The sequence below is a fragment of the Nematolebias whitei genome, chromosome 22 (genome assembly GCF_014905685.2).
Source record: "Nematolebias whitei isolate Nwh7 chromosome 22, NemWhi1, whole genome shotgun sequence".
In the NCBI taxonomy this organism is placed as follows: domain Eukaryota; kingdom Metazoa; phylum Chordata; class Actinopteri; order Cyprinodontiformes; family Rivulidae; genus Nematolebias; species Nematolebias whitei.
The window spans coordinates 22,694,040-22,748,739 of record NC_056519.1 but is presented as its reverse complement, the minus strand read 5'-3'; the positions used below and the strand labels follow the sequence as shown (position 1 = coordinate 22,748,739).

General features: G+C 42.8%; 1 protein-coding gene across 1 annotated transcript; it reads left to right on the top strand.

Annotated features, from left to right (window-relative positions):
* The first annotated feature begins 21,750 nt into the window (after positions 1 to 21,750).
* On the top strand, positions 21,751 to 45,651 carry gas2l3 (growth arrest-specific 2 like 3). The gene is made up of 9 exons (XM_037695969.1): positions 21,751 to 21,861; positions 26,166 to 26,218; positions 36,236 to 36,422; positions 39,719 to 39,837; positions 40,272 to 40,413; positions 42,458 to 42,521; positions 42,620 to 42,761; positions 43,908 to 44,012; positions 44,259 to 45,651. The coding sequence occupies exons 2-9, from the start codon at positions 26,195 to 26,197 to the stop codon at positions 45,507 to 45,509; spliced, it is 2,034 nt and encodes a 677-aa protein (XP_037551897.1). The 5' UTR covers positions 21,751 to 21,861; positions 26,166 to 26,194; the 3' UTR covers positions 45,510 to 45,651.
* The last annotated feature ends 9,049 nt before the right edge of the window (positions 45,652 to 54,700 follow it).

The following is a 54,700-nucleotide window of genomic DNA, read 5'->3' as shown; positions in this document are numbered from 1 at the left end:
TATATATATAGAGAGAGAGAGAGAGAGTCATTACAAGCAGATCCAAGAATCAATTCAGTTTGGTTTATTTATAAGCCTATAGCGCCAATAACAGAAGTCACATCCATGCAAAGTCAGTTAATAATGTTATTTATCCAAGGAGCCAGCACTGCTTTGAGTCTAACTTTGTTGCAGACGCTCATCTTGAGCAAGCATGAAGGCGACAGTGGCAAGGAAAACTCCCTCATGAGGAAGAAACCTTTAGCAGAACCAGGCTCAGGACAAGCGGCCATCTGCTTTAACCGCCTGGGTTTGAGAGGAACAGATACACAATGGCAGGTCGAGATTCACATGTTAAGATAGAAATAATATGAAATCAAAATGATTTGTTTGTAACAATTAATTTTAAGAAATGAGGTCAATTTGTCCTCTAGTAGTCTAAGGCTATAGCAGCATAACAAGCTAACCCTAACTATAGGATTTATCAAAAAGGAAAGTCCCAGTTAAACCCAGTCTTCAAACTGGACAATGTGTCAGCCTCATGGACAGAAACTGGAAGTTGGTTCCACAACTGAGAACTGAAAGATCTTCCTCCCATTCTGCTTTTGGAAGCTCTAGGAACCACAAGTAAACCTGCAGTCTGAGAGCGAAATGCTGTTATGAAAATATGGAACAATAAGATCTGTAATATAAGATGGAGCCAGGTTGTTGGTTTAACTTTTGAGTAAAACTGTTCAGTGAAACCTTCTTTATGAAAACCATAAAGAAAGAAATCATAATCATCTTGGTGATCCATTGTTTAAATTGTTTTGGTATTTATAAAGTGGCAACGCTTGAAGGAGATCATGACACAGATTGTTCTTTAATATAAAAGTCTTCTTTACAGCGTTGCCATTGTTTTTGTAACGTGAATGCTGCGACAACGTTTATTTATTGTTCTGCTCTTTGTGTTGCTGGAGGAGCGACAGTCCCTCGCTCCGCTCTTCGAAACGACTTTTTTTTTTTTTTTCTCTCATCTCCCGGGAGGTTGAAAATTCCTCCCGGTCGCTTTTCTTTTCGCAGCAACAGCCAGGCGGATATCTTCTTGATGGGGTTACATTCAACCATTACACGTACCCCTTTGCTCAATGAAAAACCTGTCACAAAATGGCGGAGACGCACGCTAGCAGACCCCATTTTGAGGAATTGACACCAGACGGCGGAAAACCTTGGCGTCCTTGCGCGTGCTTTTAAAAACGGTGCTATTGTTGCAGTTTAAAGCTGCGGCGGAGTTCGTCTCGCGCCCGTTTGGACTCCCACGCGCATCAAACCCAATTCTGGGCTCGGAGGCGCTAGCTTATTAGCTTAGCATTATCTGCCCAGCTGCTTCGCGGCGTTTGAGTGAATCCAGCTGTTTGTTGGGATCTCAGTTGACTCTGAACGTGTTGTCCGCGTCGATCTTTTTGTAGCGAACCACCTTCACGAAGAAGAAACTCGTTTTGTGTTCCGTCATTTTTTTTGTGTGTGTGTGCTAGCTGCGCGCGAGCGTGTCAAAGTCCACCTCCCCGACAGCACAGCTAATGTTGCTAACAAGATTAGCCCCGGCGCTGACTCGCAGAAAAGTCGATACTTTTTTATATATATTATGTTTATTGCTAACCGCTTGCCCTTGCGGGAGATTTAACGAAATGTTTTAAATGTATTTAAAAGTGTTTTTAAGAGCGTGCTAGTTTTAAAGCTAACAGGCTAGCTGCTCAGCTAGCATTCAGTATTTGTAGCTAAAAGATGCACTTCTTAATCTTCACTAAAGGTTTGAGTTATTATGAGGAACTTTACAAAATACACATGTAGTAGTATTACTCATTGAGTTCTGAGTTGTGTTTGGTACTTTTACTTCATGCATTGTGTATTTCTGGTTATGGATTTGGCTTATAAATACAGTGCATAGGTTAATTTTTGTCATTATTAAAAGTAATAAATGCACATAAGTGTTTTTTTTTTTGTCTTATAGCATTTGTTTCAATTGGGTTTTCAGAAATTATACAATATATTTTATTAAAATGAACCTAATTTTGTTTTTCTATCGTTTTAGCATAAAACCATTCAACTTTAGAGTACACTGTATAGATGTAATATTTAAGTTCTATTTGATTGTACGATCTGGATTAACTGTACATGTAAAGTTTACACATTAGCCTTTCATTCTACAGATGCAACACTTGTAAAGCTCCTGAGATTAAAATATTTGGGAAAAATTTAGCTCAAAACAAGCAGAGAAGTTAACTTCATCCAGAATCAGCTGTGACTCAATCATTTCATTGATACTTGTTTTGTTTAGCGCTCCAGAATGATTTTACTCATTTGTAACAATTTCATTAGTTGTCAAGCTCTTCCTAAATACATTTCAATATCTCCACAATTAAACGTTTCTGAATAGGTTTCATTGAATGTTAAAAGATTTGTGCTGTGATGGGCGCCAAAGGCACCTTAGAGCGGTGATTGATTTAAAGAAGCATAATTAATGCCTTTTCCAGCACTAACTTGACGTGTTTATGTTGTGGATGGCGCCTGAACCAGTACACAATACTGGGAATTTGATTTGTTAACTAATATAATCATGAAGTGGCGATGAACAGTCATTGAACGCACCACGGTCACATATGCCATCACCACAGAGTTTCTCATCTAATGTGACAGCCGGGCCTCATGTGGCATATGGTGCAAGAGGGGTCAGTCGGCCCAAGCTGCCCCCCCCAGCACCCAAACAAAAGGTCCCAGTAGGACTCAACTGTCCCCCCACTCCCTGTGAGCTCCAGGTGTATCTGACAGTGAAGGGCTCCATCTTCTGGCCATGATTCCCCTCAGGAGCACATCCATCCACTCATCGAGAGATTTTAACCCTGATGCAGTATTTGTTTGACCCAGGTGCATGCTGGGAGTTTGGGGGAGGGCTCCACAGACAGTTGTTTTTCACATCTGGTGCCAAATGAAGAGTTTTTTTATTTTATTTACTTTTATCTTATTAATTATTTATCAAGACCCCATACATTTTCTGTCAAAACTTTACCCTGTTTTTTGTATTTAATATAATTTAATAAATCAAGAGTCAGAGTTTCTTTATTGTCATTTGCACCTCATGTGGTACATGTGGTGGAGCGAAATTATGTACACAGGGTCCCAGTTACATCCAACAATAAAATGTAAAAAAAACAGTAATAACATCTAAGATATGAACTAAGAAAAACCAACTAAATATACACTAAGCACTCATAACAAAAATATTACGTCGGACATCAGCACAAACATGAGTCTGTGTGAGCAGATGAGCACGCATGAACACCTCAACATTGAAACAGATCAGCAGCAACATGATGTGATTTTTCACAGTGATTATCCTGGTTAGAGATTCATGAGTCTAACAGCCTCAGGGTAGAATCTGTTCCTCAGTCTAGTGGTTCTACACTTAATGCTCCTCAACCTCCTTCCTGAGGGGAGTGGGGCAAAAAGTGTGTGCTGGGTGAGTGAGGTCCTTCATGATGCAGGTGTCTCTCTTCCTACATCTAGAGGTGTAGATGTCTGTGATGGTGGGGAGGCTGACTCCACAAGTCTTCTGTGCAGCCTCCATGCCACACATTGATGCTGGAGCACAGGATGCTCTCCACTGCACACCTGTAGAAGGAGGTGAGGACTGAGCTTCCCAGACCAGCTCGCCTCAGCCGTCTGAGGAAGTAGACTCTGATGAGCTTTCTTGATCAGGCTGGTGGTGTTGTTGCTCCAGCTGAGGTTGTCATTCATGTGCACACCCAAGTACTTGTAGCTGGAGACCACTTCCAACGCAGATCCTCTTATGTTCAGGGTGTGTAGGTGTTTTTGTTCCTTCTGAAGTCCACAATCATCTCCTTTGTCTTCTTCACATTGATATGAAGGTTATTCTCTTTGCACCAGCTCTCCAGGTGTTCCACCTACTGTCCGTAGCTGGACTCATCATTGTTTGTGATGCATCCCACCACTGCTGTATCATCTGCAACCTTTACAATGTGACAGCCTGGATGGGTAGCTGCACAATCATACGTGAGCAGAGTAAACAGGAGGGGGCTCAACACTCATCCCTGAGGAGAGCCAGTGCTGAGGGTTATGGTGGAGGAGGAGAAATTGTGGATCCTTAGTCCTAGTGTGGATAGTTTGTCCATCAGGGTTTGGGGGATCATGGTGTTGAAGGCAGATGTGAAGTCCACAAAGAGCATACGGACGTAAGAGTTTTTCTGCTCTAGGTGGGTGAGAGCAGTGTGGACCACAGAGGAGATGGCATCCTCTGTTGATCGGTTCTCACGGTATGCATACTGATGAGGGTCCTCGTTGATGTTGATGGTTGTTTTGATGTGAGTCATGACCAGTTTTTCAAAGCATTTAGCGACTATCGGGGTGAGGGCCACTGGCCGATAGTCATTCAGACCAGTCACTGTAGAGCTTTTTGGGACTGGGATGATGGTGGCGGTCTTCAGGCAGGTGGGAACTGTCTCCAGGGTAAGTGAGGTGTTAAAGATGTCTGCCAGCACCTCACAGAGCTGATCAGCACATTCCTTCAACACTTTTCCGGGGATGTTGTCTGGGCTGGTTGCCTTGTGCGGATTAATCCTCCTGAAGGTACTCCTTACTTCTGCTGAGGTCACGCTGAGATGCTCTTCATCCGGTGGTGAGGTGAGTCTGGTGCCGGGTGGTCTGTTTGGGTCTTCAAAGCGTGCATAGAACTTGTTGAGGGCATCAGGCAGAGATGGGTCTTTGGGGCATTGTTCACTCCTTCCTTTTTAATCTGTTATGCACTTAATGCCCCTCCACATGCTCCGAGGGTCTAAATGCCTTTAAATTAAAGTTTAAAGTCTATTTCAGACCTATATTTAGTTATTTATGCAGCTCACTTAAATAATAATTCTTTTTTAAACAATATAAAATGTTTCAGCCATTAAAACTAACTGTGATAATCTATTGTCATCACTAGGTGGCGCAAGAGTTGTTCATTAGGCTTTACCATGTTTCAAAATTATGTTTGAAAGGTTTTATTGGCCATTTGATCTGTCTTTGGTTCACGCTATAATGTTTTTACATTTTTTTTAATAAACTTGACTCCTGATACAGTTGTGTTTTATTCTGATAATCTTTTATCAGCTGTTTCCTGTGATAGTAATGCCAGTGGAAGCGTTTAATTCTACACATTTTACAAAATAATCCCTTAAATCCACAGCTTTTTAAAAATACAGTCAAAAATCCACAAGTTATTAAAAGTACAAATTTAATAAAAGCACTATTTTTACTACTCATCCCTTTTTTTTTTTTTTCATTTTCCGTCACAGATTTTGAATTGTTGTACAGCTTTGGAAAAATTCAGGTAAAAAAATAAATCAAAACATGCATCTCAATTTGGTGCGTTGTACAATGTGGGAACAATTGCCAAAATACTTCAAACTTCCCACATACACAGCAATAGTTCTACCTCACAGTAGAAGCAACAATCACACTTTATGTATTTTGAATATTTTACCACGAAACGATCAACTTAACGTTCTTACTCCCACAGTTTTTCCACTGAATGAGTTGATTCAAGAAAACAAAGACTTTTTTTTTTGTCCATTCACCAGGTGTGTTTCTCTCTTCTTGTGATTTTTATCTCCATCCCGCCCCCAGAGGGCAGACTGTGCACACCCAAGCTACCAATGATGTCCATTTTATTTCAACTCAAGAGTTTTCTTGTCTTCTTTACTTCTTGTATCTTCTACATAAACCACAACAGACACAAAACATGACCCCCTGAAGCTGAGAAGTTTTTTCCTTTACAACATTTTGTTTCATGCAGTAACTGAGGCTGAGAGTTCACCAGGTGCAGTGGCGGAGCCAGGGGGGTGGCCAATGGTGGCCTTGCCCACCAGAGATTGATCTTCATCCACCCTAGTCATTTGTGGAAACTATTTTAAGCAATATAAAAATTAGAAAGCATAGTTCCCTCAAATAACTTGAGTGACCAGTTTACATATTCTGTAATTTCTGTTGCACCTCCCTATAAGTCGCATCAGTCCAAATATGTCTAAAATAGTGGGAAAGTCCATAAATATGTCGCTTCGCCATATACGTCGCATCTATTATGAGTCACCGCTGACGACCCGGAAATGTGGGTCAGTGCTGTGCCAAAAAGTGATGGGCTGCCAAATGGCAGCTGCGGGAGCGTGCACGGGAGGACCTTAACAAGAATTTTAACAAGATTAACACTTAAAAACAATTATTTGTTTGCTTGAAATTATAGTAAAGGTGTGTCTCAGTTTAACTTTTACTTAATAAATGCACTTTGACTGTCAAATCAGTTGCATTTTGCAAGGGTGGTGCAGCAAAATGAAGCTCAGGTTGCTCCAAGCAGCGAGCAGAACGAAGGTGGTGTATGGCAAGCTGATTGTGTCATTAATAGCTGGTGAAGATTCTCAGTCAGGAAATGGTCAATTAAAAAAAAAGTTCAAGATAAAAACAGTAAAGTATAAAGTAAAGTATAATAAATAAAGCCCAGTTGTTTTTGCCTTGAACTTTTTTGAATTTGTCATTATAGCCACTTGTACCTATTACATGATACAACGGCATGCCACTCTGCTTTCATCTTGTGACTAAAAGTGATACTGTTCTTTATTTTCAGTCAGAATGAATGAAAACGGTTATATCTCAGCCAAAAATTGGTTTATAAATATCGGAAAAAAATCCATAAATATGTCGTTTTGACCTATAAGTCACAGGGCATGTAACTTATGCAAAAAACTGTAACTTATGGGCTGAAAAATACGATATATGGCAGTGGACATTTTTGGATTTTGACATGGCAATCCAGTTTTTGATGGTGACCTTTCTTATGCCTCGGTGCAGCTACGCACCTGAATGAAAGTTGGTACCTCGCTTGTTCAAGTTATTCAGTTCACAAGATGAACTGGATGGATGGATGGAGGTATTGAGGTATTTCCAAGTCCCCATTTCGGTCTGTGCCGGGGCTTTATTTAACTTTCTTTCTTTTCATTGGTTGGTATCACAACTGAGAACAGCGCAGTCGTGAGGGAGTGGTGGTGCAGAGGTTAAAAAAGTGAACCTGTTATTGGAAGGTCGCTGGTTCAAAACCCCTTGCTGATCGTAACATGAAGATGATGCGCCCACATGTCTCCACCCTCAAAGCGCTGACATAGCAACAAAATAATTAGCAAATAATCACAAGGAGCGCAAAACCAAAGAGTGCACCGCTGATGTAAAAACAGGAACAGACCGAATAAATAGACTGGGGCCGATGGACAAGTGAAGACACCTGGACACAAGGACAACCAGGTGAGAGTGGAGCTGAGAAACAGATTGAGAGGCTGATGGCACCGAGGAACACGAGGGCTCTGATAAACTGAAGAAAAAAAAAAAAAACGAACAAAGATTCAACCAGTCCTCACAAAAGACTAGTCTTTAAGTTTAGTTTTATTAAAAGGAATTTAAAAATGCACAGAAAACTTTGGCTTTGGGAGGGCCACCAAATATGTCGGGGTGCCCATTGCCCCCCATAACCCCAAATTAATTTAAAATAAATGTAACTGTAAAACATCTTTAAGAAGGTAATTCCGTACAAACAGGGGAAGAAGTTGCTCATTCAGATAGCTCTAAAAATGAGAGTAAAAACTACGAGAAGGTTGTAAAAAGAAGAGTCAAAGAGCAAACTTTGACCAAACTTAAAGTTGGCAGAAAAATAAAAGTTTTGTTTTCACCAGGTAAAAGGATGCCGACAGTGTTTTTGTGTGTCTGTTAGCAAAATATCTTGTGAACCAATGTATGGATTTGTATGAAAACCTCAGAAAGTAATCACAGGATGTACATCTACTACTGAATATCTGTTTGAGTAAATTCAATTCAAGATGGCCACCACAGCTAATCGAATTTAGCAACACAAAAATGACTATAACTCAGTAAATCTTATAGATATTGATCTAAGATTTGGTGTGGTAGTAGCTGAGAGTCATCCACAACTCAGACTCTGGACATGGTCATCTGCATGATGATGATTTCAAGGTTTGACCACAACTCTGTCATTTCTCAACATAAGATGATCTTAGTTTATAATTCTGTCATGGAAGGCTGCGGGTGATGTTCATGCCAGGCCTTAAATGTTACATGTGCTTTTCTTTAATGTTTTGTTATTTGCTGTGATATCCCAACATGTGTAGCACACGTTGTTGGTACATGATGTAAGTAGGTCAGCGTGTTCCACTGCAGGGTAAACACAACTGTGGCCAATACTGTGAGAACAACTTACAGCTGCTCTTATGTTTCCACTCTTTAGCAAAAACCATTTAAAGTTGTTTACATTTTTTAAAACTCGGTTCCTACAGCGTTGGAAAGTCTTTTCTTAATTTTAAAATGTCCTCATATGATAAGTTAAATACTTTGAACTCTTTTTTAACTCACAGTTATAATGCACTTTATTTCACGGCAGCATGACGGCTCAGTGGTTAGGATTCAAGATTATTTATCTGTCATTCGATCCACATGTGGTACATGTGGTGGAACAAAATTCTGTACACAGGGTCCCAGTTACATCCAACAAAAGTATAAAATGTACAGAAAAACTGTAAGATTTAAGGCATGAACTAAGAAATACCAAAATTTTTTCAGTCAGGTCATCTGGACAGTTTCTTTTTTTGTGCTGAAACGTTTCGCCTTCGATCCAGAAGGCTTCATCAGTCAAAAATCAGTTTTGTGTTGTGTGTTGCCTTGACTGATGAAGCTTTCCGGATCGAAGGTGAAATGTTTCAGCACAAAAAAAGAAACTGTCCAGATAACCTGACTGAAAAATGTTGGATTACAGCAGGACATATATGAGAACAGCATGACATGTATGAGGACAGCAGGACATGTATGAGGACAGCATGACATGTATGAGGACAGCAGGACATGTATGAGGACAGCAGGACATGTATGAGGACAGCAGGACATGTATGAGGACAGCAGGACATGTATGAGAACAGCATGACATGTATGAGGACAGTATGACATGTATGAGGACAGCAGGACATGTATGAGAACAGCATGACATGTATGAGGACAGCATGACATGTATGAGGACAGCAGGACATGTATGAGGACAGCATGACATGTATGAGAACAGCATGACATGTATGAGGACAGCATGACATGTATGAGGACAGCAGGACATGTATGAGGACAGCATGACATGTATGAGGACAGCAGGTATGAACTTGAAAGAAGAGGAATGAAAGTCAGCCGTAGTAAGACAGAGTACATGTGTGTAAATGAGAGGGAGGAGGTGGAGCAGTGAGGCTACAAGGAGCAGAGGTCACAAAGGTGCAAGACTTCAAGGACTTGGGGTCCACTGTCCAGGAAAATGAGGGATGTGGTAAAGAGGTGAAGAAGAGAGTCCAGGCAGGATGGAGAAAAGGTTCAGGAGTGATTTGTGACAAAAAGGTGTCAGCAAAGGTCAAAGGAAAAGTTTACAAGACAGTGGTGAGACCAGCTATGTTGTATGGTCTGGAGACAGAGACATGGACAAAAAGACAGGAGACAGAACTGGAAGTGACAGAAATGAAGATGTTGAGGTTCTCCTTAGGAGTGACAAGGATAAGATTAAGAATGAGATCATCAGAGGTACAGCACAGGTTGAACAACTGGGAGATAAAGTTAGAGAGACCAGACTGAGATGGTTTAAACATGTCCAGAGGAGGGACAGTGGGTATACTGGTAGAAGGATGTTAGAAATGCAGCTGCCAGGAAAAAGCCAAAGAGGAGATATATGGATGCAGTTAGAGAGGACATGGAGGTAGATGGACTGAGGACAGAATGGAGGAGGATGACTCCCTGTGGAGACCACTGAAGAGAGAAAAAACAAAAGAAGAAGAAATTTAATCTTTACCTAATCAGACAAACCTATAGCTGAAATCACAGATCTCTCTTTTTAAAGACGACCTGAGTCTGAAGGCAGCCAATAACCCCCACACAGAAAGACCCAAGTCCAGTACACGACTTGAACCCAGGATGTAATCTTCATTCTTGGCAAATAATTTCCACTTACTCAAGTTGAAGAGGTTGGTTGTGTTCAGAAGCACCAACACTACAACGTTTGAGAAGTTCTTATGTTCTGTCCAAAGAACACAACAATATCTAGTTTCAGGGAGTTTTAAAGGCTTGTTATGGAGCTAGGCTCGGCAGCTGGGAGGCCTCCCTGAACTATTCATCACAGAACAGGTTGTTGACGGGATTTTGCTCCACAAAAGACAAGGGTGCGGCTGAAACACAAACCTCCTTCTTCCCCTTGAGACCAAACTGTCCTAAAAATGTCCTTTCACGTGGATGTACTCATCCTCCACTCTGACGGCTCTAAGTAAAGCATGTTGTTTTCAACACGACACGTTAGTCTGAGTTTACACACCGAATAGTAGCTGCCAAACTGACACTTAGTCATTTTGTGTTTAACATCTTTTATTAGCTGTGTCACTCATCTTGACTTGAGCTGACTCCAAAAGTAAACCAGTTCTAGACGAGCATCCAGTATTTACTTCCTGAACGTTTTATTCAAATCCATCCAGTGATTCATGAGATATTCTGCTAACAGACAGAGATGAGTAATAGTTCATTCCTAAGTTTTGAAATTAAATACTATGTGATTGGTTAGCTCTTGGAGTATAAGTTGAGGATGACTCTCAGCTACTACCACGCTAAAGTTTAGCTCAGTACCTGTAAAAATAGACTATTAAGCTATTTTTGTGTTATTTAGAGTTGCTTACTTGTGGCAGCCATCTTAATAGAGATTGACTTCAAAAGTCAGTGAGTTGTAGATGCACATCCAGTGAATAATTACAGTGTGTCCAACAGTTCTCAAGGTATTTTGCTAACACACATACACAGTGTGTATGTTTTTGTAGTGATTTTGTACTATTAGCGCTTAGCGTGTTCTTAGAGTATTTCTTAGTTCATATCTTAGATGTTATTACTGTTTTTCTTTTAAATTTTTTTATTTTATTTTATGTAACTGGGGCCCTGTGTACACAATTTCGTTCCATCACATGTACCACATATGATGCGAATGACAATAAAGAAACCTCGACCTTGACACGTGATAATAACATTATCGATAAACAGGATTGGGATGCAATTCTTGTAAAGTGGATTGTGTTAATTCTACTCACATTTGTGTGAAGGAATTTCACTGATGCACAAAATTAAAACAACACTTTACATTGAAATGACAGCATGAAAAGAATCAATGGAAACAGTATTTAGACTGTTTTCATCCAGTAAAACAGGTGAGGCCGAGGCCCCGCCCCCGAGCCGGTTCTGTCTTCTGATTGGCTGATTCGAACAGCGCAGTCTTTAAATGCAGCTGCTGCAGCAGCGGAGAGACACATAACTGATTTATTAAACCGAGGCTCCATCTGGGAAAATTAACACGATAAACTACAAAAACAGACCCGGAAGTTCCGTGTGAAGGGCTTTGGCGTTCACAACGCTGCCGGTAAGTATGAAACTTTATGTGTCATCATTGTGGAGAAGAAGAAAAGTTTGTTCAAGTAGGTTTTGCCGTGTTTCCTCTGTTCGTGGAGGCGTTTCGGCACACGACCGAGGAAAATACAGTTAAAAAAAAAAACTTTGGTGTTTCATGTTTATTTTAAAAACGTGTCACACCGAGACGTTTTCTGTGTCAATAATTTGCTCAGAGTTCACGGAAAATGTATCTTTTTGAGTCAAAGTTTAACTTTAACATCGGTCTTGAATTAGCTAGTTTAAGCCTTAAGCTAATAACGAGACGTTCCAATTAAAGTATGTTTGAGGTAGTTTGTTGTTTTTACACTTTTTTTAAAAAAAGCTCAACAATATAATGCTTAAACAATTTTTAACCACGAGTCTGTTTTTTTATTTGACCTATTCAAGTCTTCTATTTGTTAATTGGTTTTGATGGGGTATTCCACTCATCTGACGCATGCGCACTACTCCTGAGTCCTGATTGGCATCTAGTTCAGATGATTAGTTTATGTTTTTATATGTTCTGTATTAGTTTATATTTGCACTGAAGGCTGTCTGCTGGGTTGTTGCTGGATGATGATCATGTTGCTCTTTTTGGATCTTGTCTGTTTCTTCCTGCTGGTGCAACTCTGGCACCCAGGACAATGAAGATGGGCATGTTGATGTCCATGTTACAGTCCTGGCTTCCTGTTGGAGGAAGAGGGATGAAGACAAGGGGTTGACAGGTGCTTCCTGTACAAAGACTGAGCCTCTGCAGCCTTCAACACCCATTAGCCCCCAGGTTTTACTTGGTATAAAGAGAAATCATGTTTACTACAATGGTTTTAATGGTTTGACAATTTTTAATGAGACCTAAGTGGTATGAATTTTATTTTATTTTTTTAATTCCTGCACAGCTGTTGAAGTTTTGGTTTCAGGATTTGAGTTGGAGGGTGAATAAATTGTTGCTTGTTGCTTCTGTTAGATGATTAAATATCATGTTGGTACATTTTGGGATTGTCAGAACTTGAACCAGTTCATTTAAAGCCCATTTAAAAATGCTAGTGTTCCTTGATGGAAGGAAATCACCCGCTGCCTTTTTTTTTACCAGAGTTTTAGACTAAAAACCGTGTGTGGACAAATGAGGGTAACGACTGTTTTAGAGATGTTGGGGATGACTCTCTGCTACAACTAACTATTTTAGCTCCATCTGTATAACTGACTGACTTATAGCTATTTTTTTAAGGAAATTGTTGTGCATCTGGTGATTACTTCAGAGATTCATTAAAATTTTAGTAGGTTGGGACATATTCTGTTAACCGATAGATGTGGGCATGAATAACTTTTTCAGCTGGCTTTTGGCAGCAGACAATCATCAAGGCAAACCTCCGTCTTGTCGAAGTTCCAAATTTCACAAAAAAAATAAAATAAAAAACGCTCAAATTCACGGTTGAAACCCGTGCCTTCATCTAAATGGTTGTTTTTCTCTGCAAAAAGAAGCTGAGAACTTGTTTACTGGTTTGTTTATTAAATGCTCTGTGTGACAAATGCTATGCTAAAGAGCTCAAACCACACAGAGCATCAGCCATTTTGAGAATTTAAGAGGGACAGCTCATGTCACGTCAAGGGGCCTCCCTCCCATTTTTCTTAGACACGCTGCTCGCTCCCTCACTATCCATCCTTCAGTTCAGTCTTACCCTGCCATCCAGTGGACAAAAAATGTACTACATGCAAAACAAATTAACCAACATTTCTTATTTGACAATTACTAATTTATTGTCAAATTTCAAATATTATCGTTTATCGCAATAATTTCTGAGACAATCGCCCAGCAAAATTAGTTACCGTGACAGGCCTAGTTGTGAAATTATGCTAATTTTGAATCAGTGTTTTATTTTAAGTCAACAAAACTGTGTGTTGGGCTGCCTTCAGGTCCAGGCCTTCATTGTAGAAGATCTATGAAGATGATGAATAATCATTAATATTAATCATTAATCAATGTGACATTTTGTTGATGCTCTGGTCTGGACCATTGTCTCCTTCAGATCTGTGACCGTACAGTTTTATTGATGTTCAGACCAAGCACTCACGAGGACCAACCTCATTTTTAGATAATTTCATGAGCACCATCTGCCTGATCTTTGGCATCAGGCCTCTCGCTTCAAGTCTACTAGTGACACACGCACACACACCGTTTTCCTATAAGCTGCATCCTAAATAAATGAGGGGTAATCCAAGATTTCATTATCATCCCCATTGTGTTCTCACACAGGGCAGCGTGGCCCATATGTTCCCTGAAGCATCCTGAACTCATTAAGCCTCCTTTGTTTCATCTGGTTGTAGCTGAATCTGACATCGTGTTTTTTAAATGTGGCTGTTAAATTTTACACTAACAGTTTTTAGAGGAGTGAATGCAATGACAAAACCTTTACGTGAGAAGTTTGCGTGCAAATGTTGCCATAAACTAGAGGCTGAAGATTGTCTTGGGAAAACTTTACATTTTGCTGTATGGCATTTTTATTTTTAGTCTGTTTTTCTTTTTGATTAGAGGAGCTGATTTAATTGTATAGATATGCTGAAGTTTGATGAGCCAAGGTCCTAAGGACTAGTTTGAGCAGGGTCAAGAACAAAGTAGATTGTTGCCATTTTAGAAGAACTCCAGTCTTAAAAATGTCACTTAAGTTATTAGTTCATAACTTTTTTCTAAAGAACGCCACTTCAAAATGTCTAATATCCATGTATGGTGAAAGATGCCCTTGGTTTATCCCCTGAAGGAAGGATTAATTATCTGGTACACGAGCATGGCTAACTAAGCTAACCCATGAGGGGTCATGCTTGTGAGGGGAGGTGACTGTTTGAGCACCAGCAGCTCGTCGGTCACCTTCACAACAACTGTTTGCACATGTAGATACTGACAGAGCTGTGACAGATGAACAGAACTGTCGCCTACCTGAAATACCTCCAGAAGGGTTTGTGTAATTACCCACTAGAAGAAGGTTCAAGCTTTAATGCCACTGCCGTTTACATCGAGTAGACGCTAATTATGATCCTATGAACAGTTTCTGGCAACTTGCCAAGTTGCACCCTCTTGTTCTTAATTGGTTGCACCGTCATGTGCAACCACACATGTTGTATGTATTAACCTTACAGGACTAAAGAATAAGGATGCATTGAGAACCATGAACTGCTGTCAGTTGGTTTTACATTTGTAGGGTGGGGGTAGATGGGACTGGGTGGGGTTGAAAGTAGGCCTGTCACGATAACAAATTTTGCTGGAGAATTGTTTCAGAAATTATTGTGATAAACGATAATATTGTTTGAAATTTTGCAATTAGTATTTACTGTCAAATTTTAAAAAATGTTTTATTTTTTAACCACTGGATGGCGAGTACCCAAACTGAAGTATTTGTTCTTGATCTGAAAAAGTTTGTATCGAGACACCCTTCGTCAGGAGTGCGGTTAGCCGTGCCACTGAACTATTGTCCACGGATTAGAGCTCACAACTTTTACAAAAGGTTGTCTACAATGGCCAAAAGTGTGTGAACCTGGTTTAAGACATTTTGCATTTAAACAAACTTAGATTGGAGCCAAAGTGTAAAAAATAACATCTTTTTAGTAGTTGAGTTTAAGATTTAATTTGAGTTGGTGGGAATGATGGAAGGAGCCTCAGTGACAAAGTCTGAAGAGAAAACGTACGAGTGACCCTTTGAGTGCAGGATGAGGTTTACCACTTCCTGTAGGTGGGTTCACTCCAACCTACCTGCACTTTACTGGCATCGTTTCCTGCAGCACTGAAGGATTTGAAGCCTGATCCTGAATCAGCACCGAGGGGCTTTCATATCCCAGACCCGACCCAGTGACGTGTAGTGAGCCGTGGATTAGCATCAACAAATCAAAATGGGATTGCAAGGTAGCGTCTCTTTATTCAAGCCTTTAAGATGGGCTTTGCTTAAAATGTCCCACCTAAGGATGAACAGCTCCAACAAGGACAAGAAGGTCAGGAAGATGATTTGATCCTCTGAAAGGACGGGGGTATTTTTACTTTCATAAAACCTTTTCATGAGCAGGTATGATCTGGCCCTGAAAGGTGAGAGCTAAACGCCTTTAGAAAGTTTCATTAAAGACCTGAATGCGAGGTCGTTATTGTATTATTTAAACCTTTTTCTTCTCTGAATGAATTTTCTCATCAGAGCAGCCAGTTCCTGTCTGTAGTGAAAAGGAGGCTTGGCTCTAAATGAAACTCTCTCCTGACAGAGTAATTAAGTCCAGACACAAAGGGCTCAGCAGGAAGGACTCTAAAGAGGTGGAGCTGGTTTTCTCCAGAGAATAGTTTCGTCCAGCTGAAGCCCTGTGGACTCCGGCGAAGGGGAAGGGCTGTAGGATTGCTGGCCTGCAGCCACTTCACCCTGCAGGGAGAGGCTACACAGCAGTATTACTCATCTATAGTCTGTTTTAATATACATAATGCTTGTTTATAAATCATTCTCGCACATCCATTTTTGTTTTATGGCGCGCAACTCATTCTGCATCTTAAAATAAAAAATTTGTTCTAGTTCAACAATTCATGCATGAAAATATTCAGCTCCTTCACTCTGACTTTTGGTATTTGTGCAATTTGTACTTTTTGTACTTTTTCACGGTGGCACAGTGGCACAGTTGGTAGAGCTGTTGCCTGTTCAAATCCTGTCCGGGGACCTTTCTGGGTGGAGTTTGCATGTTCTCTCCGTGCTGTGTGGATTTTCTCCAGGTACTCCAGTTTCCTCCCACAGTCCAAAAACATGCATGTTGGGCTGTTTGGTAACTCTAAATTGTCTCTAGGTGTGGGTGAGAGTGAATGGTTGTCTTGTTTGTCTCCATGTCCCTGAGACTGGAGACCTGTCCAGATGTCCCCCGCCTCTCACACAGTGACTGCTGGACATGGACGCCAGTGACTCCCACGACCTGAAAAGGCTGAAGCGGGTAAAAGATGGATGGATGTACTTTTTCAAATATTTAGCTCTTTCTGCCAGGTCTTTTCCTCATTTGAAAATGAAAGGATCTCTTCACATCCTTCAAACTCTTTGTGCTGTTAAAACATTTTACTACTGCTCGTACTGCACCTTCAGGTGACCAGCGTAGGACCAGTGGTCCAATAGAGTTGTGAAAAAATTTTTTAAAAAATCCCAGTGGGCTCTAAAGATAGGCTAGACCTACGGCGATGCGTGTCCCGCTCGGAAGTAATCGTGGGCCGGCTAGCAGCGGTCTGATTTGCCGATGGGTCTGGAGGTCCAGTTCTGGTCTAGATCCCAGTGGGTTCCATGTGGCTCTCTGGATCTGATGGGCGCCAAAGTCACTATGAATAAGGGCCAAAATTTTTCCAATCAAAACTTTCCCTCTGTATTTCAGCAGAAGGCAACGGGGCTTCTGGTCGGGGCACTGTTGGCTTCTGGGAAATGTGGTCATTATGACGGTGTAGGCTTATTGAGAGAAAAAACTACAAAATGGCGGTGCCTGTCTATAGTATCTTTCTTACCATTAACATTTTACTGTACAGTATTGCATACTGTCCCAATCATGTGATTAATGTTAAAGTTGACAATCTCATGTCCTGTTCCCCCCCCCCCCCCCTTGAGTAGCGAGGGTCTACTTGTAAAGGTTTTTGGAGCAAACTCTAAGGACCGAGTTAAAAGGAGAGATTGAACAGTTATAAGAAACGTATACGTTTACGTTCTCAGACTTGAACCTAGTGAATCCATCGTCTGACCGTCTGTACCGTCATGTCCCTTGTGTTTTAAGTTGACTCCATGGTTGGAGCTGTGTGTTTTGGGTCTTTGGTTTAATTTTTAACGAGAGCTACAAACATTAAGGAGTTGATGGTCAACACTCAAATGACAGATCGGTCTTTTTTGAGCTGCACACGTTCAAGGAACAGAACATCGTAAAGAACAAAAGTAGCTTAGTCAATGTCAGTTTAATCGGTATATGTAAGGAAGACCATTCATGTTGCTCGTATGTGTAGACCAATCACATCCTCTCACTTTACCAGAGTCCCTAATGAGCTTAAAAACGTCTGTTCTGAAGGAGCTGAAAGACTCATTAAATGTACGTATATGTATAAATGGCTGCTGTACTGCTAGTGTGGAAACAAAAGGCAAACTAACTGAAATATATTTTATAAGGAGCAGTGCTCCCAAGGCACCTTATGTCATAGTGTTCAGGCTCACGGGAACAAAGTGCACAAATAAGGTGGAGAGATACAGAAATGGAGGCACACCATCTGCATCTGATTAAGTAATTGTTTACTGATGGAATAAAAACATGAAAAAATTCACGTGGCTGCTTTCACTTTACTCATTTTTTAAATGTGTTTTCACTCTGACACATTACCACATAGTAGAAAATCAGAATGACATCACCGCCTGAACCGTCCCCTTTTTAACTCGTTGCGTAACGTGTTAACGCACGAGTGCTCACATGCACCGGCGGAGCGCTGCAGGCGACATGTGTGCTCCACGTGCTGTGTGTTTTGGTGACGGAGCATCGTGGATGTGTGCTCTGCTGTCTGGAATAGCCCTGATCCTCTTAAATGATTATTGGCTGCGACCAGAGAATGAGACGACCTGTGGGGAACACCGACAGATGTCTCACCAAAACATGGACGTCTGTGTTTAGGTCATGCTAAAGGGAACTTTACTCGAGCCTCCCCCTTTTTTTAGAAATGTCATCATTATGCTGCTCGTTTTGTAACGGGACAAAGATACAACTCTTAATTTATTCTGCACCATTCTGTTTGTGTCAAGTACTCTGCAAACGAACTTGGCCTACCCATGGAGAAACTTGTCCCATCTAGTTTCAGATTTAAAAACATTTAATTGTTAAAGTTTAGAACAAAAGTTGGGTGATATTTAAAAGGGTGTAAGAAGAATTCATTCAGTTTGGAAATGGTAGTTTCTGCTGAGTGAGTAAACCTAAATTGAGCAGTTTACTTGAAAAGCAAGTTTTCCAACCCAAACCTGACTCTGGTCTTTCTGTGGCTTATTTATTCAGGTAATCCTGGTTTGACTGGATGTGTGGGGTGATTTGTAATTTGGCCCATTACTTCAATGAACACACACAAAAAAAACATGATTGGTTCTATTTAGAAAGGAAAATCTGTGCGTTCACTAGATGATGGAACCTTGTAGAGGAAAACAAAAACATACGGTTGAAGAATGGACGAAGGTGTTGAAATGGTTTTCTGGCCTTTAGTCGTCTCCCGCCGCATAACGAAAAGGAGGAATTGAAAATGCGGTTCTTTTGTCCATCTGTGCATGTTGTGAGCTGGAGAACTTAAAAAACAAAAAACATTTAAAGTGAAGTACCTGGTCAGTGGCACAGATGGTAGATCTGCCGCCTCTCAGCGAGCAGATTGCCAGTTCAAATCCCAGTCTGGGACCTTTCTGGGTGGAGTTTGCATGTTCTCTCCGTGCATGCGTGGGTTTTCTCCGGGTGCTCCGGTTTCCTCCCACAGACCAAAAACATGCATGTTAGACTGATTAATAACTCTAAATTGTCTCTAGGTGTGAGAGGGTGACTGTTTGTTTCTTGGTGTCCCTGTGATGGACTGGAGACCTGTCCAGGGTGTCCTCCGCCTCTCTCGCAGTGATGCCTGGATATGGGCACCAGCTACCCCCGTGACCCAAAAGGGAAGAATTGGGTAAAGATGATGGATGGATGGATGGAAAGTGATGTACCAATTTAAATTTTTGTGTGGCTACATCTAGATGTAAAAATGTGTTCCTTTTTTGAAAAATGGGTTGCCATGTCAAAATTCAAAATGGCTGCCACCATAAATATGTAAACTGACCACCCCAATAATTTGAGGAAACGGTTTTCAAGTTTTTAATCTCTTAAAAGTATAGTTTTCCTCTTAATGATTGGGGTGGTTTGAAGATTAATCTGTAGAGGGCCAAGTCCACCTCTGGCCACCCCTTGGCTCCACCCTTGTACCTGGAAGTGGGGAAAATGAACCTATTTCTCCACTCGCCAGCATCTCTCTCTGCTTTGCCTCAGACAAAACAAAACTACCGTACTTCCACACTGTGAAACCTCCCCACCTGAAGCCTCCAAAAACATTAAGGTTTACGTTCTGTTGAATTCCAGTCCAGAAGCACTCTGCTTGAAATCTACAAACATTCAGTATTCAAACCCCTCAGTGAGAGGGGGACATGGACAGATCACTGAACTCTACAATGCACTGGCAGTGTTTACAAGTCATGTCCTCTTGTTGCACCTCTCCATGCTGTCTGTGTACAGCCGGGCTGCTGGCACCACTTCTCTTACAAAATGAACTGGAGTTGTTCTGGAAGAGATGATACCAGAGGTAGCTCTCATCTTTACAGTAACACAATACGTTTGTGTGGGTTTTATCACCATTAATGTGAAATGATTAACTAATTAACCATCGCAGATGAATCTGTGTTCAAGCTGTTTAAAATGCTAATGGCACTGAACCCCTTAAACTGGCGCTTGGCCACGGTGAAGTAATTAAGAGTTGGCTTAAGCCAGAAGGTCAACAAAAACTTTATTACAATGAGAACAAATGGTGAATATAAGCTGAAGAATCAAGAGGGGTCAGGACATCATGGTAACATGCAAATGGAAATTCTGCTTATAAATGCTCCAGATTTTTGTTTTTCTAATGGCCTGGGGAAATGCTGTTTTTAAAAACGCATCTAAATTTCTGTTTGCATAAATAAATGTATGCCATCAGTTATGTCCTTTCCAGAATCATTGTCAAAGCTCTCAGATCAGATGTGTCCCACTAAGTTGTTTGATCACTGCATTGGTTATTTTATTCTTGGCCTCGGCAGAAAGAAAACGATCTCCAACGGTTTTATTGTCTTTGGTGGAAATTTGTCGACTAAAGTAGGAATGTGATGAAAAGGTGATGAGATTCTACAGCTGGACAGATGTCTTCCAGACCTGTTTTTCTTTAAATCTAATCAGTGAGTAATTGTCTAAAGTTGTTTTGTCTGAGTCCAACCTTTGTCTAACCCCCTCTGGTTATCTGGTTCGTCTTAATTTCAGTGTTGACCCCTACACAGAAGGAGCAGTGGTCATGGGAAATCCTACAAATGGGAGGTAATCCAGCTCAAATGGGGAGCAGACCTCAACATGGAAACAGCTTTTGTTGGACTTTGTTTTCCTCTTTCCAAATGACCGTTGGAGAATGTGCGTGGTGGTGCTTCGTGTCAGTCCCTGCCCTTTCCACGGTGCCGTTCCAAGTCCACAGAAAGAAACCAACTTTTTGTCTCTGCCTCCTCTTCCTTGGCTTCGGTTCTCAAACATCCTCTCCGTTTGACATTTGACTGGACGTGGGCGTCTCTGGAGGCCGTAGGGAGCGGCGCTCTCATGCTCCGTGTGCACACAACTGGAGTCCAGAGCCACAGATCGCCTCTTTGTGCCGTGTTTGAGTGTGACCCCCCCTCAAATGCCTGCAAGCTGGAAGAAAGCAGATCCCTTCTGGATTGTTCCTCTAAAGGTCATAGGACTTGACTGAAGTGGTCCTCTCATATTTAAACTCAGAAGATCAGAGGATTCTGGATGTCCGTTTGACTTTTTGAGCAGGGAAACGGTGGTCACTGGAACAAGGCAGATTTAAAACAGCTGCACCAAACACCCGAGTCAGTCACGTGTCCTGCCCTTTACTCTTAGTTCTTGGAGTCTTCACTCCTCCAGATCCACATCTGACTATCTGGAGATGCTAGACCAGCACTGTTCAACTGGAAGCCACGGATGAACTCAGTTTTACTAGATTTGACACCATAAAACAAACTTGATGACGATAACTGCTGCATGTCCGGCCCCTGAGCTCTTGGCTTTCAGTAACTGTGGCCCCTGAGCAGTTTAGTTGAATAGCCCTGGACTAGACTGACAAACTGGGTTTGGGGGGGTTGGAGGTGTGCTGTGGAACGGTGGTTGGCTTGTTCAAGGATGGGGGATGAAAAGGAAGTGACGGTAACTCGCCACCTTTTATCCCATTTCATTGCATCCTGGTTTGGAGGTGTGTGTGTGTGTGTGTGTGTGTGTGTGTGTGTGTGTGTGTGTGTCAAAGTAAACAATGGTTTCTTTGTGAGACGGTCCCAGTGTGATAGGATTGTTGGGGGGTGGGGGGCAATGGGATGGTCAGGGTTTAGTGAAGCGTAGCCACTTCATTAGTCAGGGTTCTCCCTTTGCACCTCCCTCCCTCCCTCCATCCGTCCTCCCTCCCTCCTCTCATTCTCTTGCTGCCTTCCCTTCCCGCTCACCAGTGGAGCCACAGAGGCAGGAGTCGCTCCGACTGAACGCAGCACTTTTGACTCCGTCTGGACGGGATGTTCCTCAGAGGCTGATCATCGCGTGTTCTCGTGGAACCTTCAGTGTTTTGGTTTGGAGGTGAGTCGCCTCGTGTTCGTCCGTCCCGTCCCGTCCTCTGGGCTGCTGTTCTGGTGATGAATATCTGGACGCAGCGCACTTCATCGGGGGGTTTTAACTTCAGTGTTTCCTAAAAGAACAAGTCTGAACTTGTTTAGTTTGTTTGCATAAGATGCGATGTGTGTGTCCGGGTGAGAGAATGAATGAGGAGGGGGTTGGTGGTGGTGGACTATTGCCTCAGCTGTGTTGACTAAATCACTGGTGTTCTTTGGACCTACGTCCTTGTGATCGCTCCCCCCACTCACCGCCTCTTTGTCAAACACACCCCTTCAGGGACCGTTGGGGTCGGGGCAGTCCCGTCGTCCTCTGGGGGTGAAGCTGAGAGAACAGCTCTGTCATTTCTTGTGAGTTTTCTTTACAAGCTGAAATCTGATGGACGGATGTTTGACTGCAGCTCCTGTTCATCTAATCGTTCCTCTTCATCTGAGCATTTAAAAGATCGTCTTGTCAACTTGATTACGGTCATTAAACTGTAACTGAGCTCTAAAGTTGTGATGAGGCTTTTTGCAGCACAGGAATGAGAAGTTTGTTTGGGCAGAAGCCATGTGGTTGAAATTGGTTTAAGAATTTGTGTAATCAACATCTGGATTTGTTCTGCACTGGAACCTGTTCAGTTCTCGTGACTTGATCTGTGCTCAGCTGTTGGAGCTCCAGGATGGAGCTGCGAGGAAAGTGTTTAATTTTAAATCTGTACATTTGTTTATTTTCAGTAAATACTCAGTTTAAATCTAATGAACTGGAGTGTGTGGAAACTGTTTCCACAGAGCTGAAGGCTGAAGATACAGAGTCTCACCCGTCGGGGAAATTATTTCCAGTCAGGAGTTTTTTGCTTTTTTATTTATTTATTTTTTTGTCTGATTGTTAGAAAGAATAATCGGCATTGAACCAAAAGGAAAGGCTTTTATTTATTTATTTTTCTCAAAGTTTTTGAAATGAACCAAAACAAAACAGTTTGTTCCTTCTCTCAAAATCTGAATGTTTTTTGACATAAGGTTTTCAATGGATCTAAACCAGTCACTGAAATGGGGGAATAAAATCATTGAAACTCGTCAAAATACACAATTTTCTATCATTAAATGATTTAGTGATTTAACTTGTACTCCAGAGTTTGTGTAAAAATTGTGCTAGAAAGTGGCAGATGTTCCTCACTTTGTGCACAGCTGGATTTGGGGATCTGTTACTATCCGTTATCACAGTTTCCTCCCAGAATGACTCCACTTCTGTCCACTCTCATCCTCACAGCTTTGAGCCTTTTCAGAAAATTCTCCCTCAAACTCTTAGGGCGGCTGTGGCTGAGTGGTTAAAGCAGTCGACCTCCAATGCAAGAGTTGGGGGTTCAAATCCACCAGCAGTCACATGCCGAAGTGTCGCTGGGCAAGACACTGAACCCCTCATTGCCTCCGTGTGTCCCATCAGTGTATGAATGTGATTGAAAAGCACTGATTAGTAGGGGTGTAAATCACCAGCTTTACCATGATGTTATATTGATTTGTTTGTATGACGATATAATTATTCTCTTATCACAAAGTCTGTCACGATACAATTTTGATTCTGTTCGATTCACAAGTCTGCGATCGATATATTGCGATATTAAATGCCCATCTCATTTACATATAGACAAAAACATTAAAATATGATTTAACCATTGTTTTTCCTGTTATTACAGGCACCAGGCATTTAAATACTTTTTTTTTTTAATTAATGGAAAAAATAAAAATAAATGAAATGATAAATATATATATATATAAAAATATAAAATCTTATTTGGCCGATAACCGATGCAGATACTGATATTTTATATACTGTCAGAACATAGCCCTCTTATTTAGGCTTATTTGCAACAAAAATTGTGTAAGAGCAAGTTGAATATATTCACTAACAGCCATATGATATGTATAGCACTTTGACTTGTATTTCATGAAAAGTGTTAAATGTTATTTATTAGCATTAGTCACCTGCGATGCTGTCTCACTTGTGGAGGTTTGTTCCAGGTTCCTAGCTGCAGCGTGGGATCCTCTGCACTCTGTGCATGAAGGACAGACTTTTTAAGATCAAAGTTTTTGTCTATCCATTGTGCTGTAAGACTAATCATGCTAACGAGGCTAACATGATGTCCAAATGTCTGTGGTAAAACTCACCCAACAAGTCGCGCTATCAGCTATTAGCTTCTCAATGACGTTGGAAATGACGGCTTGTAACTCTGGTAAGGTTACGTCAGAAAAATATCTGACTGGGGACGATGTAGCGAGACTCGACGTAGCCCATAAATCTTTGGAATTCAATATCCTCACCAACGAAAAATAAAACTTCCACACCGCCGACATTTTGAATTTTCCTCTTTGCCGTGAGATCGGGTAGGAACACGTGACGTCATTGTTGTGCCGCTGCAGGCAAAACCAGTGCCTTTTTTATACTGGCAAGTTATTTTAATGGAATGCACAATGTCCGATATTGAACTTTAACGCCAATATCAGCCGATACCATGCCGATAATATCGTGCATCCCTAATTTAAGATGTATTGTTACACCACTACTGATTATTCTCTTCAGAATGATTTGTTCAATTAACTGTGTGTAGATCTAGTATAGAGCTCTAAGAACGGGTAAATGAGGCACAGATTGTTGTAAAGAGCTTTGAGTTTCTTGATAAGATAGAAAAATGCTATACAAGTACAGTCTATTTACATCTGGGGCTTATTTTACCTACCTGTTATCTGTCATGCACTGAGATGGTCCAAAGTGTACTTGTCTATGTCCAAATGTCAACAGACTAATGGCACTGGTCAGGGTTACTAAAAATGGCTTCCTATGCAGTATGTGAAGTCGGCAAGTACCGGAATGTCCGGCACAAAGAACTTCCAGTACAGTACAATTAGCGATGTCGTCGTGGTTCGTCAATTTTTAAAAGGGGAAAAGAATTGGACAGCAGAAAAATGGTATCGTTGCTACAGGACTTGTACTAGTGATGGACGATACGCTGACGAGCCTCATGCAAGGCGTTTGGTTCTTGCCTTTTTCCAAAACTGATTTATTTTGTGATTGATGGCTTCGACCCAACAAACGTAAACGAGAGTATACATCTGTTAAACACGTTGTTTGAGGGAACAGGCCAAAAAACCTGTACAGTACATGGCCAATCAGTGGCATGCATCCATGACAACATCTTTGGTCATCTGTTCTTTCTCACCGAGGCAATGGAGCACAAATCAGCACAAACACCAGGATCTCCACACGATGTACAGCTCGACTAACTCGTCCTGGTTGCCCTACACTTCTAGCTCCCTCTGTTGTAGCCAGCACTTGAGCTGTGTATTAATGTTTCCTTCAATGTATATCAAGTCGTTTGGCCTTGGGAACATGTTTAACTTGACATGGACAGAAGTAGCCATTATGAACGAGGTCTGCTGCATTGTTTGCCAAACATCTGGGACTTGGAGGATTTCCCACAATTCTCATGATGTCATCCCTGATCAACACTGTTGGTGGCAACAAAACATGATTCTGCTGATTTTACTAATTTATTACAAATTATGTGGTAGACTTTTGATAGTTAAGGATGCATTTTTAGTAGTTTTTTATCATAATGGATGATGCACGTAAAAATTCATATTAAACCTCAAATCATATTTTAACAGACTTCATGACTTTAACAGATGTCATGGTGGTGGAAATAAAATGTTTCAGCCCTGGAATTACTGTGTATAATACAGGGTTAGTTACTGTATAATACAGGGTTAATAACTGTATAATGCAGGGTTAATTACTGTGTATAATACAGGGTTAACTTTAACTCCATGTCAGATAAAGTGCAATAGGAAATGACTAAACATGGAGGCCTGTTTAAAATGAACAAACGTCAGTGGGTTGCATAATGTTGTCTGCCTGTTTTCAAGTACTTTAATGAGTTTGTTTTGAAACAAATGATCATCTCGCATGTTTTTGATCCGGTCTTTATGATTTGCTGAGAATTATACTTGGTTTTTTTCTCTTTGTAAAAGATTTGACCAAGACCATCTGCTCCCTAAACAGGTCTCTCTTGAAAATGAGTTCTCGTGGCTCAATGAGACTAACCTGGATAAATAAAGGCTAAATGAAAAAAAAAAAAAATTTGACCTGGAATGATGAACCTCAGCTTAAAATCTTCCAGGATGGCTCCTACAAAACTACAATGTTTCTTGTTCAAGGTTTTCTGATTTGCAGCATAACGAAGTTTGCTTATTTATTTATTTATTTTTTAATTAAATCCGTTTCTCATCTTCTCACAGAATGAAGTAAATCTTCCAGGAACTCTGTCATGGCTGTCCAGGCTGGCATCCAGGTAAGTTCATGTCCATCTGTAGGGTTTTTAACTAGACGGGTTGAGAATCACAAACTCATTCAAATGTAGAAAAAATGTCTTCACAACAGATTAAATGTATTAGATAATAAACGATCTACAGACAAACCAAGAGGCAAATGTATTGAACAATGGACCGCCAGTCTATCCAGATGCTGAAACGCATGAAGAGTTGTGATGAACAGAGAAATGAGAATTTCTCAATTGTCACAAAAAACAAATCTACACTAACCTCACACGTGCTTTTCTAATGCAGCCTAAAAAAATTAGAGTTGTTCAAATGATATATTTATAGTGTTTCGTTTTTTTTTTTTTTTGAACAGCCACGGTTTGAAGAAATGGTTTGACTGACGAGCTAATGGCTAGTCTGAACGCAGCCAAGATCAAAGTGGTTTGCAGGCATTTTATTATTTTTTTTTAATTTAAGACGAGTTTCAAAAACATTTTATTGTTGCTCTTGTATGCTTTATTTAAAGGAAAGTGGTCACATTTACATTAAGTGGTTATTTATGTGGAATTCTGTTTATTTTCAAGAACAAATGGTTGCAGTAGCAGCTAACTGTAGCACTTCTGGTGTATGGTATTCCTGCCAGAACACCTGTGCACACGGAGAACTGAAAGGAAGGTAAAGGTTTATAAAATAAAATGAGCCGTGATGAAGTGTTGAATTCTTTGGTTTTAAAAATCTGCTTTGGACGAGAGTCTGCTCGGATCATATCGATGAAGATGAAGATTTGATCAAATCTTTTCTAAAACAAGAGAAATGAAAAAGCTCCGATCTAAAATTTAATTAACATTTACGTTGTGGTCCGTTTCACTTTAGTTATTTTGCGTATTTGTCGTCGGGCTGCACTGGAAGTGTTGCAGCGAACTGCTACTGCCATTTTCCCTCCTTTAACTATAGAATCCTGTTTAATAAAACGATGGATGATGATGGAGGTGTGAAGGTTCATTAAAATCTAGTTTTTATACACCCGTCGAAGGTGGAGGTGTCACTGGTCTCTGCCAGTCTGTAAACTTTTGTCCAGGCCAAACCTGCTGCTCCACTCGATGATTTAATGAAACTTCCTACATGCATGAATCGTCGCTAGACAGAGTGTTGGGTACAATTTATCACCCAGCTCCAAGATCAAGGTCACAAATCAAGGTCTTTGCTTGTCCCGACCACAGCTTCTGATCCGCTCAAGAGAATTTGACAAAACTTGTAAAACAAATACACAATCACTAGACAGCATGTCGTGTAATATGTCATCACCCCATCTCCAAGGTCACAAATGAAGGTCAAAGTTTATATGGTCTTTGCTTGTCGTGGACATTGCTGTACTGTTCTTTAGATTGCAGTAACCCAGATAATTCCCTCGTTTGCTTGACTAACGGATGAGGTCAGGCAGGAATCCCCATGGATTGATGTTTGCAGATGACATTGTGATCTGTGGTGACAGAACAGGTGGAAGAGAACTTGGAGAGGTGGAGGTATGAACTTGGAAGAAGAGGAATGAAAGTCAGTCATGGTAAGACGGTACATGTGTGTGAATGAGAGGGAGGAGGTGGAACAGAGGGGCTACAAGGAGCAGAGGTCACAAAGCTGCAGGACTTCAAGGACTTGGGGTCCACTGTCCAGGAAAATGGGGAGTGTGGTAAAGAGGTGAAAAAGAGAGTCCAGGCAGATATAGAAAAGTTTCATGAGCGATTTGTGATCAGTGTGGCAGCAAAGGTCGAAGGAAAGGTTTACAAGACAGTGGTGAGACACTCTATGTTGAATAGTCTGGAGACAGAGACATGGACAAAAAGACAGGAGAAAGAAGTGGAAGTGACGGAAATGAAGATGTTGAGGTTCTCCTAAGGAGAGACGAGGATGGATAAGATTAGTAATGAGATCATCAGAGGTACAGCACAGGTTGAACAGCTGGAGATGAAGAGGCCAGTCTGAAATGGTTTGGACATGTCCAGAGGAGGGACAGTGGGTATACTGGTAGAAGGATGTTAGAAATGCAGCTGCCAGGAAAAATACGGAGGAGATGTATGGATGCAGTTAGAGAGGACATGGAGCTAATTGGAGTGAGGATTCAGAGGACTTGCTGTGTAGACTCCTGAAGAGGGAGAAGTCTAAAGATTAATTTAATGTCTGAAGTTTAAGTCTCCAGTAGAACGGAGTGTCCGATCACTAATTTCACCGTCTGTGTGAACTAAATGTTCAGAGCTGCCTCTTCAGATAATAAGAGCTACAAACCCGTCTGCTGCTGAACAACTGCAGAGCCCACCTGTGTCACGGCATGCCATCTTGTTGTTACGCATGTCTGACGTGCCGCGGCTCGGACCCGGAGGATTTCGCATTTTTTATGGAGGAGTGGGTGGAACGTTCTTCACGTTCCTTTTTATTTATTTTTCTGTTCCCCTCCCAGCAACGATTTGGAATCATCCTAAAACTCAAAACAACAAACGTGTCACGTTACAAATTTGTCACGCAGCAACACTTCCTTGAGAGAAAGGCGTTTTCCTCAGCTGTCTCCAAGTCCTGGCTCTTTCCCTCTCATCTTGGACTGTGGCTTTGTTAAATAGGCATCCGTGCTGTTCACAACATGTGGCAGGAAACCACTCAGTCTGGCGCTGATGTGTTTGGCTGTAAGGATTCAGACCAAAGTTGGTGACGAATCCGTGATCAGGTTACGAACTGTGGCTCAAACTAACTGCTGTGATTTTAATAAGTGGTAGGAGCAAATATTTAACAACCCCACATGTATGCCTCTGTATTTCCATAACTTGTTTTAAGAAATAAAACTGCTTGTTAAACGGTGACCTTTTTTTCTACCTTTTTTATTGATTCTTGGAGTAGTGATGCTGCAGCCGTTCCCAGAGCCTGGATGTTCATGTAAAGCAGTCGGATTGGATGTCGGGTCACGCCCCGACTGCTCTGCTCAGCCATGCTGAAGATTTATGCACTCATGGATGTTTAAGTAGCAAATGTGCTCGTCTGTAAACGCTACTTTAAACACGAGCACTGCAAAATCTGATGTTTGGTTTTCTGCCTCGACTCTTTTGTGATGCTCACTGTCCCACAGCAAGGCCAGATGCATTTGTTCCTAGCTCAATTCTACATTTAGCAGAGGAATTTGAGGACTTTAACATTTTTTTTAATCAAACACTCGTTGAAGGTGGAAGTGTCACAGTATACTCTGTGCCTGTCCGTGAACATTCTCGTCTCCATCCATAACGTTTGATCCGCTCGGTATAATTTAGCAAAGCTTGATACACATTTGTATCACCACTAAGCAGCGTGTCGTATAATCTGATCACCCTGGCTCTAAGGTCAAGTTCACAAATCAAGGTCAAAGTTAAAACAAGGTCTTTGCTTGTTTTGGCCATTCCTGTATATTGCTGTATAATAGTTTGTCGATGATAAGGTGCTGTATTTGATACTCTTGTCATAGATTCAAATCAATAAACATGGAACGTTCTTTTTTTTTTTTTTTTTAATGCTCTAGAAATGGAAACTTGGCAAAGCTAACTAGTTTTCAGTCGCTCCTAAAACTGTTTGCAGTGTTTTAAGGCACACAAGAAGAAAGTTGCACCTTACGCCACCATAAACAAAGCACACTACAGAACATAGGGGCAGTGTTTCCCCTACTATTACACAAGCAGGGTGCCCCGCCTACCAAACTCCGCCCCCCGAGTGCCCGCATTGATGTAGCACTAAGCTAGCGACGTGCAGTACAGAAATGCTAGCTAAAAAGCTATGACTATGGAGGTGGTTTGCGGTCTCCACTCGCGCTGAGCCGTCTACACTCCCTCTCCCGCTCAAAAGCGGTTTGTACAAACGGCGCACAGACGTCTGTCTCCCCCCTCATCGACAAAAATCGCAGAAGATGCGTGCACCCTGCCGAGGCAAGTACTGTATTTTTTGGCCTAAAAGTTGCGTTTTTGTGCATAATTTACATGCCCTGTGACTTGTAGGCTGAAGCAACGTATTTATGGATTTTTTTCTTCTCGTAGTTAAACCAATTTTTGGCAGAGAAATTCCAGTTTTCATTCATTCTGACGGGGGGGCAGTACCATTTTCAGCCACTAGGTGGCAGCAGAGTAGTAGCAGTAAGGCATGTCGTTGTATCATGAAATAAGAAAACGTGGCTGACAAATTCAAAAACTTTCAAGACAAACAACTGGATTTTATTTATTATACTTTTTATTTTATTTTATTTTTTTTATTTGCCATGTCCTGCACAACTGAAAATCTTCACTAGCTATTAATGACACAATCGGCTTTCCTTATTCCCCCACCTTCATTCTGCTCGCTGCTTGGAGGAAGTTAAACCAGCTGCACCGCCCCCGTGAAATGCAGCTAATTTGACCATTAAAGACGAAAGCAGAAAACAAGAGGCTGCCCTCGGGTTGTTGGTTAGATTTTAGGTGCGGCCATGACGCTTCAAAAAGGTTGTTTTGGCTGTCGACACCGAACTGTTGCCTGTCATATTAAATCTAGTTTGCCAAGTATTTTTATGTAATTTTACTCTAAAGGTTCTTCAACTTGGACAAACCCTGGCAACAGTTGCTGTATGCTCGGCCTCTGGGATCTCGCCTGTTGAAGCTTGTAACTCCATCATAGTGGCCACAGGTGTCCTGGTGGTCTCATTCTTCTTCCTGAAGAAGCTCGAGGATGGCCTGCTCTTGGTAGATTTACACATGTTCCATATTCCTTCCATTTCTTGGTGGATTTAACAGGACTGGGAATGCTCAGTTTTGGAAATCCTTTTGTATCCGTCCCCCGACTCTTACGTTTCACTCTTTAAGTTGAATTGGTCACTTGAAACCACTTATTTGAAATGGTTTTTATTGGTATTGCTGTATAAAAATCTGATTTAAAAAAATATATATATTTTGAAGTTTTTAAAATAATTTTGCAATGACCAGATTTCTATAATTTACCTCAACTGGTTCAGTGCAGTAAAATCACAACATCCAAGGTGCTGAATGCTTTTTAAAGCCACTGACCTGTTAAACTGTTCCAGGCTAAATGACTCTGTCACTTTCAGAACTTGAAGAGCTTCAGGTCACTGGAAACGAGACCGTTTGTAAAGAAAACCCTGCAGACGTTACAAATGTCAGGCTGTCGCTGTGATTCTTAGCGTTTGTAAAGAGTTGTCACTTTTAGTTCAGCTCGGCTAAATTAAACAGTCTGTGTTAGTTATGACCCTAAAGGTCAGTTAAAGGTCATGGGAACTTGCAGAAACTGAGGTCAGAAGTAATTTGACTGGCTTGAAAAAAAGTAGTTTTTGTAGTATTTCTACATTCCACTTCATTTTTACGCCTCACCTTCTGAGTTCATCGTTTCAGTGGCTCGGTGTCGAATCTTTGTGGTAAAGGCTGGAACGCTTCAGCGTCTCAGTATTTTGAATTTCTTCTCTGGATTAGCACCACATTCCTGTTCTGTAAGCACTGAGGTGGTGTTAGGGGGATTTATTAACACGATGCAGATTATTTCTTACAATGGTCTTTAAAAGCTGAATGTTCTCTCTGAGCCTGTATGTTGCCCCCTGTCCAAGACGATTTACATTTTTATTATTCAGTCGTTTTAATCAGGACATTTTCAAGCGTTTATCTTCTGAGCTGGATGTTCAGACACAAACGTGTGCTGTTGCTGTGCTCCTTCTGATCTGAACGTTAGTCTGAATCTGTAAGAAGAGACGTTTTTTATTTCAAGTGTTTTGCCACATTCTCCTACTTCTTATTCAAATAGCCAGTCCTCTTTTCTCACCAGAACCCTCCTCGTCCAGTTCAAAGGTCACACCGAAGTCCCTTTCTGCTTGTTTTCCAACCTGTTGTGGTCAAGTGGACTTTGAGGCTCCTGACAGTCTGCAGTGGAAACTGCAGGAAGTTTCAGAGTTAAAGGGGCTCATTTCTGTTGCAGCAACAAGCTTTTCACTGATTTAAAATTTATTAGAATCCTCTTTTTTATTTTAATTTATTTATAAAGTTGAAGATGCTCAGTGGTTCTCAAACGTTTTGTTCAGGCACCCCCTTTGGAGAAAGCTGTCTGCCTGCTCCCCCAGCCCCGGGACACACAAACAAATATTTACAATGCATGAAATAAAAAGATTTTACTTCATGTGGTCATGACTTTAAGACTTAAAGTCATGACGGAGTCGGTCAGTCCAGCAAATATAAATGTTTATGACCACCTGTGCTATAATTAATTAATTTTTTAATTATCCTCTTCCTCTCGGTTCACTCAATCGTGCATAAGGAAACAAAAGGTGTATATGAAGGCAAAAACTCATGAGGGTTGTTTTTGAAAATAAATTGACTTCTGTATGGGTGAGTATCTCAACATTAAATAACTGCATGATTGGTAATAATACAGGCAAACTAAACAAGAACAAACACAAAAATCAGCAACACACCATTGACTCTGATTAAACAGAATATTTCTAGCGCCATACAGAGTAAATACTTAAATTTAGTCTCTTTTTCAAAGCCATTCATTTAAAATATTCTCCAAATAAGTCTCAGTAAATCTTAATTCCTTCTAGGATGGAGTTACAGAAGTTTAGCTGCTCTGCGGGGTCTCTGGCCATCAGGTTTATTTATATTGTGATTACTGTTTAAAGCTTTGGTGGTTTTGAAAATTGATCAAGAATGACTCCATTCTGATCCAGGCTGGATGGAGAGAAGTTCACAAACAGTGGTGAGACCAGCTATGTTGTATGGTCTGGAGACGGAGACATGGACAAAAAGACAGGAGAATGAATTGGAAGATGCAGAAATGAAGATGAGGTTCTCCTTAGGGACGAGGATGGATAAGATTAGGAACGAGATGAAAAAGATAAAAACTGAGCTGTGTGAGAACAGATTTTCAGCTGGACGTCTCTTCCACAGTTTTTGGTGAAGAAGAGCTAAAAACTCTGGACTTGAAATACAAAGTGTTAGATATTGTCCTGGTTCTTCATGCCCACTGTCACTGTGTGCCCTAGAACCCAAAACAACAAGGGAGCCATTTTAACACGTTTGTACGCCTCACTTCATCCTGATCCTGTCGACATTAAAACTGGATGTTCATTTGATACTTTTTACAATTTCCCCTCAATTTGTTTCAAGAAGAATGTGTTTTTGATTTTCTTAATGTGGATGTTCTAGAGACCACATGAATAATTCAGTGTTAATTTCCTTTATTATACTTGAGGGACATGAAGCTTTTAGTTTTTAGAACAAAACCAGGTTCAAGTTGAATAAACATAAATGTTCTGCTCATGGAGTTTGAGGCTTTTATCTCGTGAGGCTCGGGTAGTCCAACTATCTGCAACAATGGTTCATGGACAGCTTGGATCATCTGCAGGAGGACATTCCTGCCCAGGAGGTTTCCTGTTTGTTGACCCATCGAACTCGATGAATCTGGGCCTCATTTTCGACACGATGCACTGTCTGCTCGATGGCATGTGATGGACCAGAGGATTAAAGTATGTTTCTAAACAGATGTCAGTGCAGTGGACAGAAGGAGACGTGGTCAACAAAAGGGAGTTGTGTAATTTTCTGGAGAACATCTGCTGCCAGAAATGAAGCTGCAGGGAAAATGTTTGATTCAGAACAACACAGTCGTGTTGTGATCAGTTCAACATCCAGGGCTGTAAATGGACCTCTTTTAAAACTCACTCTTTGGATCTTCTGTTAAATGATGGCTTCAGACACTGAGATGAAACGACTGAGCACTAAGGGAGACTGCGTGACAGCAGAGATGGAAGTGAGACGTCAAGAGACGGGACAAGTGTCTCTTCAGGCGTTGAGCCCAAGACACTGCTACAGGTCAAGTGCAACATCTGTAAATGTTTGTTTTTAAACGCGTTTCATTGCTTGGTGCTTGAAACTGGAACTGACTGCAGATGGATGAAGATGAATCTGTGGTTTGGACCCCCTGAACAGTTGTCGGGTCATGCTGCCGTTTATGAATGTGACTGATCTTCAGTCGAGCGTACAAATGTGGTGTGGCAGCATCGCAGCTAGAACGTGACTTTTCTGTTGTGCAGTTACGCACTCGTCTCACAACGGTCATTCAGAGATTGGAAAACATTTTGTCAATTAGAAATTCAAATGTTTTGTACCGACTGAAACGTGCACAACGTTGTTGTTTACACAATTACAAGATTACAGGAAGCCTGATAAAGTAAAAAATGGGTAATGCCAATGTATAATCCAAAACATGGATTGGTACACAAATGGATTGCATGATTTATTCATTGTTTTTAGAACGTGCAATATTGTTGATCATTGTGATCTATTGGTTGCAGTAAACGTGCATGTTCTGGCATCAATGTCGACTCCACTCTTTGAGCCAGCTGCAGGCGTATGGGGAAGTCCAGGTTGGTCTGGTAACGACTACATAAATCTTTTTGACACCGTCTGTATTCTGTGCAGCTCTGAAATGGTAAATGAACTATACCAGTACTTGTATAGCACCTTTCTACCCTGCCTGGCCCAAACGGTCTCCACCTGGATGTAACTAAGCAAATGGGTACGAGCCTCCTATAGGATAATTGCTGTGTGGGCGATTTCTTTCAGCTGCAACGAGTTATTTAACCCCAACTGGTGCAATGAGTTGCTTCTCATTTCTTAAACGGTGTTGAAGACGCATGGTGTGGTTGTAGAAAAGATGTCGGTCTGTTTGAGAAGCGTCAAATCATTGATGTGCATCAAGCAGAGAAAACATCTAAGGAGATTGTAGAAACTAGTTTGTAAAATTGGGTTAAGAACTGTCCAACACATTATTAAAAACTGGAAGGATAGTGAGGACCCATCGTCTTCAAGGAAGAAATGCGACCACCTGTACAAGCATGTGGGGCAGTGCTATGATCTGGGGTTGCTGCAGTTGGTCAGGTCTAGGTTCAGCAACGGTATGTGCTCAAAGAATGAGGTCAGCTGACCACCTGAATATACTGAATGACCAGCTTATTCCTTCAATGGATTTTAATTTTCTTCCCTGATGACACGGGCATGTTCCAAGATGATGACGTCAGGATTCATCGGGCTCGAATTGTGAGAGTGGTTCTGGGAGCATGAGACATGTCGACATGTTCACACATGGATTGGACACCAGAGTCAAGACCCCATTGAGAATCTTTGGGATGGGTTGGAGAAGGCTTTGCTTAGTGGTCAGACTCTGCCATCATCAATGAAAGATCTTGGTGAAAAATTAATGCAACACTGGATGGAAATGATCTTGTGAAATTGTAGAAACTTGTCAAAACAATGTTGCAGTGAATACATGCTGTAATCAAGTTAAAGGAGGTCCAACTAAATATTGACTGGTTTTTTTTTGTCCAGGCAGTGCATCTTATCAAGACACTCAAAGCTCTTTACAACACAATCTCTGCCTCATTTATCCATTCCTACAGCACTCTACTAGATCTCTACAAGGATTGATCAGAGCTTTATCCCATTCAGACACTGATGGGACACACATCAGAGGCAATGAGGGGTTCAGTGTCTTGCCCAGGGACACTTCAACATCTGTTGGTGGAACTGAACCCCCAACTCTCCCATTGGAGGACGACTGCTCTAATCCACTCAGCCACCCCACAAAACCACTGAAAGGTGGAACAATCAATTCCCTCCATTTTGGAATAATTTTACAGGAACCAACATGTTGACCATCCAGCAGTATGTCTGTCAGTTATTTTAGTTTTTGTTCCTTCCCGCCCTCCTCCAGTTTTGGTAAATTGGTTGGTTCCATTCTATGTTCCTTGTTTTTCTACATGCGCTCGTTGGATCATTATTTTCTAGTCTGTTAACCAGTACCTCTCCAGTGTTCTATCATTAAGATTCATAAAAAAAAACAATTATAACGTAGCATTGTCTAAAAATATCAAATCTACCCAGAAATGCCTACAGAGCTCACTAGCCAATGACATTGTATTTTAAATCCTATGAATAAAATTAAAGGCAGATTTTTTTTTTTTTTCATACCTTGTTTTAGTTTCAGGCGGTTTCTGTTGTAACCTCCCCTCTCATCTTCAGGTTTGCTTCGGTGAGAAGTTTGATTCCCCCTTGCTGAGTCCCAGGGGTCCTCGGAGCCCATTAGGACAGCGGCACGGTCCCGGCCTCACCAACGTCTTTGAGTACGACCAGTGGCTCACGGTGCGCCATGAAGCCACACTGGTGCCCATGCAGGAGGATCTGTCCATCTGGCTCACCGGCATGTTGGGTACGTTCAGTCAACAATTTATTTCTTTTAAATCTCCCAACTGGAGACCAGTTGACTTTAACGTTAAGTGTAAATCCCATTGATCAAAGTTGTGCTTGTATCTCAGCTACACCCGTGTGTGTGTGTGTGTGTGTGCGCACAAACAGCTTGTCCCTCCAGGCGAGGAAAATACTGACACACTATTGATGTGAATCTTCTGTGTAATTGGATTCGGATGCAGCCATTCCCATCCAGCTCTCAGAGCACCACAGAGAAAGGAGTAACTCCATATTTCATCCGTCTCCATTATCTGAACATGTATTGTTTCAGGCTACACAACGGATCAGTGAGGAAACTGAAGCTGAGCAGAAACTGACTCTATTGTTTGCTGCTGAATTCTTTGTTTTCAGTTATTCTCTGGAGAAACGAGGGCACGTATTAACCCTTCCACGTGAGGTATGGCACTCGTCCACCTTCACCTGCTTTTCAGGTTTTTAGCCTTTTTAAACTCTTTGGTTCTGAGGGGTTTGGATGCTGCTGGGAGGTGTGAAGAGGCTCGAGTTTCAAGCTCCAGGCTGGCTTTTGTTGGGGGCAGAGTAAACTTTTGTGGAGCAATCGGTGTCACCTGCTCTGATGGTATTGTTGACTTTGTTCCCAGCATGATTGGTCTGTGTCTTTTCTGGAGTTCCCTCAGGCTTTGATTTACAATCGGGGGTCGTGGGAGAGCTAACAGACCGTGGTGTCCTGGTGTTTTACGAGCACCTGCACAGGAAGAAAACATGTTGTCCTGGGAGTTTTACTTTGATAAAGAAGGTAAAAGTAAACGGGGGGTGGGAGAAGGTGTTTATTTAAAAAAAATAAAAATAAAAGGCAAAGACACTAAAGAAACAAATGCTAAAGCAGAAAAGCATTCATTACTTTTCTGAGAGTTTGTATTCTTCAGTCTTTAAGTTTTGAGTTACTACTTCTGCATTTTAGGGAAGAAAATAATTTACAAAATATGTGGCTTAACCAGAAATGACATTGTTTGGTTTCATTACATCACTTGGTGTATTAGTAGAGTGGATAATAAAAACATCTAAGTTGTGATACAAGCACCATATTTGTTTCTTTGAGGTATTATCTGCCTGTTGAAAATGAAGGATGGCAGCCTTTTTTCAAGATGGCTGCAGTATTCTCTCATTTCTGCACAAGTCATATGATAATGGAGTTTAGTTTCAATGATCTTTGTCAAATTTTTTTTTCTGACAGTAGCCTTGTATAATGAAAGTAACACACTTTAGTAAATTAATAATAATTACAATAAGTTAACCATCTTGAATTTTTGGATGGCCAGTCGAGTCGAATTGTTCAGGAGACTTGGGAACAACTAGAAGTTTGGTGCCTGCATCACATTTTGCTTAATATTTTTTCATTCTCTCAGCCGCTTCCTTCAGGGGTCGCCACAGTGAAATAACTCTCACGAAGACGTGGCAATTATTTTTATGCCAGATGCCATTCCTGACACAACCATAGACCACGGAGCTACCACAGCTCTTTTTGTGGAGCAGAGCTGCCATCTAGGGTGTCCGGGAGAGCAGATGGTGGGGGTTAAGTGCCTTGCTCAAGGGCTCAAAGCAGACAAATGAGGGTGGAGGCGGGTGTGGGCGTTTCATCTTTCCCACACTTTGATGTTGTCGGTCCGAGGAGTTGAACTGGTAACTTTCCAATCACAGGCCCACCTTCTCTAACCTCTGCACCACCACTCAGTCCCGTTTTAGCTGCTACACAAGGACTTCAGAGTTTCTTCTTACACCACAGTAGTGTTTTGGTGACATGACAGGAAACATGGATTTCTTTGGGGAAGGACTTCAAGAAACCATCTTGTGCCACTTCCAAGCCTGGGTCAGTGGTGAGGGTTGTGAAGGAGAGATGCATTTTGAAGGATCTGGATGAAGTGATGGAGTATTCCCAGGGAGGAGAGAGAGGTGATCGGAACGGACCTGAATGGACATGTTGGTGAAGGAAACGGAAGGGATGAGGAAGTGATGGGTAGGTTTGATGTCGAGGAAAGAAACCAGGAAGGACAGATGGTGGGGGATTTTGCCAAGACAATGGAAATGCAATACAATACAACTTTATTTATAAAGCACTTTAAAACACCGTTGGCCAAAGTGCTGTACACTAACACATACAAGCAATGGCTGTAGTCAACATCTATTTCCAAAAGAGGGAGGAACAGAGTGACCTTTGAAGAGTGAAGGAAGGAGTACGCAGGTTAACTACATTCTATGTAGAAGAGGAAACCTGAGTGAGATTGGAGACTGTAAGGTTGTGGCAGAGGAGAGTGTGGCCAGACGGCAATAAACCAAAGTCTACATTGAAAATTTGGACCTTTTTTTTTGGGAGGTACTTGAAGTATTTCTTGAAGATTAAGGGTTATCTGGTCCCTGTATAACCAAAGTCAGGCCGGTCTCTGGTTTCCAATCCGGTGTGTATTCATGGAGGATCTCGAGGCCCAGTTGAAGAGAGGAGCACGTCTGGTTTGAGCACAACAGAATCTCGACTCTGCTTTTTGCAGGTGTGATTCTTTCTGTTGGGAGTTTTTAGGCCATGACCTTCAGCGTGCACTGGTGCAGTTCCCAGCGGTGTGAGAAACGGGTGGGTTGAGTCGGCCTCCAAGTCCATGGCTCTTAACTGGTAAAAGATGGACTGCTCCCTCCAGGTCAGGGGTGCATCTCTGTATCTAGCAGTATTAAAGTATTGGAGTCTTGTTCACGAGTTATGGTAGGATGGAGTGCAGATGAGGTGTAAATGACTGAAGGAATATCGCCAATAAATGAGGCTGAAATGATCCAAAATGATTCGGCAGCCACAGAATAGAAGTCCAGTTTTTATTTTATTTATTGAAATGAGCCACCTTCATAGCCGGGCTCAGCCTTGGAGATGGGGCGAGGAGCTCTGATTGGAGCTGCACCCACCAAATCAAAGGGAATCTGCAGTGGTTTTTGACATCTGATTAGGGTGTTTGTCCCACTGTAGGAGAACACGGGGCTGACCCAGAACTTGCTCGAGGGTTTCTATATTCTCTGACTTGGGATCAGGAGGAACCGAATGGGGAATGGGATGTCTGGGGTGTCTCCTGGACCAGTCTCTCCCACAAATTTTTCCCCATTTAAGTCTCAGATACTCTTCACTAAGAGTGTGGCTCGGTCAGAGTTGGTAACGTGAGAGCAAGTCCCAAGTTTGTTGGACTTTACAAAGAAAGTTTACACGTTGGAGTTTTGGACAGCAGCTGCATCGGCACCCTTTAAAATGTCTTTATCTCCTCCCCCCAGGAGAGGAGGTGAAAGCAGAGTTTTTCATGGAGGAACTGAATAACGGCGTGAAGCTCTGCCAGCTCATCGCAGCCTTGCAGAACAAGGTCGCCCAGAGCTGCCCCTCTGCTCTCTGCAAGGTGAGTCAGAGCGCAGCGATGGAAACGAGCAGCTCGTCCAGAGACACGAGGGACGTTTAGAGACCTCCACGAGCCTGACCCTTAACATGAAACGGTTTCTCCTTCTCATTCTGTGACCTTGTGTTAAAATATAGACCTATAAATATAGACTGGTATAAAAGATATAACGTTTTGTTTTCTGATTTGACTGACCTCATTAGATTAAAACTGAGGCAGCTTCTTCAGGATCACCAGCTTTGTGTCATAAATAAAAGCCACGCTTTAAATGTCATATTTTAATATTTAGTTTTAATACATCTATATTAAACAGCTTCTGTTGAATACTCGTCTGTGTAAACATGACCAGGCTTTAAATGTTCACATGTACAGTTTTGTGCTCGACACTTCCTCTGTGAGGGTGAAGGCAACAAAAATCTTGTTTTTTCTTCTTCCAGCTTTTTCCCACCAGAAAAGTTGCGTGCAAGCTGGACGCCTCTCCAGGTTCCTTCTTCGCTCGCGACAACACAGCCAACTTCCTGGCCTGGTGTCGACACATCGGCGTGGAGGAGACCTACCTGTTCGAGTCCGAGGGCCTCGGTAAAAACCTGCAGCTAATCTTCATGTGTTCACCTCCACCTACGTACAGCTGTCAGCAGTCTGTGGGAGTCGAGGACCTCTGAGCTTCTGGAAGCTTTTCATTCGGCCCGAAACGTCCTGCTCAGCTTGTCCTGGTACAGATTAATCTGTGGGGGCCAAGGCCACCGTTGACCACCCCCTGGCTCCACCATAGCGCCTGGTGCTGGATATAATGTCCTCCCTCAGCTCACCAGGATCCATGGCTCTGACGCCTCAGACAAGCGACAGTGTAACTCCTCCCCACTTGAGTGTTGCACCAAAAACATTTAGGTTTACTCCATTCTGTTGAATTCCAGTCCAGAAAAACACTCTTCTGGAAAACTACATTCACTGTTCAACTCCCTCAGTGCCAGAGGACATCGATGTACCGCTTGTAGTATTTTTGTTTCTAAATCCAAATTTAAAATACCAAAAACATTAAGCATCTAATTTATTTCAAGCATTTGTTTACTATTAAATAAACTCCATGTGTATGATGCTGTCTGTAATCTTTAAAAGAACAATGAGGAGCGGAGTCCGTGTTGAGCTTTAGTAATAGTTTAATACGATCAGATGGGGTGGGGGTGGGGGGCACGATCATTCAAAGTATGTTCTCTCTGTGGCAGCACATTATTAATGACTTAAAACAGACTGAAGCACTTGGAAAGAAACAAACTGCTGCTTCAGTGATCTCAGAGTGATGACTGAGCTGCTGCTTCAGATGACTGGAGCTTAGACTTGTCACGATAAACAATAAATCAATTAATCGCATGATAAATGAAAAATTATCGACCTCATTTTCATTCATCGGCTTTATCATTTTGTTAAAGACGTGATCTGGCTGCTGGCCACCGGATACGGAAACCCCCTCCAGCCCACGTCTTTACCCCCGGCTCGAACCTCCCTCAGAAGTGGCAACTATACTAATCAATAAATCAAGGAAACGGCAATTAAGTTTTACCAATTATAGTAGAACAAGGCAAGAAAAGATTACAATTTCACAGTGCTGGACTCTACACAATCTGCGACGCGTTCGCAGATCCGGAAGCAGAGCCCCGATGTCTCGTCATCATTAATTTATACGGCCCTAGACTCCGCCCTTCGCAGAAGGGGAGCTCAGCCTATCAGTGTATGAGGGGGCGTGGCTAAGTGTGGTTTTATGTGTACTGACGTGTAAGGAAAACATGAGACGGTGCTTTAAAGCCTTCCTACGTGATGTGGCAAGCTGAATAAACTATTTCTTGACAGATTGGATTATCAAGGAGACTCTCAAGAGTTTGCTGGCCCAGTTTAACCCAGTCAGAACCGGGTCATAATTTCATTATAATCCCGTCTCTGAGCAGATCAAAACATAGGACCAGTCTAAAATGGGAAATATCTTAACAATTTCTTCATGTCTCTCTTTCTACTAAAGACACTGGATGACAAAAGGTCCGGTGCTCTTCACTGACCCCTCCCTTTCTCTCTCCTCTTTAAAATCTGTTTTAACCATCCAAAATCATGTTTTTAGATCTTTACCGCCGTCTTGTCGAAGCTCCAATATTCAGTTTGTTTTTTGCAAAAAGAAGCTGAGAACAGTTTAAAAAAAATTTTTTTTTTTAATGTATTAAAAGCTGTGTGAAAAATGCTCTGCTAAAGAGCTCAAACCAGAGCGTCCGCCATTTTGAGAACCGAAAAACGGGAAGGAGAGCCGGCCCATGTCACGTCAAGGGGCCTCCCTCCCATTTTTCTTAGACACACTGCTCGCTCCCTCAGTATCCATCCTTCAGTTCAGTCTTATACTGCCTTTCATTGGTCAAAAAAGGTACTACACTCAAAACAAACCAACATTTATTCTTAAATTTGACAACGATTACTAATAATTGTCAAATTTAAAACGATATCGTTTATCACAATAATTTGAGACAATCGTCAAAGTGTGTTATCGTGACAGGCCTACTGAAACTACACCTTCATCCTTTCTCAGATTAAGTTTAAAACTGACATGAAAGGCAGAAGGTGAAGATATTTGTTTGTTGTGTTTCAGTTCTGCACAAGGAGCCTCGGCAGGTTTGCCTCTGTCTGCTGGAGATCGGCCGCATCGTCTCCAAGTAGGTTTCCGAGCACGCAACGGTTTGTTCTCCGTATTTTAATGTGGCGTCCACGTGAGGTTTCATCAGCTCGCCTGGCTGTGTCATCGTTGTCTCAGGTACGGCGTGGAGCCTCCCGTCTTGGTGAAGCTGGAGAAGGAGATCGAGCTGGAGGAGACGCTGCTGATGACCGAGGAGCCTCCTGCGGCCGTCAAAACCTTCAGCGTGTGCTGCCAGCACGGCGCCCTCTACCAGCCCGAGGTGGGTGCGACCGTTGACACAAACGCAGCGCGAGACGTTCACCTGGAGGCGGCAACAGTCGCCCACCCAGCGCCCCGTCGTGTTTAGAAACGTGCACGGTGTTCCTCTGCACACGTTCACATGGGAGGCGAGCAGCTGATGGTGCTCGCAGCAGTAGATGGTGCATGTGCGACCCGTTTGAAGCGGAGCTGGGCTACGATCTGCGTCACAGCTGATCATGTGACGCAGCTCCACGCCGGCAGCTGCACACGTGACGCCGGCTACATACGTGCACTGAGAGGAGTTTATTTTTAGCTGCTTGTGACTGAAATCAGCTGTGGAGCGTCCCTGATGGGAGTTGTGGTTCCTGTTTGATGCTTGATTCATTTAGTCGCTTCAGTGGATGAGGACGTGCTCGAACACTGTCCGTTGATCGTTTTCCTCCCAGAGGAGACGGCGCTGCTAAAAATAACCATCACTGATAAATGTGCTTCAGAGACAGAACCCACGGGCCAAGCAGCTCGTCCTGGTTCTGCTTGCTTCCTGTTAAAGGGAGTTTTTTCTTTCCACCGTCTCCTTTGTGCTTGTTCAGGCTGGAGACAGAACGAGTCTGCTGCTTCTTTACAGAACTTCACTGATTGGCTTTTTATGAATGTTGATGCTGTTCAGTGTCCGGAGGCGACTTTGTTGTGACTTGAGCTTTAGAAACATAACGCCACTACTTTGTGGAGTTTCACCTCCGGGGGTCTCTGGAACATGACCCCCACGATGGGTGAGGATCCCTGGATATTGAACACTTCCTGTTGTACAACCTGCAGGTCTGAACAAGTCTGGATGTCATATTAAATAAAAAACTAAACAATTATTTTCAGTTTTGATAAACTCGTTTAGTTCACACCACAGTGAACATGTTAAATGTTTAAGAAATGGGAACACGGATCTTTGGCGCATCACATCGTGAGGGGTCTGGAAGAGTCGTGCAGACGGACCAGCTCCTCACAACAGCCTGATGAAGGAATATTTATCATGCTTTTATTTTCTAAAACTATAGGTGAACCTCTGCCCATCTTTACTTCTGTTGTCTGTGAACCTAACCAGCTGCTCCTCCAGCTGTTTCTCGTTGACGCTGTTCCACTGAGCATGACATGTTGGTTCTGTCTCGTGCAGGACCACAGCCTGGACGAGCAGGTCTGCAGCTGCTCCAACAGGGTCTCCATCGAGTACCTGTCTGAGGGACGCTACCGACTCGGAGACAAGACCATCTTCATCAGGGTGAGAGCCCCCCCCCCACACACACACACACACACGCACACCTCTAATGTGAGACACACCAGGAGGCGTCTTCTATAAAGTCAGGCGGACCTGGCGGCCACGTTAAGCTCGTTACCCAACAGTGATTACATCACGACTCGCTGCAGCAGACCAGTTAATCTGCTGGTATTCTGGGAGCTTGTTGGGATGATGTCGTTGTTGTTTGACCGTGGGCTGATGTTGACCCAGATGTTTTGTGCCCCTCAGATGCTTCATGGAAAACACGTGATGGTGCGGGTGGGCGGCGGCTGGGACACGCTGCGCGGCTTCCTGTCCAAGTACGACCCGCTGCGGGTGCTGCAGTTCACCACCCTGGAGCAGAAGATCCTGGCCTTTCAGAAGGGCTCGCCAGGTCTGGGGGGTCAGCATGGCAGAGCCGCGCCGCCCCCTCCTCCTGACATGGACCCCCTCGCAGCCGTCGATGACCTCATCTCCTCATCTTCCTCCTCCAGCTCATCTTCGTCGTCTTCCTCCGGCTCGGCCTGCAAAGCGTCTGCAGCCGCCGCTGGTCTGATGTGTCGCTCCTACACCCCCTCCCCCGCCGGCACGCCAACGCTGCCACGGAAAGGTTTGGTGTCTGCACCGAAGAAGAACCTCCTGACGCCCCCCTCCTCCCCCAGGAAGCCCACCCAGCTCCCTCTGCCCATCGGCACCAAAGGCTCTTCCTGTCTGCCCTCCACTCCAGTGGGGAGCTCCTGCAAACAGCCCCCCAGCCCGGGGGCTCAGGGGGTGCAGCGCAGAGCTCTGACTCCATCAGCTGCTCCCCCCAATCCAAGCTCCTCCTCCAGACTGAAGGTCCGACCTCACGGTGCCACCTCCCATCCCAGGAGCCCCATCTGTCCTGAGCCGTCCTCCAAATGCCCCAAACCCTCCAGCCCCTGCACCTCTCCCATTGCGGCCCCCGTCCCAACACCCTTACCCCCACCTACCCCTAACGATGCCCGGCCCCCCTCGGGCGCCAGCCAGCGCTCTCGCCTCGCCCAGCGGCGCCCTGGCTCTCCGGCATCGCGCCTCCGCCTAGAGGCGTCCAGGCGAGCGAGGACACAGAGAACTGCCACAACAACGTCCTCACAGCCCCGGACCCCCACCCCCTCCTCACGGACCGCCTCCCCAGCACCGGTACAACCCTCCACATTAAAGAGCAAAGACACCACAGCTAAAAGCAAGGTACCGGTCTTAAACAGGGCCGCTGCAGCCCCCGGGGGCAGCACGGGCCCCTCGAGCACCAGCAAAGCCAATCAGAAAGCAGCGGTCACAGCACAGAGGGGGGGTCGCAAACAGGGAGCCGCAGCGCCCCCCAACCACACAAAGGCCTCCCTGCAACATGAACAGGGTCGAGCCGCAGCCTCACAGAAAAGCTCCGGGGTCAAACCTGCCGACACCAAGACCCCCCAGAACAAAGGCAGGGGGGAGGAGCCTTACTTTGAAATGAGCAGTAAGAGGAAGCAGAAAACGTAACGCTTCACCTGAACCAACCGCCCCGACTGTCGGTTTTCTGTTTCTCTGGTGTTAGTGAACGTTTCAGCAGAATCTGTTGGTCTGTCGTCTCCGAGACTCGTTGACGTTTTTCAATCTTCACTTTTTAACCTCGCATGCAGAAAACGACAAACTTCCTGTTCCAACTTCAGCTTTGTGTTTAAATGTAATAGTTTTATAACCAAACATCAGCTTCTGCCTCCATCTGAAGGAAAACCATCATGTATTTTTAGTTTCCAGTGAGGATCTCCTGCTGCCGTGCCTTCAGAACAGCTTTTTGAATGTTTCTGATGGGGGGGGGTGAACACTCAGGACATTCCAGAAACACTACTGACCCCACACGCCTCCGTTTCCCCAGCAGAAATGACTCTGAGCAATATTTTAGAGCAAGATCTACTTCATATGAATTGTTTTATGTTTGATTCTAGTTTTTTATGTGGCGTTTGTCTAAACGACGTTTTATTTTATTTTCTTGGCACTTTACAGAAACTGTTGGTTTGAATGTTTGTTTTTGTTCCAGTGATGTTCGCTCTGATCAATAAATGGACAAATGGTTTTACAAACTTTGCTCTTTGTTTCTGTAACTGCTGAAACATCTGGACGATTCATCTACAGGTGCAGGTCCTAAAATAAGAACATCGTGAAAAAGTTGATTTTTATTTCAATAATTCCATTCAAAAAGTGAAACTTGTATATTTTATATTCATTCATCACACAGACTGATATATTTCAAATGTTCATTTCTTTTAATGTTGACTATAACTGACAATGAAAACCCCAAATTCAGTATCTCAAAAAAATTAGGATATTAAAGGGTTTAATATTGAAGACTCCTGCAAAGGCCTTTAAATGTTCTGTCTAGTTCTGTTGGCTACACAATTTAGGCTACTGGTTGCTGCTGCTACTGGTAGACTGGTTTCACATGTGCTCAATCAAGATTCACTATGCAGATCTTCATTTTGACTTTTAAATCATACGTCGTTAATTTTCCTCACAATGTCCATTTACCTGTCATTTCCATTTAGAAACTAATAAATCTGCCCTAACTAAACTTTGCTCCTCATTAGCAACACCTGAACACAATCACACCTGCCCTTGAGCAACCACTTCCTCTGCTGACACCATCAGTACACAAAGTTAAGTACTCTCCCTAGTGGAGATGAACAGAAAAACAAATAGCTCCTAATGGCGTGTGGCATAAGACATGGCAAATTGCTAAACTTAAATTAAAGGAGCCATAAGTCAAGATGTGCATAAGAGACAAATCAGGTTTACATGTTCATGTAGTTTCAGTTTGCAGCTTCACACATTTTGTTCCAGGTCTTTCAATAACATTTGTTTTTGTTTTGAAGAGGAACCACTCGCACCAGACCTTCTTTTAGCATAAAGATCGTTTTCGTTAAGTCCTGGTGGGAGAGCTGGTTTTCCTTTCATTAGGAGCAAGTGGTTGGGTGGCTTCAAGGTCATTGGGGTCATCTGATAACTTTGTGATGGGATGATCGTTACCTCAGCTTCACAAAGTAAAGTGTGAAATCGTCCAACATTTGCTGATGGTGGATGGACTGTAGGACATTTTCTGCATGTCCACTATTAATGGCATTGGTCATGAAGTTTGTGTACTCCTCATGAAAACTCTTTGGATTTCCTTTTGATATTTGCTGAGCGATGCAAATGTTTGGCGTAAAGGTTTCCTCCTTTCTGAAAGGCAACTTCAATCTAAACTGTCCATTCTCTAGCTGTGCAGAGTTCCACCATGTCTATGAAATGTTGTTCCTCTCTTGACATTGCTTCTTGCTCTGTAAGTCAGAGATTCGTCATACACACCACACGTGATGCATGACGTGGGACGAAACCATGTACACGGGGTCCCAGTTGCATCCAACAAAAACACAAATTGTAAAGAAAAACATTAGTAAGATGCGAGTCATGAACTTAATAATATACTAAATACACTAAACTAAGAATGCACTAAGCTCTGATGGTACATAAACAATGTGCCAGAACAACAGCAGCACGAACATGAGTCTCTGTGAGCAGATGAGGATTAATGAACCCAGCAACATGAAATATTCAGCAGCTCATATCGACAACCAAGTGTCATTACAGTGATTATTCTGGTTAGAGATTCATGAGTCTAACAGCCTCAGGGTAGAAGCTGTTCCTCAGTCTAGTGGTTCTACACTTAATGCTCCTCAACCTCCTTCCTGAGGGGAGTGTGGCAAAAAGTGTGTGTGCTGGGTGAGTGGGGTCCTTCGTGATGCAAGTGGCTCTCTTCCTGCATCTGGAAGTGTAGATGTCTGTGATGGTGAGGAGGCTGACTCCAACAGACTTCTGTGCAGCCTTCACCACTCTCTGCAAAGCTTTTCTTTCTGCAGCTGTGCAGCCTCCATGCCACACGTTGATGCTGGAGCACAGGAGGCTCTCCACTGCACACCTGTAGAAGGAGGTGAGGACTGAGCTTCCCAGACCAGCCGCCTGAGGAAGTAGAGTCTCTGATAAGCTTTCTTGATCAGGCTGGTGGTGTTGTTGCCCCAGCTGAGGTTGTTATTCATGTGTACACCCAAGTACTTGTAGCTGGAGACCACTTCCACCTGATGAGCCTTTTCCTTCTGTCCAATGTGCAAAATACTGGGATGCTTTTGGCTGCAGTGTTTGCAAGTGATGCACTTATCACAACTCTTACTTAAATGTTCTGTGTTCAGGCAGCCAATACATAGACCCTTATCGTTTAGAAAGTCTAGTTTTTCTCTGCATGACCTTTTTCCAATGCATGTCCATCCTGTGCACAATGCAGACATGAGAAGGAGTTTAATTTGTTAACACACACTTTGTTTCTGAGAGAAGGCAGTGTACATTCATCATTAACACAAACATGGGTGACAAAGCTGTTTCTTTTAAACTGGGACCTTTGAGGTTTGCTAGTTCTTGTGATTCTCCTGCAGGCTGTATATCCTGTATAGCTCCAAAAACTGGATGTTCAATAAAATCATCAATATCTGGGAAACATGCTCTTTGACCAGTTCTCTCAAAAATCTCATTTGCCTTTGTTCTCCACTTTTCTCTCGGTTTAACAGGAAACTTCTGAACCAAGATTCTCACGTCAGCTGCCATGCTTAATACTGCAGTTCCTCCATTGCATTGCAACATTCACAAAGGAACAGTCCAAATGCGTTTAACGCTTTAGCATCTTCACCTTTAATGTTGGGCCAACCATTGACTTTTTCCATGTAGGCTGCAGTAATATTAAATTCATTGCCAAAGTGGTTTTTGAAGAGCTGCAAATCCTCTTTGTGCAGTCATGTGAAGGCAACTGCGTATGAGGTCTCTTGGTTGCCTCCTGGTATATTGTTCAAGGTAGTACAAGCAGTCTCCTTTACAATTGCTCTTTGCCTCCACACAATGTTCAAAGGCTTTCATAAAGGAGTTGAACTGTAGAGGATCTCCATCGTAGATGGGAACTTCTCGATGTGGTACTGACTGGCTTGTCTGCATTTGAACCAGAAGAGTTCTGTCATTCTGTTGTTTCAACACACTGTACAGGTCTCCAGTAGGTTTCTTTAGATTTGATGGAAGCTGAGTGTTTTGAGAGGCAGTATTTGTTTCTGGTAAAATAATAGAAGATTTAGAGCTTTGGACAGCAGAGGAAGCCATTTGTGACACAAAAGTATTAAAAACAGTGTCATCCACTTGAGCTGGGTGGGATACGCTGTGTTTAGATCTGACACAACCTCTTTATCCAACAGCAGTCCAGTATTCTCATGAAGCTTCTGTGAAGTCTTGGTAGTAAGTTGTGTAGCTTGTGAAATGAGGAAAGTAGGTTTTACCTTGGGTTTAGCACCTTTTCTAACATATGAGTCCATTCCATTAGAGTGCTTAGATGTAATGCTGCCTTTAGTGCTGCCCTCTAGCACTACTAGCTTGCCATTAGCAGCAGCTGTTGTATTTTGGTGTCCAACTCGAGTTGTTCCTTTTTTTTCTTTAACAGACACCTTGCACAAGGGCGACAAGACACAAAAGGTCATTGCTAAAGAGGCTGGCTGTTCACAGAGCTCTGTGTCCAAGCACATTAAGAGAGGTGAAGGGAAGGAAACAATGTGGTAGAAAAAAAGTGTACAAGCAATAGGGATAACTGCACCCTGGAGACAACGGTGAAACAAAACCCATTCCAAAATATGAGAGAGATTCACAAAGAGTGGACTGCAGCTGGAGTCAGTGCTTCAAGAACCACCACGCTCAGACGTATGGAAGACGTGGGTTTCAACTGTCGCATTCCTTGTCAAGCCACTCTTGAACAAGAGACAGCATCAGAAGTGTCTCACCTGGGACTGCTGCTGAGTGGTCCAAAGTTATGTTCTCTGATGAAAGTAAATTTTGAATTTCCTTTGGAAATCAAGGTCCCAGAGTCTGGAGGAAGGGAGGAGAGGAACAGAATCCATGTTGCTTTAGGTCCAGTGTCAAGTTTCCACAGTCAGTGATGGTTTGGGGTGCCATGTCATCTGCTGGTGTTGGTCCGTGTTTTCTGAGGTCCAAGGTAAACGCAGCTGTCAACCAGGAAGTTTTAGAGACTTCATGCTTCCTGCTGCTGACCAACTTTATGTAGATGCAGGTCTCATTTTCCAACAGGACTTGGCACCTGAACACGGTGCCAAAGTTACCAGTACCTGGTTTAAGGACCAGGGTATCCCAGTTCTTAATTGGCCGGCAAACTCACCTGACCATACCTCATAGAAAATCTATGTGGAATGGTGAAGAGGAAGATGTGATACACCAGACCCAACAATTCAGAAGAGCTGAAGGCCACTATCAGAGCAACCTGTGCTCTCATAACACCTGAGCAGTGCCACAGACTGATCGACTCCATGCCACGCTGCATTGCTGCAGTAATCCAGGTAAAAGGAGCCTCAACTAAATATTGATGCTGTACATGCTCATACTTTTCAGTTGGCCAACATTTCTAAAAATATTTTTTTATTGGTCTTAAGTAATGTTCTAAATTTCTGAGATACTGAATTTGGGGTTTTCATTAGTTGTCAGTTATAATAATCAACGTTAAAATAAATAAACATTTGAAATATATCAGTCTGTGTGTAATGAATGAATATAATATACAAGTTTCACTTTTTGAATGGAATTACTGAAATAAATCAACTTTTTCATGATATTCTAATTTTATGACCAGCACCTGTATTTAATGTCTCAACATGAATTGAGCAGGATTCAGAGGAACAGGTTTTTTTAATAGCAGTTACTTTGCTGCCATCTTGTGGTCAAACTGAAACATTACAACAAGAGGATAAAACTAACTTTCTATAAAATCAGATTTTTCTTTGTAAAACTGTTAACTCAGTTGTTTGTAGATGTTAGAGGGCATGGAGGTCAGATTTTAAATGATTTGTATTTAGTTAGAATATTTAATAATCGGCACCTTTCAGTATTCGTTGAGTATTTTGATATTTGGTATAAAATATTCTGAAGTGTTTTAACACTTCTTGTCTGAATCTAAATTATTAGACTATATGGACGAGATCTATGAGGTTCTGTTGAGATTAAAGGGATGTTTCTGGCATTTTGAAGTGGAGTTCAGTTGAAGGGTTTTAAATGAACCACAACAGGACCCTCTGCAGAGCATACCTGACTAGACGTGTTGGGAACTGCCAGCTTTGTGACTTACAACCTCAGCATGTAGAAATAAAAAGTTTGGATTACGCAGCAGCAGCACAAAGCTCAGATTAAAGATGCTCTCAAACTTCAAGCTCTAAAAGTTAATTTACGTGGATGTTTTTACAGCAGCTGTATGTACAGCAGGTAAGATGTTTTTTCTTCACATTTTATCCACCTCACCTCCAAAGGAGAATCCAAAACATTTAATTGTAAGCTCAAAACAAATGTTCATCATTAACCTGCAGGCAGACATTTTATTAAATATCAGAACATTAAATTACAGAAGACTCCTTTAATCTCTGAACAGATGTCTCCTTTAAGTGGAGGTGTGAATAAAACCCAGATGTTTCTGAAAACCTGAAGAGGTTAACACATTTACAAAAAGTGCAAAGTACAAAAAAACAGACCTGCCAGGGTTCAGTACAGAAAAATACAAAAAAAACCTCATAAAAGCTTTTAAAAATGTTTGTATAAAAAGATGAACGTCTACAGTTTAGTCATCTGGTGGTCAGTCGTAGTAAAAAACAACGATCTGGAACTTTGGTTCATTGATGTTCTGTAGAGATTAAAATACAGTTTGTAGGTAGTGGTTTGTGATTCAGTGCAAACGACAACGAGCAGAAGTGACGTCTTTAAAAACCCAGTTTGCCACACTGGTCCAGGAGAAGATCTGGATCTGGGCTCGGATCAAAGTCTTCGTTTGGTCGCCCAGAAGCCAGAACCCCTCCGGCTCGGGGAGGGGGGGGCGGCTCTACAGGAGCAGCGGGGTGTGCTCTCCCGCCGGCTCTCTCCGCCTGGTGAGCTGCCGCGCCCGCTCCAGCAGGCGGCTGGGCAGCGAGGGGAAGTGGTGGCTCGGGTCCAGGACGTTGGTCTTGCGGCGCTCGCGCTCCTGCAGCCACATGAGGTACGGGCTGGGCGGGAAGAACGGGCGGGAGCGCTCGCGGTACAGCTGCAGCACGACGCCGCCCGCGCCGAGCGCCGCCCACACCGCGATCAGAGCGTAGTCTGGGGGTCAAAAACGAGTTGTCAGAATCACAAAGGGCCGCACGGCTGAGGGCGGGGGGGGGGGAGACGGACGGACTCACCAAGGGTTTGGAACGGCACGTCGGTGAACATGGCGCTGAAGCTGCTGTTGAGAAGGCGCTTGAGAGTGTTCAGCGTGATGTAGGAGAGGCTGGTGTAGATGTAGGCGTTGACGGCCAGAATGGCGGCGTACGCACCCACGATGCCACACGTGGTGATGTTCCCCTGAAACAAACCATCACAAACTGGTTCTCTAATCATCCTACTTCTGTTCTTCTTCTGGAATCTGAACGTTTTTAAGTCAGAAAATCTGAAAAAGGGTACAACTCTTTGAAAACGAGACTGTAAAGCAATGGTTCTTAACTCTGGTCCTTGAGGAACACCATCCTGCATGTTTTGTTTTCCTGCTTTGACACACCTGAATTGAATAAATGGGTGACTGACAGGCTCCCACAGAACTGGAGGAAGTCATGAAATCACTGAATCAGGTGTTGGAGCAGGGAAACAAGTAAAACATGCAGAATGGTGTTCCTCAAGGACCAGGGCTGGGAACCACTGCTGAAGAAACCAGATGTGTAAAGCCTGCCCCTAGTGGCCATTAGTGGTAATACAATCCTGTTCATAGTTTATTCGACTCCAACCCTCCCTCATCACTTCACTGGTGCTTTGCCAGTGCTCATCAGCTCAGCACCAGTTAAAGGCCTGCCCACTGCCAGCACCCATCCCCACTAAGCCCAGTTTATGGGACCATCTTGTTCCTGGTTCCAAGCAGACGGCTCCAACAGGTTGATTTTGACATGAGCAGACAGCAAATGCTGAAGGGCCAGCAGAGCTACATCCCTTGATGACCCCCCCCCCCCCACCCCCTCCCCCAGCTTAACTGCAAACTGATGAGAACCGATGAAAGCCGAGTGGAGCTGAACTGAAATGGCAAAGCGGTTCATGTGTACCCCAGGGCTCTGTCCTGGGGACCTTTCTTTCATCACTTGCATTTTTCCCCATGGCAATATATATATATTTTTTTTTATTCAATCTCCACTTCCATTGCACACCCAGCTCTTCTTACCCATCTTTCACTCCCACCATCCTGGTTCAAACTTTCTTAAACCAAATACTGATAAAAAAAAAAAAAGTTTCTCCTCTTTGGTACTAAATCCATCCTTTCCATAGTCGACCGTTTTTTCGTCACTCTAACAGTTCCCTGGTTTCCCCTTCTCTCCATCACAAATCCCTCCAAAAGCTTCAAACGGTCCAAAATTCAGCTGCCCGCATCATGAAGAAAACCCCCTCGTTTCATCGCATCACCCCAGTCCTGCAGCAACTCTACTGGCTCCCAGTCACACTCCCATTTAAATTTAAAATCCCGCTGTACACAGTTCATGCTCGCCTCGCTTTATGTTGTGACTTTGAATTGGTTTTTTTATAAAGTGTGCCCTGAAACAAATAAAATGTATTCTTCTTCTTATGATTAGATCAAATAACTACGTCCATGTTTCTTTAATCTGCCTTCATGTTCACTCTGACAAATGTTGACTGGATTAATCTTTCAGTTTGTTCTGATGGTTTCACGGCTGACTGGACCTGCTGCGTCCATCACAGCAGCGTCTGTCGGACCTGAACACAGAGCGGGTCATCGGCTTAGGACTGGATTAACCAGCAGGTGTCAGAGCGGTCCACTGGTCCACACAGGACTCAGGACTGTCCTCTGACCTGAGACCAGGGAATAAATCCAGACTGAAGCACGTTTTCAGAGCTTGTAGGTCCCAAAAGAAGAGCCAGGCTCGGGTTACAGCTGAGGTTTGGAGCCGATAAGTCGCTTCAGCCAAACAAATCTGCCATCGAACACCAAAAACATTTATTTTTAATAATAAAAGATAAAACTCTGCATTTTCTTGCTGATACATCTCATGCTGTCTTCCACTAATAAAGAACCAAGAAATAAATGTGTTATTGTTTCATTATTGCGTTTCTGTTTCTTTCTGGTCTGTTTTACTGTAAACATTACATTTAATTTCAGCAGATTAAAGGACGACTACGTCCTGCTGGGGGCTGACGTGTCGGTCTGTTACCTCTCTGGGCCACCGCACGAAGAACAGCGGGACAGCGATGGTGATGCAACAGAACGTCACCCAGAAAAGCACGTCAGAGTTCCTGAAGGCAGCGAGGTCCCCTGAAGAAAACAAAAAACACAAACGGAAGTGAAACAGGACGGCTCCGGCTCCAGGATAAACTTTTTGTGAAATAAGGCCGCACCCCCCCCCCCGTACCCAGCGGAGTGAAGAAGACGATGGAGGCGATGAGGAAGCCGAGCATCAGGCCGATCACGACCACGCAGGCCATGACTGAACCGAAACGCCACCAGCTCATCACCAGGAGGACTCCGCCCACCACGCCCACCACCGCCGACAGGGTCAGACGGACTGCAGAGACAAAACTTCTGGTCACGCTCCGGTTTGACGCAGCTGTGATAACAGCTGTAAACAGATCGG

Bases quoted from the DNA above. Each gene is read 5' to 3' on its own strand.
- gas2l3 (XM_037695969.1), top strand. From the start codon at position 26,195: ATGGCTGTCCAGGCTGGCATCCAG. The intron at 26,219-36,235 runs GTAAGTTCATGT...TCTCATCTTCAG, and splicing joins CTGTCCAGGCTGGCATCCAG to GTTTGCTTCGGTGAGAAGTT. The intron at 40,414-42,457 runs GTAAAAACCTGC...GTTGTGTTTCAG, and splicing joins GTTCGAGTCCGAGGGCCTCG to TTCTGCACAAGGAGCCTCGG.